Source organism: Alexandromys fortis, unplaced genomic scaffold (assembly GCF_014885135.2).
Source record: "Alexandromys fortis isolate MF-2015 unplaced genomic scaffold, M_Fortis_MF-2015_v1.1 scaffold_15, whole genome shotgun sequence".
Classification (NCBI taxonomy): domain Eukaryota; kingdom Metazoa; phylum Chordata; class Mammalia; order Rodentia; family Cricetidae; genus Alexandromys; species Alexandromys fortis.
In genome coordinates, this window is record NW_026067911.1 from 18006001 (window position 1) to 18078089 (window position 72089).

Below are 72089 nucleotides of genomic sequence, written 5' to 3' on the forward strand. Positions count from 1 at the left end.
ACTTTCCATCTGAGAGAGAGAGAGAGAGAGAGAGAGAGAGAGAGAGAGAGAGAGAGAGAGAAAGAGCCCAGAAATTATTGACTAAACTGGACACCAAAAAGAGGTTCTGCCCTCTGCTGACTCTCCTGTGGCTGTGGAGAGGTGTCCACATGGAGACAGGGTCTCCTTCACCTCTGTTGTCCTCGATCCTAAGGGAGGTGCAGTAGGGCTCGCCTTATCAGACCCTAGAAATGGCAAAGAGAATCCCAAGTTCCCTATAGCTCTTTTTTCATCTCTCTTGCGTGTGTTGAAAGCTCATGCACCACTGTTGGCAGTTCCTCTTTGTACTGGTAACCGATTACCTGCCATACTTTCCCATCGCCCAATCACAACAGTAGTTACCGTTTACTGAATGCCTGGCATGCTTCATGTCAGCGTGGTGCTACGATCTGAATGTAAATGTTTAACAGCATTTCTACAAGTCAGGTAGGCTGTTATCATTACTCCCATGCACAGGAAGGAAAAGGAAGACGTCAGGAAGGCTAACGGAACATAGCCAGGAGTAGAGGCATCCGAAGCCCAGCATAGCTCTACATGATGGACACACATTATTGTTATAACTGGAGGAATTTGAGTGTGGAGTTATTAGATAATGGTACAGTATTGCTGTTAAACATTCTGAGTGTGGTCCTGGCATTATGGTCCTAGAGGAGAGTATCATTGTTCCTGGGAGACACATGCTGAACGGCTCAGGCAGGAAAGGTCCCAACATCTGATTAAATACTCAACTAGTTCATTTCGCAAACTAACGCACGCACAAATGCGCGATGGATAAGTGGAAGCAGATATGATTTTTAAAATCCTGAGTGTTTCTCGTATGTTTATCATAATTTTTCCATAGTATTTTTCATAATATAAACCTTGTACAGAGCCAGGCCTGGTAGTGCCTGCGCACAATCCTGCCACCGAGGGTAGAAATGGGAGAATTGTGAGTGGCAGGCCAGTCTGTGTTACATAGCATGGTCAAGGCCATCTTGAGCGACGTAGTGAGATACTGGCTTAAAAAGACCCAGGGCTAGAGCTGTAGCATGGCGCAAGGGTGCTCTCCCAGCACATGCGAGGTCCTCACAGCACCTCAGGGTAGAGACAACAAGTTGGAAGGTGAAAGAGCCTCGAACAAATCCCATCAGATTCATAAAAGCAATGCCACACGGCACGACTGTAACTTCTTCTAGGTTCTAGGTTCTAACACATTACGTAAACTCTCCTCATTCAGGCTGTGGGACTGTATCTTCCTTAACGTACCAGTCAGCTGTCCTGCTGCCCCAGAATCTGTTGGGCCAATGCAGAGCCTCACTGCCTTCCAACAGGGTCTCCAGCTAACCCCTTGGAGATATTCCCAAACTCAAATTTAAGGTTTAGCACATGGAACAGAATGCCTGGTTAGTTAGGACTTGAAACAAGCAAACTACTTTGAGGTTCTAAGAAGGTGTTCAGTGCTGCAATGGGACCAAATTCTATTTAAAATTGATCATTGTTAATCTCAAATTTAGATATAGTTTTGTATTCTGTACAAATTAACCTACCGATATTCTGTCTGTGTTCCAGTACCCCACATACTAGAGGTCATGGTCTCCTATGAAGACTGAATTTTAGGAGCAGAAGAGACCCCTCCCTCCCCATGACCCTGGGTTTTATGTGTCCTAGCAGCTGGCTGCACACCAAGGGATGGGCAGGTACGGGAAGAAAAATGCCCCAGAAGTTTGTGAAGGTCTGGCTGACCCTTGCCCTATGACATAACACAGATGTGCTGGGGACTACACATCTCGCCTTCTGCTTTGTTCCTCTTGGCCGGGCCATTGGCCCCAGCTGTGACAGTCTCTCGTAGAACCAGAGCAGATACGGAGTTTATCCGGTGGAGTTCCAGTCCTAGCCCTACCACAGCGGTTGTATATGTCCTCATCTGTATAATACAGATAGCGACAGTACCCTTCTTATAGAGGAATACTGGGGCCAGTGTTTGTCAGGTGCTCAGGGTGATGCCCAGTGCCCAGTAAGTCCTTTATAAACATTTGCCAAATAAACAAAGCACTAATTGGAAGAGGAAGTTAGAATTGTTATGGGGGAGGCCTATTGGTCTGAGATCCCCCAGGGCCTTCAGCAGCTCTGACCTGGAGTGTCTTTGGCGATCTGGACTTAGTTTTCTGGGTTCATTTCTTGCTGGGTACTTGGAGTGAAGTTGAGAAGGCAATATAAAGGCAGAAAGGGTAGCGGCCTGCAGGAGTGACTGTATTCCCTGACCCAGATGGTTATCACTGTTTGGGAAGGGGTGTTCAGTCCTAAGGAAGACTCCCAGCCACTCTCAGGGTGGCTTTCCCTGGAAGCAAAGCAGCCCCTTGACTACCCACTGCTGTGACGCTAGATTTGGGTGTCTCCTTTGATCTTTGATGCTTCTTCTCGCACACCCAGTGCCTCTTTTCTTTCCCTTTAGCTTTGTATCTAGTCTCATGACTTCCCCCTCTGCTCTCACTTAAATTCCTTCACCTATTTTAGTCTCAGAAGGAAACCATCACTCACACAGTATCTAGCGTCGCAGTGGGAGAGGCTGGCTGGCTCCTCAGTCGGCCGCACAAGAAAACATCCCTGAGCCTGGCCATCTCAGAGAAGACTTCAGGTGCTGGCAAAGGGCGCCACAGTGACTCACAGCAACAGTTCCCTGAGAGATGGGACTTACCCTAAGCGTTGGTTTCCCAAAGTACAATGCTGTATGAAATTGCCACGTCTCTTGTAGGCTGTCTCCATTCCTTGTAGGCAAATTAATGAAAGGTCAAGCTATCAAATCATAGCTAGAAGAGTTAACTGTATCTTGCAGTAAGTCACGCTAGTCCTTGGTAGCCTGAGCCATGCATCTTGACACCGGGGATCCACCTACCACTGGCCTGCAGCCGAAAACAAAGGGCAGAGGAAATGAACCAGATGGGTCAGGGCACAAAGGGACCTTCAGGTTCTCAGAACTTGCTTGGAAGGATAACATTAAAACAGAGGTGCTGATAGAGCAGAATGACCATGGCAAACACCTCAATAATTTTCATTTTTAACAATCCATTTGTTTATTACTACTGTGTGTGTGAGTGCATGCTATTTGTGTAAGTACAAACACACATGTCATGGCATGCGTGTGGAGGTCAGAGGACAATGTTCAGAGGTCAGTTGTCTCCCACCATGTGAATCCCAGGGACTGAGCTCATGTTACCAGATTTGGGAGTCATCACCTTTACCCACTGAGCCATCTCACATTCCCCCTAAAATAATTTTTCCTTAGTGAGCAACTCCTTTTCTGTCTGTCCTTTTCTGAATTTTCCTAGCTCCTGTATGAAATTTTTGGTTTGGATGTCAAAGGTCACATGACTCGAGGTGGCATGACCATTTGAAGGGCAGAAACCATGTGCTTCTTTGATGTGGGAATGATTTCTTACTAATAAAGAAACTGCCTTGGCCCATTTTATTGGATAGAAAATTAGGTAGGCGGAGTATACAGAAGAGAATTCTGGGAGAAAGAAGGTTAGAGGAAGAGTCGCCATGATTCTCCCGCTCCAGACAGACGCAGGTTAAGATCCTCTCTGGTAAGCCAACTCATGGGCTACACAGAATATTAGAAATGGGTTAGAACAATATGTAAGAGCTAGCCAATAAGAAACTGGACCTAGCCGGGCCAGGCAGTGTTTGAAAGAATACGGTTTCCGTGTAATTATTTCTGGGTATAAACTAGCCATGCGGGCGGCCAGGTGCCGGGGACGCAGCCCTGCCGCTCCTATTTCAACACTTCTTTATTATCTCCAAAGAGTAAAGGATAATTTTTTTTAACTTGACAAAATATTTTTTATCAAAATAATGGCATCAAGCAATAATGTCAAAATGTCGTGCCCCAGCTTGGCGGATCCTAGGGTATCAGACGGTGCCTGAGGTTATTATGTAAACTCAAAAATTAAAATACACCAGAGCCAGGAAGAAAAGCTAAGAAAATAGCAATTGCTCTGACATTGCAGATGTGGGCTCCCTCTTCTTTCTTCCTTTGTTCCTTCCTTCTTTTCTATCTCTGTCTGATCTCACGAGCTTATGTTGAGGGTAATTTGAGGTTGGCTATTTCACATGCATTGTTAATAATGACAACTTTGGTTTGGTACTAAGAAGCTAAGGCTTTGTTTTTCCAGACTAGACTATGCCTTCTGATACTCGTGTGTGCCTTCTATGAGCTTCTATTTCGTGGAGAAACAAGTTGAGATGGATTGACACAGGGTTCAGGGCATAGCAGAATACAGAAGTTACTCTTTCCAGAACATGTTTTGACCAGAGCTTAATTAATTCCGGGGGGGACTGAAAATCGGCTCTTTACCTACAACGTGTATTTGACAACACTTTGGGTTTTAACGTGAACCTGTGCAACGCAGACACAACTAAATCTGGCAGCATATTGATGTCACTGAAAGTGTGTTTTATTTATAGAAATCACCATCTCCCCGGTTCCCAGTCAGAAGCCCATACACAGTAATTAAGCCATTATAAAAACACAATAGGACATAACATAATAGAGCCATCCTGCTGTCAAGGCACACTGAGTCGGGGAAAGCGGGGAAACACAAAAGAACACAACTCATCCAGTTTAGTCCTGCTGTGGAAATGTCACAAACCAGTACCCTCCAATGGGTAAGTAGGAGAAAAAGTAATTTCCACAGACAACTGGGCATTGAGTCTTAATTTTCAGAAAATGGAAGCCCAGCCAGCAAGCTGACCAACCAATCCACCAACATTAGCCAATTACCAAAGAGCGGTGGGCCCGAGGAGCAGTCTGTACTCAAGGGGTTTGCAGTCATATTGAGAAACAGGGCAATAGCAAAAATGGGCCACAGCAATAGCCCAAGAGATGCTACGGGAGGTAGGATTAAGCAAGCAACACAGAGGGGGACATTCTGTAAAAGCAGAGGGGAAGCTGCTGTGCGGCTGTAGAAAGGCCGTGGACGTCTGTGTGAGGAGGCAAAGTGGAAGTTCTCTAGAGTAAAAGGAAGCATAAGAGTAAAATATTGGGAAGCCAAACATTCAAGAAAACACAGGCAATATTTGGAGAAAGAGTTTCCAAAATAAAATGATAGTTAGATTATGAGCTATTGTGTTCCTTTTAAGAATAATGCTCTGACGGTGTGTAGTAAAAGAATGAAGAGGTGGTAGGATGTCTCAGTGGGTAAGGTCGCTTGCTGCCAAGGCTGGCAACCTGAGTGTAATTCTATTTGAAATCTCCGTGATGGAAGGATATAGATCTAACTCCTCTGATCTCCACACGTACACTATGACATGAGTGAGCCTTCACACACACACACACACGTAAATGTAACAAACTTTTTAAAATAAAGTTTTTTATAATATAATACTAACTATAATATAAATAATATAATATGATACAAGTTTTTTTAATTCACATGTAGAAGAGAAGAAAGACTGGAAAGAAATATATCAAATTTTATACATTAAAATAGTCACACATTTTTATATAAAATAGATACACAAACATACATGTGCATACATCTTCCAGTAGGATAGATTGAAACTAGGCCCTCATACATGCTAGGCAAGTCCTTTCCCCCAGTCAAACTTGTAGAAGTTTGTCAAGTGGATACTGAGAATGTGGTAATTTTATTTTTCCTTTTGACACTTTAGGTGTTCTAATTCTAAAGTAAGTAATAATATCTAAACAATGATGCAACAAACAAAACCCACACAAACAAACTTAAGAGGCACTTTTTAATGACACCCAGCTATAAATATATATTGTACCATTATTCATCTATAGATTTCTGGACAGAATGTTTTAAGATTTGTCCCTGTTGTCTGCGCAAACTCGGTTGTGTTCCTGAAAACTGAAGTCTTGCTTACCAATGAATGAGGTTGCATTTTTATTCTCTCACAAGTTAGCTAAAGCTAAATAAGGTCATAAGGGTGGGGCCCTAATCTAGTGATGCCCTAGAAACAGAAGAGGCCCTAGAGCCTCACACACAGCAGGGCATGGCCCAGAGGGACACAGAAGGCAACAGTTTGCAAACTAAGGGGGAAATAATTAAGCCTGCCAATATTTTGATTTTGTAGCCTCTGGAACTTTGAGAAAATGTTTCCTTTGTTTAAGCAACTCAGTTTCTGGTATTTTGTTATAGTGGTGCTAGCAGACACTGTTTTTGCCCATAAATTTTTTGCCAAAATATTAAGCTAAAATAATTCACGGTGTTTGTGTACTAGAGTGAACTGCTTATTCCGCTGATGTCTCTTATTTTTGTCATTGGTGTACCAGCCAGGGGAAGACCATGGGCTGTCACCCACAGAAGCAGTGGGTGCAAGAGAGACCATGGAGGACTTCCGTGTTAATCAGGAGGATTTTCCTCTTTCTTTTAATTTTTTTTTGTATGTTAGGCTGTTTTGTTTGTTTGTTTGTTTGTTTGAGAGAAGATTTATTTTGACTTGTAATTTCAAAAACTTCAGTCCATAGTACATGACTCCACTGTTTCTCGATCTGTGGTGAAGCAGTCCACTATGGCGGGGGACAGGGTGGGGCAGAGGGGTTCACTCCATAACAGCCAGGAAGTAAAAAGAGCAAGGGGCCTGGAAGCGATATAACTTCCGTATAACATACCCAGTGATTATCTGTTACTTCACACCTAGTATTCCTTTCAGTAGGAGTTTGTCAATGAATTTGTCCACTGTTGGAAGTACGTTTATCTTCCAACCACCTTCAATGATTGGACCCATCTGTTAGGGGGACCAAACATGCAGCACATGAGCCCTTCTGGGACCCTTCATATATAAACCATCAGCCTGCCCCCCCCCATCCAGGGCTGAGTACTGCTGGTCCCCAAAAGGATGGTACAGGGAGAATATCCTGTGTACTTCCGAGGGTCTCATCAGGACTTCCTTCGGGGTGATGACTTGCTCTCTAGCTTCTGAGCTTGGGTTTGACTGGCAGCCCTTTCCTGCCTGCCCTTCTTGAAAACTGCCCCCACTGAGGCCATCCTGCCACCCAGGAGCACTGCCCACTGGCAGGAAGCTGTGCATCATGATGGAGTAGTGAACACAGTTAAGATTTTACCTCCTGACCCTCGTGTCATTTCTGGAAGGCTAGCTCAGCTTCTGAGCCTTAAGTACAATGAGCTGGGGCCTTTGCTGAATCCAGGATATAATTTTTACCCTCAGGCTAACTGTTCCTTCTTTCTCTGAGTTTGTGCCCTACAAATCTCTTGTTTTTCTAGTCTACATTTCCAGAGTTTCTAGAGACCCAACTGCAAAATATCTCAATTTACCCTTATGGCCTCTTCTTGTCAAAGAAAACTTATCTATGCCATCTGAAGGCTATCTGTCACCAAAGCTTATACCTGACGTTTTGTGGAACACCCACACGTCAACTCAAGAGTCGCATCAAAGCAGGGCTTGGGGGCCGACACTATCATCTTACCACTCGGGAGGATCAGGTGTTCAAGGACATCCTTGGCTATATAATGAGTAAGAAGGTAGCCTGGGCTACATGAAACACTACCTCACAAAACCAAGAAAACAAACAAAAACACCAAACTTAAGGCTGACAGGGAAATTTTGTTTATCTCTGACTTGATTTCCTACCGAAACTGCCTTTATTTACCCTTCTCACTGGTGTGCTCTGCCCTCAGTTAGCTACGTGTGTTTGGAACAGCAGCATAGGCATGCTTCACGTGGCCCTAAGCAAGAGCTTTCTTTATCTTAGCACTTTACAATATAGAATGTCAACTCTGGAAAGCCCCTCATAAGTAATACCGTTTAAGAATGACCATGTTGTGACTTGGTTAGATTGACACTGGGTATCAGAGAGATTGCATGACCGGGACTGAATAAGAGGAGTGCAGGGGTTAGCTCTGGGTATCACATGAAGGTGTAGAGTGGAGACCTCAGCATCCTTGATGGTTTCATCCCCTCCCTTTGCAAGACAGACCTGGCTCAAGGCAGGACTTGTCCAAGGCTGTATGGCAGCGGGAGTTCCAACTGGAATCTGTAGATCCCACTGACCAGCCTGGTCTCTGTCATGGCAAGCATGGTATTTAATTTTACTCTCCGAATCTTCTCTGTTCCATCCCTCGTCTGCTGGAGTGCATAGATTTGGAATCACGTTCAAGCCCTGTCCTCCTATCTCCATTGTTGTCTGTGAGCATGATTCCTGGGGCCAAATCTGCAGAATTAGTTTCTGCTTCCTTCATGTCTAGCTCACACAATGTCCTCCCAAAGATGGCACTGCTTCACCTGTGAGTAAAGTTTATGCATTTATTTCTGCTCATGCACAACTGTGCCAATTACATAAGCACTGCCATTGCATGGCCATAGGGACTTAGTGCGTGGGATGGGGATTGTAGTTTTTATTTTTTTTAATTTTTTTCAATTTTTAATATTTTGCACAGGGTTTCTCTGTGTAACAGTTCTGACTGTCCTGGAATTCACTCTGTAGCCCAGGCTGGCCTCGAACTCACAGAAATCCTCCTGCCTCTGCTTCCCAAGTGCTGGCAGGATTGTAGATTTTAAGACAAGGCTCCTACTCTGGGCACTCTAAGTGAGCTCAGCCTAGGCACACATAACCTTGAAAAGGTAAGACGAGGAGGCAGAAAGTTCAGGGAGATACAGAGACAAAGAAGAAGCAGTTTGAATCATGTGAAAGGGTTGGCATGGTTTAGGAGGAACAGAAAGACTACGGGGCCTTTACAAGCTGGCCTGCAGATAGAAGTCAGCAAGGAAATAGGCACCTCAATCCCACAAACACACATCTGAAATCCATCAACAGATTGAAAAACCAGGTTCTCCCCTGGAGGCCACAGGAAGAAACAACCTCCCGACACCTGGATTTTGGTCAGGTGAAATTTTCACGGGCTTCTGACTTTCAAAAACATGATTGAGAAGTGTGTTCTATTCTAAACCATTGTTCATATGGTGGCTTGCAGTAGAAAATGGGACCACAAGCTAACAGGATTTTTCTCTAGCTGCCTACCCTTCTGTCCCAGAAACCAGTGAGCCCTTTTCTTCACTCAGATGTGCTTTAGCTGATCGGTTGCTAAGAAACTAGCCAAGTTTGCTTCAGCCCCTTCCACACAGCACTCCCTGGTCTTCCGAACTTTACTCCCTTCTTGCATTTACACTTTTCTCCTTGAGAGAAAATGAGATGGCACGGATAACATGGGCCACGGCGAAAGCTAAAGGAAACAGAAAACACAAGGAGGGTATACCAAGAGAAGGTAAAGATGGGTGCGTATTTGGGGTGTGGGAGAAGTGTGCTAGGATGGAGGAGTGGGTGTGGCGGCGCCATGCCAACCCTGGCATTGAGAGAAAAGCCTGTGCATGTGCACGGGGGCCGTGTGGAAGAAGACAGGGTGGAGAGAACCCTTAGCTCTCCCTAGGAACTCATCTAAGACCCCACAGAACCTCCCCTCAGCCTTGAGGATTGGGCTCCACACCGCGTCCCAGCAATCATTCTCCTAACAGGCAGATTAGCAGTGGATCCAGCTCAGGGCAGGACACCTGCTACTGATTGGGCTCCTGGAGTGCCAGCTCTGAGGACCTCCACCCCTCGGCTTACCGAGCCCAAAGCAAGGCGGCAGGGGGACACTCAGCTAGACAATGATGGCTCAGACAAACATCACCAGGTAGGGAGAGGAACGCGGCGGAGCAGACACACCGAACAATCTCCGTAGGTAGCTGCTTATTGTTAGGGTTTGGCACGCTGCCAGGTATTCATATTTCTTCGTTGTCAGCGGTTTAGTCCGGGACAATGGGGAAAGAAGTTCTTTCAGCTGCTCCTCAACTTTTGGCTCGGAGAAGAATAGCTTTTGAAGTTGAACTTGAATGGTCTCCTTACCTTATTTGCCCCGACCCTGAGCTGCACTGGGCTAGCTAGCGAGGAATCTAGAACACAGGCATGGAAGCTCCGTGTTTACGAGATGAGAGCGGAGCGTCCAGTCTCCCTGAGTCACGGCCCGGGGTGGTGATTTAGTCGGGTGTGGGAGCGGAGCGCTCTGTCAACGTGAGAGCCACCTTCTCAAATTGGGAATTTTAACCAAACTCGCAAGCCCCAGTCTCAGCCTTGAAAGTTTATTTGCTCTTGGAAAAATGTCTGGATCTTTTTTTTTTTTTTCCCTGTAAGAAGGGAAGAAAAAGCTAAGCGTAGAGATGACAGGTTGACTTGGATATGAATTCGCTGTTGGAATTTTTTTTTTCTGAGTTTAGTGCCAAAAAGTTCTGCAATTTGCTGAATAAATGTTCCTGAAATTAGAGAGGGGTAGATAATTGAAAGCAAACTGCTTGGGTTATTTAGCAGTGGTGGTACTGCCCTTCTGGGAACATGGGTCCCTCCCTTCTGGGCCAAAGTTCCTGGGCAAATTGATGATTCTGAGCACAGCTGTGCAAATCTCTCGTTCCCAGTGTTGCTGAGGTGCCTTCACGTCTAGGCAGTTTCCTTCTATTTGTGGTAAGATGGGCAAGGGTTTATGTTGATGTTTCACTTGGTGCTTTGTCTGTGACTCTTAAAAAACCCATACAGAACTGAAGAGTTACATGGCCCCAAAGAGAGGCGTACATAGCTAGCAGAAACAACCAAAACCATACCTGTGTCACAGTGAGCTTTGCATCTTGGAATGAGCTCTCCAGAGGCTGGAGAGGTGTCTCAGTTGTTAAGGGTACTTACTGCTCTTGTAGAGGACACTGTTCCTGTACCCAGCACCCATCTGGAGTTTACAATCGCCTGTAAGCCAATTCCAGAAGACGCAGTGGCTTCTTCTGTACCCCCGAGCTCCTGCATGTACATGATACACATAAACTTGGGCTCACATAATAATAATTTTATTATTAATATTAATAATTTATAAAATTAATAAAATAATATTATAATAAAATTATTAAACAGTAATAATGATGATAATTATTATTAATAATACTAATAGGAATAATAATTTTCTAAAAGAAGAAAAAATAGATGAGCTCTCTGGAGTTTCCTATTCTGGCCTTTGTGCATTCTGATCCATGACTGTCTTACCATCTGGCTTCTTCCTAGTTTTGATTGGTATCAGCATCTTCCAGGCATTATCTAGACACCAAGGAAAGGCCATGAAATTATATTTCATCACAGAAAATGGCTTCTCTATAAAGCCTTTACAGAACATGGCTCTCTCAATCAAATAGGCACAACTCTAATTCTTAACTCTACTTGTTCATTTGCATAAAGGTGGGCTAAACTGGGACTTTATACCATCCTTAATTAACACTAAAATCCTTGCTTGATAGCCACGCAACACCAGCTCTAATTAAAGGCCCTGGGATAAATGGTAACCAGTCACATCAGGAAGAATATAGGGAAGGTGACCTCCCTTGGGATGCCAGCTTCTTCCTCGTGGTCTACCCATATCGCAGCCTCTGAGTTTAAGAGACTGCTCTCTGGACTATGGTGCCAGGCTTTCCTCCACAGCATCTTATGGTATAGACAGTTAATGGCTCCACATTGCTGTAGGGGCTAGAACAGGATCCATACTGATCTCCGAGGAAGGGGAGGCTTTCTGATCATGTATTGTGAGCAGGAAACACCGTGGGGAAGTTCTAGCCACTGACAGCAGGCTGGCTGTGATGAGGCAGCAGCCCCCAGCAGATAATCTTCCCTCAGATGCTGCTGACGCTCCTGACTGACGTGGTAATGATGGCTGAGCGTGGAATAAGCCAGTCGATGAATTTCTTCTTTGAACTTCTCAGGGAAGTGGTTCGGAGACTTTGAAAATCTTCAAAGACCTCAGCCCATGAAATCAATAGTTGATTTTTTTTTCCTCCTCTGTTGCCAGAATTAACGCAAGGATTCAGCTGAGAGAGGAGTCGGAAAATTCTCCTAACAAAGACCACAGTGCAAGGGTGCGTGAGACGGGACAGACAGAGTCTGTTCTGAGAGTGCCAGACCAACGAGGATCAACCTTGGTTATGTCTGTGGAATCAAGGGGCAGCAGGGTGGGGACAGAGTGTATTTTGGTGGTTGGGACAGAGAAGAAAAGAAAAGGCCCGGATAAAAGACTGTCACGTGGAACTTGGGAGCAATAACTGAACTGCTTCATCTCTGTGCATGTCCTGAATGCTAGTTTTGAAGCCACAGCGGTGATACTAAAGGCATAATACTTGGTCGGTCCTTAGTAGGTATCAGTTATTATGAGTTTGCATAGAGATCGTGACTTAAAACCCTCACTATACATTCTGTGTGATTTGGTCAACAGCCCCCTCTCCTTTTAAGAAGAGAGCATAGACTCGGAGAAGTCAGCCTACTTCCTCAAGAGACCCCATTTCACTACCACTAGGTATATTTGGGTCTCCCTAACTCTAATACCTCCCTTTGAATGACCTTTTGTCCCCTTGATTTCTTGTTTTTGTTCAGAAGACACAAAGAAGAACCTGATGGACCCAGATTCCGGAAGAGTCTAACACACTTGGGGGGAATTCTTATGCTTCTGGTTTTCAGAGTCCTAAGTTTTATATCGCAAAGTGAGCATAGGCTGCTTCCAACTGTCAGGCACTGGGGAGGAGGCCGTTCCTTTCAGTCTTCTGCCAGGGCTGGGAGACTCTGCTGAGCTCTGCTCAATGAGAGGTTTGGATGCTCCTCTCTCTGTTATGATGGTTCCTTCATCCGTCTGCCCCCACTGGCACTTGAGTTGCTAACAGGAAACCCAAAGGGAAACCTTGCTTCCAGACAGAGGAAATGCATGGTCCTTGAATCAGTGGAATACTGAGAACAGGAACAAGATGTAGCCAAGATGGGACCGTGTTTGCCTGGGAATTGCAGGGCCCAAGGCCTGCTGTCTTTGTGAGTGGATTATGAATTGTCATCCTCCTGCGTGATGCCAGCTAAACCTGCGACAATACAGGGTAAAGAGTTGACTAGGACACATTTGGGATGAGAAGATTCAGCTCCCAGACCGCACCCAGCTGTGGCTATGATTTCTGAAGGCAAAGAGGTCACTGCTTTTGATATTGGACCCCTGAACGCTCACACCTCATCTCCCCACCCATTGTAGGAAGAGCTGCATGGCAGACTCTGACCACTGCACTTTGGCAGTGTGTTGCAGCAAGATCATGTTGGGTCTTGTAACTGCTATAGAACGGTTCACAAGGCAGTCTGTTGCTAGGAGTGAGTGGGCAGTGTGGCCTGTTCCCTTTGGGTTGCTGATAAGGATGCCAAGCAGACAAGAAACACGAAGACTCTAGGTCATCTTTTGACTGAGGTGTCAGGAGTGACAGATTGCCCCTGCTTTTCACTGGAAGAGACTGGACTGGATATTTCTTTCTCTTTTCTCTTTCTCTCTTCCCTCTTTCTCTCTTCCCTCTTTCTTTCTTTCTTTCTTTCTTTCTTTCTTTCTTTCTTTCTTTCTTTCTTTCTTTCTTCTTCTTCTCTTTCTTCCTTCCTTCCTCTCACTCCGTTCCCTTCTTATTTCTCTTTCTTGTTTTTATTCTTTTCTTTTTTGTGGTGCTGGGAATAGAACCGTCAACGGACTCCTACGTTCTACTATCCCCTCTTATTACATTCTTTCTTAATTGAATTAAAAAATCAAGGGATCCCAAGTAGCTTTTTGTTCTGAATATCTCTGTCTGGTTAAGGCTGTGCACCCCATTTCTTCATCCCCATCACTCTACTACTTGCTTGAACCCTTCTATCCCCAATATTCTTCTCTGTACTTTGCTTTTGATTATATTTGACTATACCTCTTCTCTAAATGCATCTTTCCTGTCAATGGCCTGTTTCTAGTTTTCTGCTTTCCACATGTACTACATGTTAAATATACAGAAGATTTGAATCTAGGACCTTCATATGAGAGGGAACAGGTGACATTTGTCTTTTGGGGTCTGGGTGACCTCACTCAATACAATTCTTTTTTAGTTTTATATTTTACCTGAACGTTTCATGATTTCACTTTTCTTTATAGCTGAGTAAAATTTCATGTGTTTATGTACCGCATCTTCATTATCCAGTCATCCGTTGATGGACATCTTTATCAGTCCCATTTCTGAGCTATTGCGTATACAGCAAGAATGAGCATGCATGTGCAAGCGTGTCTGTAGTAAGATATAAAGTCCTTTGGGTATATGCCCAAGGATGATATAATTGGGTCACATGACCTTTCTAGTCCTAAGGTTCCCCCCCCCCCCCCAGTTTTTCCAGACAAGGTTTCTCTCTATATCTCTGGAACCTGTCCTGGAACTCACTCTGTAGCCCAGGCTGACCTCGAACTCACAGAGATCCACCTGCCTCTGCCTCCCAAGTGGTGGGATTAAAGGTATACACCACCACTGCCCAGGTATTCCTAAATTTTTGGAATTTAGAAGCTTGCAGACTGATTTTCCCAGTGGCTGCCCTAGTTTGTACCCCAACCAACAGGCCATAGGGCTTCCCTTTCATCACCTCATCTACGCTGACAGTGTACTCTTCATGATAGCTGTTTCGACTGGGGAGAGATGGCAGCTTTTGTCAGCATTGCTTTGGTCGCTAGGGGCATTGATTCGTTTTTGAAGTGTTCACTGGCCATTTGTATTTCTTGTTTTGTGAACACCCTCTTCAGTTCCACAATCCATTTTTAAAATTGGGTTGTCTGGGTTTTTTTTTTTTATGTTTAGCTTTCTTTTTAGTTCTTAGTGAATTCTGGACGAATCTTCTGTCAGATGTATAGCTGGCAGAGATTTTTTTTCTCATTCTGTGAGCTTTTCCTTTACTTAATTGACTCTTTTATTTTCTGTGCATAGAAGCTTTTTAGTTTTGTGAGATTCTGTTGGTTGGTCGCTGGTCCTATTTCTCCAGTTATTGAGTCCTTTTTAGAAAGTCTTCACCCATAAATCAAAGCATGTCCTCTATGTTATTTTTAGAATTTTTTTAATTCTAATTTTTTAAACTGGGTCTTATGTTGGGGTCCATGATCCCTTTGGAGCCGAGTTCTGTGTAAAATTAGAGATGAGGATTTAGTATCTTCTTCCTGCATGTTGAAATCCAGGTTTCTCAGCTTCACGAGTTGAAGATCTGCCTTTTATTCCGTGTGTATTTTGACATCTTCGTCAAAGACTGGGTATTTGTAGTCATGCAGGGTGATATCTAGTTCCTCTAATCTGTTCCATTGATCTAATGCCTGCTTTAGGTTAGTATTTTTTATGCACTTGCATTTTGATTATGACTTGTCACTTCATGTCACTTGTGGATTTTTTCCAGATGTGGACTAAAAAATCTGTCCACAAATTTTACACATTTCAGATGTTGTATTTTCAGGGTAGGGATGTTTAATCTGCGGAACAGAAAAGAAGCATGGAACAAGTTTTAATATAGGCTAAGACTACAGAGCAGGCTCTGTGGCTTCTGTGTCAAGGATGCAATAAACACATTGGAGCTCTGTGGGTATCCTGGCATCTGACTGAGGTAGACCCCACAAGATGGAATTAAAAATCCCATGAGGGTGAGTGGTGAGAACAGAGATGAGAGAGTGGAGAGAGAGGTTGTCATACACGAGACTGAGAAGCCATTGATGATTGGTGTAGCCCGTCAGGCCACGGTCGTGTGGCAAAGGAAACTGCTCGCTTCATGGCAACCAGGCAGCAGAAAAGAGAAAGATCGGGGTCCCGTTTTCCACCTTAAGGTTATATCCCGATGTCCTACCTCCACCCCCCTAAGCTCCACCCACCCCCTCATGGTTTCACTGCTTGTCCACACCAGGCGTGTTGGTTGGGGTACAAACACCGGACACCCAGCCTTTAACATTTGGGCCTTTGGGGGCTCATTTAACCAAACCACAGAATCTACAATTTTGAATCAAAAGTAACATACCCTGCTCCCTTTCCGTCTTTTATGAAACTTGACAGTTTGATAGGAAACCCTTTTAAAAGATGTTCCAGAATCTCCTAGCCATTCATATAGGGAATCTTCTCCATGATTTGATCTCATATTGGAACTTTTCTATGGTTCCTAGAGATTCCCAGGGCTTAGGTGAGCTGGGGCCACCCACCCTTCTCTGCTTATTCAGAGCTGACCTTGCTCTGTCTGATGCCTTCTGCCATGCTTGCCCTCAACATCACACGACTTACCAGCTTTATCTGTAGCTCCTATAGCTCAGCTTTCAGTGTACTTTATCATCTTGCAACGACACTGTGAGATGCCCAATGTTGAGTTCAAGACATTTGGAGAACTCCATTCTCATAGACCAATTAATCGCCACTGCAGACCTGGGGGCATGGTGTGCTACTCCCAACAGAGAGCACAGGGCTTCGGTGTGCAGTCATCAATCTCTACGTACTTACAGACTTGAAAGTGGGGCCGGGATTGGAACCCACAATCTAGTCCCAGCCCTGCTTCCTTGGCAGCAAGAAGTACTGTGTGCTGGGTCAAGGTTGAGCAAGGAGATTGCTCTAGCGCTTCACCGCGACAAAGCAAGATGGGCGATTTTGTCTACACTGCCACCAGTACTTCTTACCTAGTAGAGAGAACAGTGAGGAACAGTACCCAAGAAGCCACAAAAACCTGCAGAATAGTTTGCAGCGAGCAAGGGGACTAGAGATGTGCTGAGCTCAGGCCAAGCCTTCCATTTGCACACACTTGCTTCGTGGCCTGAGAGTCAGTTCTTGGGGCTTCTAGGAGAAGATGCATTCTGTCCTACAATGAATAACAGTCATAGTAGTTAGCCATGCAGTTAATAATAAACTACAATACCAATGACAGCTACCTGCACGTCAAATGCTACTCTTAGCTTTTTATGCATATCTAGCTCCCCAGGCTTCACATCTACCAAGAGAACCTACAGATTTTCCTCCCTATGGGTTGAGGAAACTAAGGCCAATGGGATCAGGGAGAATTTCTGAGCGCTCATGCCTAGAAAGTTGCAGAGCCATGACCAAAGCTCTGGTGATCTTGCTGTAGTGTTTGGGACATCCTATGTCCCCACAGGGCAGGCAGCTTCCTCCCTTTCCAGGTACCCCATACACGTTGGGACTCTATGTGGCCTTCACCCACCTCCTGCCCTTTCTCTCTTCTTTTTTCTCTCCTCGTCTTGCTTTATGATCTTTCCTCAACCTTACTTTCTTCCTTCAGTCCTCAGGTATCCCCTGTTACCTCAACCTCGGTGGCTTAAAGCCTGGCTGCAGGTATTGGGACCCTAACAGACTTCCTCCGGCACATGCGCACTCTCCGGGTATCTGCAGCTGCTCCCAAGCACAGCATACGGGCTGCAGCAAGGCCGGAGTCGCCACCTTGCTATCAATTAAGCCTGTGTATCATAATTGTACATTTCTTCTCCACTGAAAGCGGAATGATGAAGCTAATAGGGTTCATGCTGGGAACAGATGTTCTTCCGTCGGCCCAGATGCTCCGCGTGGCACCGAGCTGCTGGTGCTCATCACCAGTGAGATTCTTTTGTACTCTCATCTGAAGTGTTTCTGGGTTGAAGGGTTCTTGGGAGGGCTGAAAAATCATGCTGTCCTTCCATCGAGAACTGGGCGCCAGTCTTGAGGGGGTGTGAAGTCGCCATCCTGGGCACTTTGCAATCCATCTGCTTCAGCGGGACACAATCCCGTTCCTCTTTGAAAACTGTCTTGGTTCGCATTTTATAATTAAGCATTCAGATGCTTGCTTCTCTGGTTGTTTCCCTCTCCAGTTAATCTGGCAGCGAACAGTTCTATTTTCCACTTTATTTTCTCATCTGTCTCTACTTGGAATACATGGGAGCCCTTCCCCCATCAAGGAACTTTAAAGACTGTGAGTGTATCATTTATTCAATTAATATTCAGTGTGTGCCTTCTTTAAATTTAAAAAAAAGATTTAGCTATTTTGTTTTATGTGTGTGCATATGTTTGGCCTGCATGTAGGTGCCATGTGTGTGCCTGGGGCCGCACACCAGGTAGAGATGAGAAAACAGTCTCAGATTACCTGGAACTGGAGTTATGGTGGCTGTGAGTCACCGTGTGGGATCTGGCAATCCTACTTTGATCCTCTGCATGGTCAGCAAGTGCTCCAAAGGCTGAGCTAGCCTTCATCCATTTAGCATGTGCCTTCTGTGTGTAAAGATTTTCATTTTAATGGGACTCACGTTCAGGCCAAGGGAGACAGAAAAAAATTACTAAACAATCTTGCTACTGCTCAGGGGAGTATAACCGGGGTAGGCGGTGGACAAGATTCTAGGAGAGACAGAGAGACTAAGGGTATTACCTTGCATAAGGTAGTCAAAGTATGTCTTCCTGAAGCAACCTAAGCCGTGATGGGAGAAAAACATTCTAGAAAGAAGAACTAACAAATGTACTGTCTCTGAAGCAGGGAGGTATTGGGGGAAGTTAGAGACTCAAGACAAAGGCCTCCGAGTCTGGGTTTGCTCAGTTCAGGAAGGAAGGCACAATACGGTGTGGTCACAGAAACGGGCAGGGGTCATATGCTGTAAGGGTCTCGGGGTTCCTTCTCCTCCTGGAAAAGCAAGTCAGTAAAGGAAAATCTGACTCCAAATATTCCCTGAGCTTTGTTCTTGAGTTCAGGATCCTTTCTGGACCAATGGGTCCCACTAATTTGTTGGATTTCCTTTCCTGGTGGTCTTTGGCTATACTTTCTCCTAAGGTCTAAGATGGAGAAGGACGCTTAGACTTCCACATATAGACTGTAAATGGTTTTCTGTGAATCTGGCCTGCAGACTCAGTGTGGGCTGAAATGGACCACAAACATAGTGGCATCTCAAGTCACCACGCAGAGAGGGGCATTAGTAGCAGACTCTCCTTAGTTTTGTCTTAGTGCTGTGTGGTCTGGAGAAAGCCCTTGCGGCTTGCCTCGCATATTCCAGAGATGAATATGATTAGCCTGTATTCTGGTTTTGGAGTCAGGGTCTCACCTGTAGTGCAGGTTAGCCTAGAACTTGCTATGTAGATCAAGCTGGCCTCTGACTCAGAGATCTGCCCTCCTCTGCTTCCGAAGTACTGGAATTCACTGTGGGCTCCACCATACCCAGCTTTCAGTGAACTCTCTAACGATCCAGCACCTTTCTCTTCCTGGTCGTGACTGCACAATCATCTCCCCCTCGATGCTTTCCTTCCTGACCTACAGGTCAAGACTCCCTGAGAGAGCTTTGGTTCAGGTCCGTCATGTGTTGTCTTGTACAGTGTTGTAGGTTTGCTCGTTTTTAAAAAACTTATTGTATTATATGTGTGTGGGCAGGTTCCCACAGAGCCTAGAGGTCTCAAATCCCCTGGCGTTGGAACTGTAGGTGGTCATGCGTCACCTAATGCGGGGGGCTGAGAATCGAACTCAGGTCCTTTAGAAGAACATTAAATGCTCATATCACAGAGCCACCTCTCCATCCTGGCTTGCTTTTCCCATATTCTCATTTGCATCCAAACCTTTCCATCATGCAAACAAGGTTCCCCAGAGACAGTGACTCCTCTAAAGTTCAAGACTCCCCGGGGTCATTTATAGATGACCGGTGTCACTCTGTCATTGTCTAATACCCTAATAATCAATAGCAGATACTCTCGAACACTTACTTGGTCTTAGGTACTGCCCTAAGCCCTTATTTTAAAAAGATCTACTCTCATAACAAACCTTGAAGCCATCCTTCCCATTTACTCGTGGAGAAATCAAGAATTAGAAAGCAAAAGTATTGCCTTAGGCAGGCGGATCTCTCTGAGTCTGAGACCAGCCTGGTCTGCTGAGTGAATTCCAGGACAGCCAAGGTGGGTGCACAGAGAAACCCTGTCATAAACAAACAAACAACAAATGAAAACATAGCGTAACACACACAGCTAAAAGGTGGTAGATCTGTGACCGGAAGCCAGATCTTTCAGACTCTAGGGCACAAGAGTTTTGATCATTCTATGCTCAGTCGGTGTGCCTGTCAGCTGTGCCTGAGGGCTTTTTACCTGGAAGGAACTTGTTCTGGGTTATTCCTCTGATGTAAATAAAGCACAGCTACAACCATGGGCTAGTGGCTTGATAAGGTTTATGATGATACTTATCTTTCAAGATAGACTGAGCAGGAGGCATGACTAAAACCACAGAGCTGGAATATTTGCTTTATCATTTGACAAGAAGCAGGGCACTTCTTTATTTATTAACCTGGAAAATATGGGCCATTATAACTCTTGTATAGCTTGCAATGAGGGTATGTATAGTATAGAGCGCCTCCTTTAGAGTATTCACCTAAAGATATTTTTATTACCTGCTATTCAAAGATGAAGTTCTATCAAAAGGAGCAACATTAGTTGGGTTCTCTATTGAAGAAACACAACTAAGTAGGGACTCAGTCATCAAAGGCTCTGTGTTCCATGGTTCTGTTCACGTGGAATGACCAGAACAGAAACCTGTACCAATAGGAAGTCAGGGAGTAGTTGGTTGGAGGGAGGAAGTTTATGAGGAACAGGAAGAGAGTAAGATGGGGATGTAGTTCGGGCAGTGAAGTGACAAAAAGTTCTAATAATTCTGGCTGTAGTGATGCTTGCACAATGTTGCGAATGTATTAACCATTGAATCATATTTCAGTAATCTTGTTTGGAGAGTAACAGATTTCACCGTGGTCTTTTTCACACACACTTTGTTTGGGTCGACCCTCCTCTCAACTCTCACGTTTCTTCCCTACCTCTTTCTCACTCATGCCCCTGGTGTCGAACACTCAGGATCGTTGTGTGCTAATCCCAGATGCACACGAGCGTGTCTCCTTCCATCTCTCATGTATGCTGTTGCTCCCAAGTCGTAGACTTTGAAGGTGAGTAAACTGTTGGGTGCTGGGATTTTGTCTCACTAGAGCTTTTGTTGAAAGCGAGTTTCTGGTGCATGCTGTGAGAAAAGAGCGAACATGGCACAGTCTGTCAAGTTAAACTGCGTGTGTCTCCAAATAACACGTACTCTTTGCTCTGTGAAAATACTCAGGAGAAAGTACTGATTTTGTCGTTGTTGTTGTTGTTAAAAATCTAAAGGCAAAGCAAACCCGGTAAGAAAAGTGAGACAGACAAAAAAAGCAGAAATCCAGGAACAAGGTTGCCTGCAAGTCTGTCCAGCTCTGCCTCACATCGGCAAAGCACGCACAGGAGCTGTCTGTGGTCCGAATGAGGGATCTATTACAATTAGCTCATACACACCTGTGGGTACTCCATGAGGAAGGGACTTGACCTTGCTCTGTGGGCCCCAGATGTCTGAACGTTTATGAACTGAGGCACAAAGAGACAATGTGACTAAGTGGCTTCTGTGAAGTAAGCCGTGGTGTCCATGACTCAATTTCCTGATGTAGTCAATAGCTCCAGGCATGAAATTCCCAGTGTGTAAGAGCCATCAGATTAGGAGAGTATAAGAAGATGGAGACCCATTGGGTCATAGATATGATATGCTAACACTGTACGGAAAGGCCCATCTAGTGTTAAGGACTTCAGGGACTGTTAGGGGTGTTACTGCTGAATGAACCTGACTATAAAAGATGTGTCTACGTGACTCTTACATAGTCAGTGTGCTCAGCAGAAAAAGAAAGGAGTTTTTTTTTGGGGGGGGTGTATGCCAGTAGTTTTACAATCCTTAGTAGGTACCCTGTAGTTTATAGAGAGCTCCTATAGCAGTAGCTGGCTTCAATTTTTTTAAACAACATAGAGCAGACTTTGAACTAGTGAGCAGTTTCAAGGCCACATAGCCAAGGCAGAGGGCTAGCCCTAAGATAGTCTCTTCTCTTCCCGGGTGCCTGAGCTCAGGTTTCTAGGCTTCAGTTCCTCAGCGTACTAGTTCACTTTTCAAGAGATATGGGCTTGCTAGCCGAAGAGAGCATTGCTGCAGAAGACGCCAATTGTAGACGATGCCAGTCAGGATTTCAGATATTTGAACTCTTTGCTGGCACCACATGGGGGTTTGTAGCCACTAGATAAGGAGGCTGGTCCTCACTGTGTGTCAGGAGGAAACATAACGCTGTGGAGGGACTTAGGCATAGCATCAGGCGCTAGAGCATAGAAGATACATCAACCATTGTATTGAAAGGACACAGTTCTTTAGGTTTAGGGGACATTGTATTGAAAGGATACAGTTCCTTCAGGTTCAATGGCCAAAGATCATGTCCAAGAAGCAAGAACTCAGAAACTGGAGACCATTCACAAGAGGCTAGATCAGTGATCCTCAACCTGTGGGTTCCAACCCCCCTGGAGATGAATGACCCTTTCATAGGGGTCACACATCAGACATCCTACATTTACATGGCAATTCATAACAACAGCAAAAATTACAGTTATGAGGTAGTAACGGAAATAACTTTATGGTTGAGGGTCACCACAACATGAGGAACTGTGTTAAAGGAAGGTTGAGGACCACTGCTCTAGGTGCTTAGATAGAACTTAGAAAGCTAAGCCAGGAACCCCACTAAGCAGTCTGAAGAGCAGTGGCTAAAAGATCTTGTCAGACCAGGTAACAAAAATGACCTAGAGGGTACACACACGTGTAAAATCAAGCTGTAAGGACCTGCAAAATAGTGACCTGCTTACTTTTGTTCTAAATTAGGGTTTCCCATATAGCCTGGACTGCCCTTGAAACTACCTCCCCGTTGTTGGGATCATGGGGTAAACTTCCATACCTGGCTTCTGGGTTGCTCCTTAAACCACGCGCTGTGCCCTGTTCTTTGCCTCTGCAGATCTAAGGATGCTTCCGGCAGGCTCAGATATCCATGTACAGCCACAAATAGTCTGTGGGATCTTATTTAGAATATCCCTAACTGGAAAGTCATAAACTATATCATATCGAGGTTCTTCTTTTATAGTTGCTTGCCGTCCCAGACCTGGGTAGTAAGTACTGCTGGGTTATGTTTTATGATTAATCCAATCATGCATCAGAAACTGGGGAAAGTTGGAATGGCTAGTTTAATATCCATTTGGGGAACTCATTTCTTGATACAGCTGTGGCAATTATTGCTTACTCATGCATGCCCTTTTTGCTATGCTCCTCAATATCCATCTACACCTCTATTATGATCATGGAGTCTCTACACTATTCATTCCATATTTTCTGAAAGCCCTGGTGGTGCGGGAGAGGGGGACTAAGTAGAATATGACATGTAAGTTGCCACTGGAGCCCATGGACGGTGTGGTGCTGGGCATGGCCAAGGTAGGGAAGTTTCTCAAGTTGGTATTTCCCACCTCTCACTGCACATCAGCATCACTGGGAGGTTTTCTTTTCTTTTTTTAAATTCTATATGTTCAGGACATAGAATTAGGATTTCATTATCTGGGATGGGACTCTTTGCCATTGGGAAACCTGCATCTCTATGCAGCGGCACCAGCTCTGAACACAGAACATGCATGTTGTATTGTACATGCCGCCATGACTGAAACAGCTCTGCTCAGATTTGAGATTATTGTACATTATGAATTATGGTGTTTTTACTATATATGCTAAGTTTTTATGACCTTATAGAAACATAATGGTGTCATTAAAAAAAAAACAAAGACTTTTATAATTCCTCAGCATTTAAGTATTAAGTTAGTCTATTGGGGGGGTTGTATTATGTTTGAATGCTTGATTTTAAAAATTACTGTTTGAGTTGTTGTATTGGTCAGGGAACAGAATTTATAGAGTGGATCTATCTATCATGTATATCTATCTATCATCTATCTATCTATCTATCTATCTATCTATCTATCTATCTCCCTCTCTTCCTCCCTCCCTCCTTCCTTATCTAAGTACCTATGGAATTTATTAGAATGGCTTAGAGGCTGTGGTCCTGCTAGTCCAACAACGTCTATAGACCAACAGAGGACCCAAGAATCCAGTTGTTGTTCAGAATTTGGGGCTGGATGTCTCAGATGGATTTTGGTAGATGCTAGAATCCTGAAGAAGTCGGTTGTGATGTCAGTGAAGGAATGGACTTGCTAGTGAGGGCAAAAGCAAGCAGGCAAAAAGAGAAAAATCTTGTTTCTTCCTTGTCTTTATATACGCTGCCAGCAGAAGTTGTGGCCCAGATTAAAGGTGGATCTTCCTACCTCGAAGATCAGGATTAGAAGTAGGTCTTTCCACTAGAAATGATTTAATTAAGAAAAAAAAATCTCTCTCAAGTGTGCCCAGCCATTTGGGATTTAGTTAAATCCCGATGTAGTTAAGTTGACAAACAAGAATAGTTATTATAGTTACTGGTTTGAGTTTTATTTAAAAAAAACAATTATATTAATTTTGGCCTTGGATTAAGATAGAATTTCCAATAATTTCTGAGGTGGCCCCCAAAATATGCCTGTCATTTTATACTATGCATTTTGTGGTACACACCTTTAATCACAGCACTTGGGAGGCACAGGCAGGTGGGTTTCTGAGTTTGAGGCCAGCCTGGTCTACAGACTAAGTTCCAGGACAGTCAGGGCTACACAGAGAAGCCATGTCTTGGAAAAACAAAAAAACAAAAAAAAAAAATCAAACAAACAAAAAATCCACCACCACCACCAACAACAACCACAACAAAACCCCCCAAATAAGGATCAATCCTGAAAACCACTGATGATTCTTTAAATACTCCTGTAGTATACAATAGTCAGCCAGGGTTTGTTTCTCTAAAGATTTTAAAATTTTTATGTGTATGATTGAATGTGTGTGTGTATAACCTATGCATGCAAGTACCAAAAAAAGTCAAAAAGGGGAGGCTGAGCCCCTATTTGTAGGGAACAGAACCTGGATCCTCTGCAAGAGCAACAAGTGCTCTTAGCCTGCAATCCACCTCTCCAGCCCAAGGTTCCATTCTCTGAGTAAAAATAAAAAGCCCATTTGCGGCAGTAGTGTGCACATGTAAATGGCAAAACTGTATATACTAAGGAATTGTTTGAAAATAATTTTATTAATTATCAACAAATGTTTTACTTATTTATATACATATATATTCCAAATCACATAAAAAAATTTCTCAGACAAAATGGGAAAATTTTAAGAAATCATCTTATTTTAAACCAGTTTTACTAAATGAGACCTGGGTCTTTAGTGTGACCCCCCTTTAAACAACCACAAGTCACACTAACGTAGGCTGGAAACTGTCACATATGGAGGACAGTCGCTGGGGACAGAAGGTTTTCTTTTTGAGACAGGGTTTCTCTGTATAGCCGTGGCTTCCCTGGAACTCACTCTGTAGATAAGGCTGGCCTTGAATTCAGAAATCTGAGTGCTGGGATTAAAGGTGTACACACCACCAGCACCAGAAACTGCATTTTTTTAAATAATTAAGGACCTTGGAGAAACCAGTCCAGTTGTCTGGCTCTTTCCCTTCCCTCAGCTAATTTGAGTGGGCTTATTATATTTGCAGAATGGTTTGATGCCCTTCAGAAAAGTAGCTTTCCAAAGACGTAAAGGTCACATCACGTCACATCGCCTCAGCTCTCCCCACGTCCTGCTCTAGAGAAAGGAATGATATTCTGAAGACTGAAGAGAGGTTTGCGTTGACCTAGTGAAGCAAGAAGTACAAATAAGTAACCTGTTACCTGGGAACAGAACAGCAATTCTTTCATAAATGAATGTCAATGAGGTGTAATTTTCTGCTGTAGCAGAATTTCTACACCTGACAGTATTCTTAATATACTTTAATTAAGAGGTTAATCTGTTGGAGAAATTGCTTTTCTCTGAAGCCACCTGAAATCAATTTAAACTCAATTACAAGTGGTTAGCCATTGTTTATGTGGTTAAAGATTAGAGAATACATTTTTGCTTGTCGGGAGCCGTCAGAGCAAATTTTGAATGTCACGATCAGAGGAGAGCAGAATAGTTGAGTGCTTCTTAATGGGCATGGAGAAACCATTAGCAAATGTGATCAGTCAGACTTGATGACTTGACCTTGGGACTCAGCTAGAAAAGGGTCTAATCACGTCTGTCCCCTAAGTGCCACCAGGATTGCGCTGCCAAAATTAATTGATCATTACGTGCTTTCTGAGAGTCTAATATACCCTATTTGATGGAATATAAATTGCAAAAATAATCTGTAAATTATATAACAAGCTCCCGAATACATTTGCCCTCTGTCTCCTTAGCAGATATTAAATCTGACAGCCAGCTTCAAAAATGATCAAAATTGCTTAGCTCTTTCAACAGTTTGGAATGCTTGAGTTTCACAAAAGAGAAGAAAACTGCATTTCAATGCATGCGCCCAGTATATAAATTTGAATTTGACACCCGTCAGTAACGTGTTAACATCAGTTACCTCAGTAGCGTGGCGAGATAGAAAAGGAGGTCTGGAGGGTCTGGAAAGGTTCTCTAGGGACTTTGAGTGTGTCATTTTATTCAACGGTTTAGTAAGGTGCTCAGTTGCTATGAAAAAATGTGGATGCCTGTCAGAGATAAGGAAGCTGTTTTGAATCCTGTGTGTTTCAGTACTGAGTGTGGGGGAGGATTACATGCCTCTTGAACAGACCAGCCACTTAGCTGGTAGCGTACTAACGCTACCCTGTTTCCCGGTCCAGCCATTCCCAACTATAGTGCACGCTGCTGGCTTTGGTAGGTTAAAGGTTACTAGTCACCCTGTCAAGTCTAATTACGGCCTCTGTGCACACTCCTCTGGGACCCTTCCATTGGACATTATCACGCACACATTTCATGACATTGTTAAAGCTGCCAGAAGACTCTCTCTAGAACTCTTCTCCGGGGAGGACAAGAAATTAAAAAGAAGTTCCCTTTGGGTTGACACATGTTGGAAATAAACCTTCCAGGATTCTTTTTTTCGACGAATGTTGAATGGGTAACAACTGATGAGAAGTAGACCATCTGTTCTTGCCTAATTGGCATCATAAGGGAAGACCACATTTCTGGAGCCTCTAAAGAAGAATGTGGGATGAAGTGGGCTCAGGATGGTGTTTTGCAGGAGTCTGTTCCCTACATGCCAGAACAGAGGAAGGCTTTCCAGGAGAGACATTCAGGGAACTGGACCCTAGAAAGCTAAAATCTTGGAGCTGAATTAGGAGTGACACTTACTTATAAGGGCAATAGCTATTGTATAGCTACATACATTAGTCACATCCAGAGCTCGGCTCTCTCCCTCACCAGCTGTGAGCTTTGAAGTGGATGTTTGGTCCTCTTACGATGCTTAATCTTCATTGTCAATTTGACTGAGTTTTGAATTTACCATGGAAACAGACTTGTAGCTGTGTCGCTATGAATGTTTCCAGACAAGTTTCACTAAGGGAGGATGACCCAACCTGCATGTGGACAGCACCGCTCTCGGGCTCTGAACCAACGCAAAAGAGAACATGAGTGAAGGGTCAGTGTGTTTCTGTCCTGGCTTCCAGAACATTCAGACCGTGTGGCCAGACACATCACACGTCTGTAGTCATGCTTTCTCTGAAAACCATGAGCCAGAGTAAACACGTCCTTTCTTAAGTTCCTTTTGCCAGGCATTTCGTTCCAGCAATAAGAAAAGTGACAAATATACTTAAGATCTCAGTTCTCGCGACCGTAAAATAGAGATGACAATGAGGATTGCAAAAAGAAATATGCCTAGAGTCCATGGCAGAGTGCTAAGTATTTACAGAGTCTCTGCCAGTTTCTTACCCCTGGGTCAGGACACCAGAGGCAAAGAACCCAAGACCAAAAGGCATGAAGCACATGTTTGTAGTCTCAGCTCTCAGGGAATAAAGTCATCTTGAGCTACATAGGGAGACCTTTTCTTAAACCAACTGACTAACTAATCAACCAACCAGCCAACTGACCAACCAACTAATCAATGAACAAACCAACCAACCAACAAGCCAACCAACCAACCAAACAAACAAACAAATAAACACGATGTAAGGAGTGGGGGACTTTAGAAGTTTTGCTCTCTGAGTGCATATGGGATAGTGCCACCAACATTCAGGGGTGGTATTCCTACTTTTCTACTCCTCTCTGGAAATATCCTCACAGAGATACCCAGATGTGTGATATTTATCTTCTAGGTGCTTCTCAAACTAATCAAGTAGACCATCAACATTGGCCATTACACTAGCTCAGACGGTTCTGAAAAGTTCCCTGCCTCTGAAAATGGTCTGTCAGTTAAGCTAGGCATTAGAAAAAGTTGGTTGCTTCAACGTTGCAAATGTGACTTTGGGTGGTTGCTCAGGTAGCCAATTGTCTTCGACATATACTGCTGGCTTTGGAAGCTACTTGATTGCACTTCTTGTCTACTCTAGTAATATTATCTCCCTTCTCAGGCCTTTGATGGGATTGAAGACTAGATAATCGTAGTTACCTTCCTCATATGATCTAGCCAAGCTTATTTCTGATGCAAGATTTAGGCTCTCTGGAATAGAATGTTTATTAAAACATTTATCATGTGTTCCTTGTTTAATATTGTTTATGTTGTTTGTAATGTTGTACTTGATATCTGTTCCTATTGTATATAGTTATATTGGGTTTGGATCACTCTTGTTTAGACAGAAGGGGGAGGTGATGGAGAAGCCTTGTTAGCCAATTATCTTTAAGAGGTGGGTCCAAGTTAAGACGTGGCTTCCTGGGACCCAGCGAAAAGAAGCACAAGGTCCAGGTGCGCTCTCTCTGTGTGATTCCCATGAGGCACAGCTGAGCTTGGACTCTCGTTCCTGTTTCATGAATTTCCCCCTTATAATAAATAAAGATATAATTGCTTTATACTTTAGCTAGCCTGGTTATTTCCAGAATCGAGCTGTTTTCTAAAGAGTCTTGTTGAAAGTAAGTCCAAAGAGACTATATGCTACAGGAGTCTGTTATAGCCACAGCTCTCAGTGGCTTGGGTTCTGTGGGGCTGTGGCTAGCTAGGGTAGCTGAAGTCAGCCCACGGCGCTGAGTTCAGCATGTCTTGCTTGTCAATGACTGATCTTGGAAACAGTCAAAGGCTGTATATGGTAACTTCCAGACAGTGCTCAGCGTTACCTTCCTCTGACTGAGTCACTCACTCCAGGCCTTGGCTACTGAATCAGAAGTAAGAATAGACACACACAGTGTACACGTGCGGGTAAAGGGAACTCTGACTGGGGAGAGCATCTCCATTGATGTAGTCACACAGTGAAAGTTTTTACTCCCGGGCAAAATACTGTTAACAGCCAAAAGCTTTTTTGCTTTATCCTCTAAACGCTCTCTCTGACTCCGTTTCCCTGGAAATAGCAAGCATTACATTCCCTCTGTCAGTTGAGTTGTCCGGGAGCTGAGTTGTTTCATCCAAATTTTTTCTTTAAACGGACCATTTCTCTTTCTCTTCATAATTCTTGTATTTCTTCTTTAACACATCAGCTCAATCCCACAGAAGAGGATTCAAACTGATGTAAGTATATGACTTAAATTACATGTGAATAGAATATGAGGTGTGGGTTTTCCAATGAAGCCATCAAAATATTTTACAAAAAAAAACCATAAACACAATTGTCTCCATTCTTACACAATTATTATGTGTGTTTCTTTACTTTTATTTACTCTTCATTTATATGCTTGTAATAAAAATTAACTCTATTTTTGGTTTGCTATATATTATTTAATCTCCTAAAGTTGTTACTTGGGTTCCCCTTTTTAATGATTGGCATATAATCTTTCCAATAAACATACTGTTGTGGTAGACTGAAGAACTACTTTCAATCCCCGTCCACATCCTCTGCCTGTAATCTTTCAGTTGCTCTCATGAAGGTGTAAAGATTATTCCCCAACCCCTAGAAGATAGCTGCTATTGTTTGGGCCAACAGGTTATAGCAGACACAGAAGTCTCAGTTCCAAGCCTGTGCCTCAAGAAGTCTTACATACTTATTGCTACAGACCAATTTCTCATCCTGTGAAGAGAAGTTCAACTGAGCCTTCTAGTAAGATCTAGAAGATCTCAGCTTCACAGTCATCAGAAGTACACCTTCCCGAACCAGTCGACTCCTGGTGGCCATACAAGCTTCCATGTCTGTATGAAAGAGTCTACCTGAAACTGTAAGTTCCTCTGTTATATACGTTGCTTTTAAAAACAAGTGTTCACTTTTTTAAAAACTTACTCTTCTCTCATACAATACATCCTGACCACAGCTTCCCCTTCTTCCACTCCTTCCAGCCCTCCCCCATCTTCCCCCAAGGAACAGGAAGGCTTCCCAGGGACTTCAGCTGCACAGGGCACAAGATATAGCCAGTCCAGTCACAAACCCCTCACATCAAGGAGGAAAGGAATCCTCAAATTAGGCAAAAAATTCAGAAATACCCCCATTCCCACTGCCAAGAAACACCAAGCTAATGACTATAATATCTATGCAGAGGTCCCATGCAGGCTCTGTGATGGATGCTTTTTTTCTCTTTGAGTTCCCCCTGAGCCCTGTTTGGTTGATTCTGGGCCATGCTTTCCCGGTGTCCACAACCTCTCTGGCTCCCCCAATTCCTCCTCTTTAGCAAACATTCACTTTTAATCCAAGGAATTCTGGGAATGACTTGATATATAACAATAGTTAAGTAATATAGCCATGGATCTTACAACTATTTTTGTTTTATTTTCTATCCAGATCATTTCAAATGCTCTCTTTTAGAGAATTCTACCGTGGGATTGTCATTGTGCAAGTAATGCCACAAAAATTTTATTTGATTTGAGGACACAGGCAGTTTGATTGTGTGACTTGTAAACTTTTCAAAATACTGTGTAATTGAATGAAATTCTGGGGTATCTTCATAGTATTGTTATTACCGAGAACAAGAGGCTTTATAACACATAGTTGATTTCTATCTCTGCAACTGTTTTATATGTAAATGCACTTAGGAACAACAACTTTTCCTTGGGGAATCATTTGTACAAGGTCCTACCCACTCCCAAACCAGGCAAGCACTAAACAACATACTCAAGCCGTTTATTTTAGGTGCTTTGATTCGTACTGTTCTTGACATTATTAGTGGTAGTATTTATTGTTACTGAGATCGTATTAAGAAGAAAATGGCTGGTGGTTTCTGAAGCTTGGATGGTGTAGGAGGTTCTTCTGCCTATGTGTTGCTTTCATTGGTTGAATAAAGAAACTGCCTTGGCCTTTTGATAGGTCAGAACTTAGGTAGGCTGAGTAGACAGAACAAAATGTTGGGAGGAAGAAGGGCAGAGTCAAGACGCCATGGTTCTCCTGCCCAAGAAGGATACTGGTCAGATTCATGTCGGTAAGCCACAGTGAAGTGACAATACACATTAATGGAAATGGGTTAAATCAAGATGTGAGAGTTAGCCAATAATAGGCTAGAGATAATGGGCCAGGCAGTAATTTAATTAATACAATTTCTGTGTGCTTATTTCTGGTGTAAGCTAGCCGGGTGGTGGGATGCAGCCCTTTACCTCCTACTACAATTGGGTCCTTAATTGCTTGGACCCATGCGACTGAGCAGACTCGCACAATGTTGGAAGCATGGGGCAGAGACCTAGTCTTATTATTGCAGTTCTGTAGGCAGACAGCAACTCAGGGCCACAGGCCTGCCCTAGTGACCTACTTCCTTCAGCTATGTCCTACCTCTTTACAGTTCCATAGTGTCTCCCAAATAGCGCTACCATCTAGGGGATGATCATTCACAATGAGAGCCTTTCAGGTCCAGGCCTTAACCAACTCCTTCCACGGAGCAGAAAACTTAAGCTTTAAAAATGTGTGCATTTGATAGCTGTTCACAAGGATAAAGCTCGTTCTCCAGCAGAGGCCCTGACGCTCGCTTTCTTTAAGCTGAGTGTTTTATGTCCATCATCTTAATTAGCAATGTGGAAAGGGACCCTCTAGGATTTGTTTCTCAACATGATGGGCTCGCAATGAAGTGAAAGGCGTTCGACATATTCTTTTCTATCTCAAATCAGTAAAAGTTGTACATTTTAAGCATTTTTAGCGTCTGCCCCTTCTAACCCAAACCTAAGTAAGAAAGTCCAAGAGTGCTGAGATAGTGCCTGGTGTAAATTTTAACTTTCATCCTGTTCTGGGTCACTTAGATAATTGCAGGTTCTTGAACCACACCTACTAAGAACCAAAGGTTGGGGTCATTAGGCCCAAGAATCTGCCTGTCTCTGCCCTGTCACTTTGTGACCCCAGCTTGACAAACTTACACATCCTCCTTACTCTCCCAGAGACTCTTGTTGTCTTTGTATGAACCGAGCATGAGCAAATAAGATGGGTACTGACTCTTCTCCCCATCACTTGGTACTTCAGGTTAGGCTCCTGGAGATGAGAACAGGAGGTAGACACTGTCCAGGGAGGATAGAGACACCAAAGCCAGAGCTCGGAGACTGTGCTGTAGACTGGGAGTGAGTACCAGAAGAGCTGGCTCTCTGGTCACTTGATATTTTGTACCCCAGCTTGGAAGCTTTGAATGAGGTCATGACCCAAACTGAAAGAAGGCACCTGGGCACTTCGTGGTTGGCTCAAATGGACTGACAAGCTCACCTCCTTCCATGCTTTATCCCAGTTTTTGCCATCAGTCCTATAAAAGCCCCCCGGATTAATAGCTTGGCAGTACTCTGCTCCAGGAATCCCCTGTTCTAATGGGACTTGGCTTTCCTTCTTGCTGTCTCTGAAGCTCTTCATAATGACATACTTGTTCCTGAAACTCACCCTCTGTAGTCTGTGAATTTTGGTCTTTGAAACCCCAAGACAAGAACCAGGAGGTACCGATTCTGTGTGGCTACGAACATCCTATCCAGCACCCTAGCGCTTGGGTTAAAGCCTGCCTGAGGTGAGAAGAAGGCCTTCCTCAAACTCAAAGGCACTCCACGTTCCCTCTGTTATATAAACAGGCATACGACCCCTGTTTGTGTACTTGATCAGAAGTCTGGCAATGCTTTTGATTCTATCCTGGCCATAAGACAAAAATGCCTGAAAAAACTTCCAGTTCTTGGACTGGGTTCTTATCTCTCTTACTCTAAATGAACACCCCTGATACCATCTACTTGGGGGTGGGACCCAAACTCAAGTCCGGAAGCTAATTCGCTCTTAGATTTGGAATGGGTTCCTGAGCTTTTCATGGTAGGACTGTATTATGTCCCTTAATTCAGACCCTCTCCTAGTGATTTTAGGGTCTCATCTTTTGAGGAGGGACTGATACAGGGATTTGCAGCCTTGGAAGCCATTGAGGATGGATATCAGGACTATGATGAGACCATTAAGGAAGAGCTATTTCCTCCTGGTTGAAAGAATGGCATACATCTGGGCAGAGACAGGACATTTGGATCTGCAGTAGAGTCTAGACCATTACATATGATTGTCTCTTAAGAGCAAATCCAGCCAGGCTTGTCAATCAAGTGCCCAGGAGTCCGCCTCTCCAGAGAAGCTGGTCCATCTGAAGACATGCTAGGAGACTGGAGGAATAATTATTCCCTTAACGAATAATGTCCTCGTCTTCCTCAAAGCTGCCTGCAGCTGTTCACAGAGTTTCCGCCATGTAGCATAACTTGGAGCCTGTCTGCTTTTCTGAGTTTCTCAGAAAAGTGTAGGCTCCCCCCCCCCTTTTCCTCCTTTCTACTTCTATTTCTTCTGTACACTGAACAAAGTCTGAGCATCTTTCCCTGACATCCTGGGCTTTATCATTCATTCTCTAACCTCCCCTCGCCTTCCAGTATGTTGCTGCTTGTCTGCCCCCCAGCTGGTTCTCAACCTCCACTGCTGGATGTGCCTGCTGTCTTGGACCTTCACGCCCAAGTCAGGGCTTCTCTCTTCCTTTCCTTCTTCCTCTTCCTGGCAGTTGCAGAAATTTACATCCCGACCATCCTATTCTTTTTCTTTCAAGCTTATAAAATCATCCTGAGTCCTCAGTTTCTAAACTTTTTTATCAATAAGACTAAGAGTCCCAGAGAAGGAACCCCGGTTCTCCTAGTAGCAGTGTGATATGTTGACCACCAAGGCAAGGGGCTCCTGGTCCCCTCTGCACCACAAATGATCTTCTACATCTGCTGGTTCACACGTTTCACAGAGCGCTTTCCCCACAGCGCTGTCCCATGAGATCTGCTTGAAACTGCTTGGTCTGGGTAACAGTCCGGGTGATGATTAAAATTAGGTAAATTTATAGAGTTGAATAATTTATAATGAAAAACTCACCATATATCAAAATTGGGGGTCCTTAGAGAGTTTATTAAACCATTGTTCATATAACTGTAAGAGTTTGGATGAACTCAGATATTCTTAAATAGAAATCAATAATTACTACACTAAAAATCTTTTGATTTTTTTTTGACTTGCTTATTTGAAAGTGATGTCTAGGAAAGCATCTCAAGTTAGACAGATTCACAAATGTGTTTTTATTGAAAGAAATTAGAATCTCAAGATGTTCTCTGGAGCAATTGGATTAACCAATTCCTTCCTTTTTGCTGCTTCATGGTCAGAGATTCCTCTGGCAGTAAGTCCTCTGTCTTTCTGTTGCTGCCTGGCTCCTTTACTCACCAGGCCTTTCCTTTGCTGCCTAAACCAAGAGAAAATGTGCACAAGGCCCCGTGCAACAGAATTTGTAGTGAGTACCACGTACGTGGGAGCTCCAGGGTTCTGTCTCCATGGTAGTAGAGAATCTAATAGCACAGCATATCTGTCTATGAGGAGAGACTCTTGAGGCGACAGACGTGGGAAGAGAGAAAGAATTGAATCTGAGTCAACACAAATAATTATAAGAACTACACTGATGTTACTAGCCAGTGGTAAGTGAAATTCAGTCATTATAAAGACCACACTGATGTTACTAGCTGACGGTAAGTGAAATCCATTCTTCCTTTACTCACTGCAGTTTGATCAGCTTCAGTCCCATCTTCTGGAAACCAGGCAGCAATCCATGTGTTGGGATAGAACAGCACAGACGAGAAATCCCTCTTCTAAAAGAGTTAGCGTCCTTCTGCAGGGAGATAGAAACAATGAGCAAATGCATAGCATGCCAGGTGGTAATCAGAGCCCAAAGTTAGAATTATGGCGTTAAACAGAGGAGAAGGGGGAAGTACACATACACATGTATGTGATCAGAGTATAAATATAAATTTGAGGAGTAAAGTTTGAGCTTGTTCATTTCTTAGGAAAAAAATTCTGACATTCAAACGTCTTTGGAGCAACAGTTCTGATCTTTGTGTCTCAGCTCGCTGTACTCCCCCATCCCTCCGCCCCCCTCACGTATTTATACACCATTAGAGATGCACCTGGGAGAAGTAGCATGCAGACCGTGACCCTGGAGGTCACCTTGTCCTTCACTTTTGGGGGCAGGTGATGTCAATCAGCAAGGCTGACAGATGAGTCAACGATGTGTTCCTGCCACTGTAGGTTCCAGCTAATGTTTTCCTTCTCACGCTTTTGTTAATCATTTGTTTGAGCTAAATTTACCAGCTTTAGTAAATCTCTCTCTACAGTTTCATCTATGCCAACTCCATGGGGGAAAGGGAGGTGTAGGTTATGTCTGGGGCCTGTGTCCTTTATTCGAAAAGTCAACACGTTGGGCTGAGGGTTCAGAATGACAGAGCACAGTGTGGGAAACAGATCCAGAGTATCTCTAGGCTCAAGGGCAGATGTTATTATCCTGCATAAAATTGTAATCACTTAGCTCTGGGAACATGCTATGAAATTGAAAATAGTTCTAGGCTGAGTTGTTAAATTGAATCCACACCATTAGGGAATAGCAGAGAGGAGGATGGCCAGCACTGGAGAGGGGATGGCCAGCATTGGAGGAAGGATGGCCAGCATTGGAGGAAGGATGGCCAGCATTGGAGGAAGGATGGCCAGCATTGGAGGAAGGATGGCCAGCATTGAAGAGAGGATGGCCAGCATTGGAGGAAGGATGGCCAGCATTGGAGGAAGGATGCCCAGCACTGGAGGAAGAATGGCCAGCACTGGAGGTAGGATGGCCAGTTGGAGGAAGGATGGCCAGCTTTGGATTGGAGGAAGGATGGCCAGCTTTGGATTGGAGGAAGGATGGCCAGCTTTGGATTAGAGGAAGGATGCCCAGCACTGGAGGCTAAACACAGAAAGGCTAGAGACCAGGAACCACCAGCATTTCAAAGGCTCTGATTTGTTTGAAAATTCCTCTGTAGCCCGAAGTTTCCGAGTTGAAAAGCCACATCCAAGATACACAGACATGAAGGGGATAGTGTAATAAAATCCCCTACTCCCGACTCAGGGTGAAGCACAAACAGCTGAAGGCCCTGATCTAGACTTGCTTTTCTTTTCTTTCCCCCCAAAAGATCCTTCTTAGCTTCACGGCAAACAAACACAATCCTTCCAGAACCCTGGATGGAGAGCTTTTCTTGCTCTTGGCTCTTTAGAGAACTGTGCCCTCAAACACAGAGAAAGGCCTGAACTTACTGCCATTCCCTACCTGCTTCTGACCAGACTCCAGGGGAAATTTCATCCCAGACTGGAATCTTTGTAAGCCAGGCCGAGCCGAAGCTGGGCCCCGCTTGCAGGAACACTACTAATGACTTGCTGGTAGGCACCCAAGTCTGAGAAGCCTACAAACACTTGAAATAGGGCCTTGGAATTGGAAAAGAAGTTTCTTCTCTTAGTTCATCTCATCACCATCTGGATAGCTTTTATAATCCTTATTGCACTATGATTATATTTTTTATGCCATAGAGTCTGCTAATTAATTGTAATTACCAAGAACAGGAAATTTCAGTATGACCAGATCATGTTTACCTAGAATAGCAAAGTTGGGGAGCTGTTCTTTATGAGATATGCTTGGGACTGTAGGATTTGAAAACTGCGTAGAACTTCAGAAATGAGTGAGTTCCAATAACTCCTGCCGTACTGTTGGAGACGGGAGCGAGTGGGTCTCAGTTTCAGGACTACCTCAATATCTCAGTAAGGAGGCAATGGCTTCCAGCTTCCTCGTCCAGTGATGGCCTTGTGTCCCACAACCTGAGGACTAGGGGCACCCAACAAGGCCACACTTCTGATTCTGGGTGGGGTCATCAGAGCTAGGATGGAACTTAGTCAAATGTCTCATTTCATCATCTTGTCTCTGTTAGACTCCAAGTTCTTCGGACATAATGTTCCTGTCTATGTGACATGCACCAATAAATTCTCAGGAAGAAAAACCAATCCAAACACTTAGCTGGTGTCTTAGAGAAAAAAACAAAAATCCGGGTGGCTTCATTTTTAGAATTTAAGTAGCTGTTGTGGCCTCCCGTGACACCCAAAACCACTTGTAGATGAACCTGTTCTGTGTTGGGATTAGGGCTGGAATCCTCTGGAAATTCTGTGGCAGCCTTGCCATGCGACTTGACCTCATTTCTAAAGTTAAGGAAAGCTTTTGTCTTTAGTCTAGTGTTTAAACTGTTAGTATTCTAAATAGCAAATTTTCGTTTATTATTCCAAGTGAAAAAAAAATGTGTGTGTGAGATCTCAGCACGTAGAGCAGACTAGGGCAAGATTTTATGCTCCCAGTGGTAGCTGCCTTCTTACCACGAACAATAAACGTGGAAAATCAAGTCAGGCTTAAACCAGCTCCACCACCTAACTTGTTTCTACGGGAGTACTGACCGCTCTCCAACATTCTCAGCTGGAGTATCCAAGGCTCAACACACGGGTTTGGACCTGTGTATCCATCAGCAGCGTCTGTGACTATATAAGACACATGTTATGCTTTGTGTGTATTCTTGTATTTGTGTAGTGTATGGGCATGCATGCACTGACTCTACATGCATGTAGAGGTCATAGGTCAACATCATGAGTCTTCTGTGTTGCTCTCTCTTGTATTTTGTTTTTTAGGTTTTTTTGTTAGTTTGTTTTGTCTTATTGTTTTGAGACAGGGTCTCTTAGTGAATTTATTGCTTAGGAATTTAACTGGGCTAACCAATAAGCATCCAAAGTGAGGATGTCTTTCCTTCCCCAATACTAGGCTACAAACATGCACCAACCATGCCTGTTTTTTTCACAGAATACACACACACACACACACACACACACACACACACACTCACACACCATGAAACTTCCACAGCTTCCTGTTTCAAGTCCTTTGTAAGACATTAAAGACTTTACTACCCACCACTGGGATCTTCACTGTGCTAGTTTTGAGGTCATCATTCTCCTGGGGTCTCTGTTTCTTTCCTTTTGATTTTCTGCCTGGAATGCCCTTGAAAATTCCATTTTTTTAATCTGTCTCATGGTAGACAGCCCTTCCCAGCAAAGTCCAAGTTTGTGGCTTAACATCCTATCCCCAGAATGAGAATCTGCCACATATCCAGCATCGAGTACCTATTTTTTGAATGACTAGAAAAAATTTTAACCAGATCGATGAACATGATTTGGACTGAACTGAAAATCAAATTAGCTTCCATTAGTATAAGGCAATATACTCTGTGTGAGAGTCATTTTAACCCCACACGTACAAGGACACCCCTCGGGTCATAGATGTCATCAGCTGCTTTGGAGAGTCAGTGCAGCTAGAAGCTGTGGTAACCATCAAAGGAGAATGCTCTAAGGGGTAAACTGAGGCGTAGTCTCCTTCCTGGATTTCCTGTCTATTGTTCTGACCCCTCCAATGCAATCTATACATATTTCTCAGATTTCTTGAGTGCTCTTTTGGACTTTATCAGTGTTGGAAATCAAATGCCCAACAATCCTTGCCACCCACACATAAATTCCAAACAAGTTATCAAAGCCTTACAGTCTTCCCAAAGGATGTAGACTGAGATGGGTATGATCTGCCAGTGCAAGATGCTGGCTTACTCTGGGCAACCTCTTCTATCCCGCTTATCTTTGTTATTCTGCTTGTGGAAGATTGTTAAAGAGCTGTGCCATAAGGCAGTAGCTATCCTTGGAGCGATCCCTCTGGCTGGTGCATGGTACCTGGCTTGTCTGGATCCTAAGAGGCAGGTCCTGGTGCTTCAGATAGAACTCTGGTTCTCACAAGCCTTCTATTATACAAGCCATTGTTTGGTATTATACTTCCTGGGGCCGTTCTGCCTCCAGATACCTCCAGAAAACTCTTAGTACTCTCTGCTCTGGAATCTTCTTGCTTGGTTCTTCCAGATTAACCATAATATTTGCCAGTTTAACTCCCATTGTCTCCCAAAGTCTGCCCACTCACTACTGTATGACAGAAGCTGGTATTTATAACTTATAAGAATCAACTCTGAGGAGCTGGCTAAAATGCAGGCAGACTTCTGAGCTCATCGTTGAGAGCTATGCATTTGAAATCAGCGGATTCACTGACTCTATTGAGAAACACTTGGGTTGTAATCATCAGCAGTCCTTCAGCAGTCATTCATTCATTCATTCATTCACACAGGTCTTTCTTTTACATCAAAGCTTTAATAACAAGAATTAGATTTGACAAGAGCAATTGATTCGAACAGTGGGTTAAGTATACGGTTACTAGTTATAAATTCTTGTCTTCTAAGTCTCCTTCAGGATAAAAACAGGCTCCTGTCTACCCTATCCAGCTCTGGGAAGCAGCTTGGAGTGAAAGGTTTATTTGGCTCACCACTGGGTGATGAGGAAGTGCAGAAGAATTCTTCCCTTACACACTGATCAGAAGAAAATGCTTCCTTAGGTTAGATGTGTGCCTTTGTTCAAACATGTTTTTCTACGACTCCAACTGTCCTGCTGGTCCCGTATTGCTGCCACATATAAACATGAGAAACTGAACCAGGTCCATAGGATGCTCACATGCGGTTGGAGGTGACAGGCTCAGCAGCTGCTTAGAGCCAGAGGTCTGAGCAGGTCGTATCTCTAGGACTCTATCAATAGTAGTCGTCTCTACCATCTTCTCAACTTGACTGAAATAAAAATGTCAGACTGGGCCCAAGTGAAAGAGACCTACCTGCCCTTTATCCTAGTCAAGCTAAGAGTTTGTGTCCTCATGAAACCCCATTCTCGGATCAGTAAAAGTTCCCTTGGCAGCATGTTTTGTTGTTGTTGACTTTTTCCCATGGAAGTTTGATAGCCTTGCGTGCTCTATAAAGCTCCAGCTCTCTGCTGCCCCCAGCAGGTCCTTCACTTCTTATCTTACCTTAGCCTGGCTGGCCCGTGGATACCAGAAAAAGACCAGTCTTCTGGTCTGAGATTGAGCATTCATTTTGTGTCATGTGATCTGTGTGTGTTTGGTTTTTTTTCATTCTGCTTGTAGGAAGGTGCTTTGCACTTTGACCTCTCCTCAGTTATTGTTGGCATTGGGGGCCTTCTTCCCTAGCTAGCCACCATCTTGTTGGCATGGTGTGGTCCTTCCCTAGCTAGCCACCATCTTGCTGGCATGGTATGGCCCTTTTTCCTTGTCTAGCCACCATCATTTTTGTCTTCCACTTAAAGCAGCCGAGATAGAGAAGTAAACTGCTTTAGTAAAGACGTAATGATCTGAGCACACACATGTTCAGTTTGGAGAAAGATGGGTGCGGATTTGGATCCTGATCCTACTAACCACTGGCTCTTTGAACTTGAGTAATATTTTTTATGTTTTTCTCTATAAAAAGGTCGTTATGCAATAGCAGGCTAACAGAAATGACTTGTGGATGATGCTCCCGAGGGCTTTGTTTTCCTTCCTCCTGGAGGATTTTTACTTTGAGTAAGCAGTCACAGCAACAGTTCCCCTGTTCCAGGAATTAGCAATCGCTCTCTTGGAGGTGTTTGTTGTCTTCCCTTCCCCTCTCCTGTCCTTTTTCTGTGGTCTGTGGTCTCTTACTTAAAAAAAAAAAAATTATGATAGGCAGTGAGATAAGCAATTAGTTTCCCAGCACTGACGCAAAGAGCTTCCACTGGTCTGCAAGCTTTGGTAGTAGCGACTTCACAGCGTGAGATTCAAACCTCATAAAACCTCAACTGCATGAACACTAGGCAGCTCTATCCTGTTAAATAACCCAGAGTCTGGAAGGCTCCTTGGAAGACTTGGTCCTAGTTCCTAAACATAATAGCTAGCTAAATATTCTTCTGTTAGCAACATTGCAGGTCAGGGCCGGTTCTGTCTTTAATCTCATTTGTTGGATCCTTACTTGCCAGACATTTTATGCATGATGTCATGTAACTATCAGAGCAGCCTTGGCTGTCAGACTAGACCCCACTGAGACTTTAAGAAGTTGAGGTAACTCACTTAAGGTCACATAGCTAGTGAAGGTCCTGGCTGAAATTTGAATCAAGTTCTGACTGGACGCAAGTGTGTGCTTGTATGGGTTAGTTCTCCTGTCTCTGAAAACTAAGGAATCCCTAGGTCCCACCAGGCGCTGGAGGGAGCAGCTTGCAGAGATGTAGACCTTCAGTTTGGATCTGTCATTGCCCTATGGGGGCTTGTAAAAGGTGAGCTGAAGCGGTTATAACTATGACACCATAAAACAGCAATGTCAGACCATTGACCTTTTGTCTGTTGCTGTTCCCGTGTTGATTGATAGATTACATTTTCAAAGATTACATCAGTAATTCATGCTTTATTACTCCTGAATTAGTATAATGCTTCAAATCATCTTGTTGCAATTCAGCGTAATTATCTGTAATTAAAAATAAATTCCTGTAGGGTGAGAATATTAATTCCTATTCAAAACTCTTTATTTCAATGCGGCTGTGAATGAACCAATGCCTGACTCTTAGGTAACAGCGCCAGGCACGTCCTGCCGAGGTAACTTACTTAGTCCGATATGTTTGTACTTTTGTGCGTTTTCTGTGAGCTCCGACACTTTTCCGACTGCTTCGACTTACTTGATGTTCTTACAGGTACTTGCTTTCTGTGTTGCTGCTGTTTGCTTTGATTAATTCACTGGAAGATTCTGATGAAAGCCGTGAAGAGCATTCAAGGGCAAAGTTCATTCAGGTGTGTACAGTTAGTCTGTGCGTAGAATTGTGGGAGAGTCAGGCTTCCCCCAGGACTGAGCCTCACCTGCCAGCGGCAGCAGCACCGCTGGGGGCTGGGGCCCAGCTATCTGGTTTTAACCAGGCCTTTGTGTTTCTGATGGCTGGAAGTTTAGCAACTCCTCCCCAGGGAGGAACGGAGGATCCTGCCCTGGCAGATGCTCTTGATGCTGTAAGCGATTGGCATGCTGTCTGTAGAAAGGGTAACAGAGCCCTGCAGCTCCGAACTTGTTGCCTTCTCTGGGTATTAACACCTGCTTCCTGATGCAGACCAAGTCTCCTTTTGCTCCTGTGGGAGCAAGGAGAAGGTTGGTGGCGCTATCATCTTCCAGGTGTCGGGGTGGAGAACCAGCTGGGGATGCCCCCAAGGAAAGGCTCCCAGGTGTCTGAGGATATGAAAGCAGTTTCAGGAGGTGGTAGAAGAGGGTGGTTTCTCTCACAGGATTCATACCTACAGTGAGCTGGCGGTACAGCTTCCTGGTTCCAGCCTGGGAGACCTCTCGGGAGGCCACCACTGTGGAATAGAGAAATATGACAGATAAGGCAATTCGGTGCCCAGAGTGTCGAGAAATCCACCTCCAGAGTTGGTCTCTAAGTGTTTCCATGGAAGGCGTTTTATTTCTCAGCCAGATAATTCAAGCTTGGTGTTTTAGCTACGTTTCCCTGGTGAAGTTTTATTTTGTGAGAAAGACATTACTGGGATTCATAAAGAGGTCTTCACTTAAGCCTGAGTCCCCCTTGACTAAATGTTTCGGCACATATATTTAACTGCCATAATTAATCACCTCATGGCCCCCACGATCGCATGGTTTCTAGCGAGCATACTTTGGTGGTACATGAATACATTATCAATGTGTTATCGTGTTGAAAATTTAGAGCAATACACAGAAATATGTCCTTCAAAAACCAGGGTGCCATGCACTACTCTCTGAGCCTCACAGTGAAAATTTCTGGTCCTTTATCTTCTTCATAGGTAAAGGGACGGCTGACAGATCAGACAAGGTCAGGGAAATGAACTCTTGGGACTTGCTTTCCTGGGCATGCCGCCTCCGTTCTGTTCTCTGCCTGCTTCTTTTAAGACCTGTTGGGGTCAATGGAAATGAATGATTCCATTCTGAATGCTAACAGGGGAGAGACCTCCTTATCTTCTGGGTAAATTATCTGGGGGCTATTTGTTGATGGGTCTACTCTGCCCAGCCCCCCACATCCAGCTTTCTCTATCAACCTGACATTGTGATTCCCTTTTCTCGGCTCCCTTTCTATCCTCATGGCTTTGCTGCTCTGATGCTTAGGGTTGGTGCTATTTCATATGCTTACAAAAAAATTCACCTTTCTTGAATTTTGCCTTTCCCAGTTGTGATTCATGCCCTTGTTCGTAGGGCAGAACGGGTTCTGTTTCTTCCAGGTCCTAGGCAAAATTGGACTGAGTCCTTTTCCCTTGGAAATGCCTACCCTATTCAAAGCACAGGTTGGTCTTTAAGTTTCAACCATTTTCTGGTGGTACCAACTCACTGAGTGCATACAGACTTCCGGGGGCTCAATGGGGCGTATAATATGACAGCAACAATGAGTATCTGATCATGTTCTGCTTCCACCACCAGATCCCTCCACTATTCAGTGCAACTAACTCTGGGGCAGGCACTGGGCAGGAAACCAGTTTCTACCAGGCTTGTAGCCTATGGAATAGCCCGACAGAAAAACTATGCCCTGATTAGCAAAACTAACCTGATTATGGTTAACTAGGCCAGCTGGGACTCATCTTTGAGGGAATTGAAATGCAGGTATTGGCCAATGCCCACTAACTGTGAGAGCAGAACCCAGGAAGAAAGGAGAATGGAATTGCTGGAACCTAATGGCAGCTACTGTTTCTTAAAGGAGAAGCATCATGGGCGAGGGGAGGAGAGCTGTGGGTTGTTTGGTGGATGGACTGGCCTTGGATGCCCTTGATCCACCTCCAGTGTTTTCAGGAACCCAAGGTTTCCCTTTGTGCAGCTGGTGACTCACTCTCCAGGTGACTTAACTTCCGGTGGTCTGCAGCTCCCTTGCATTACATCCTCAGCTCCCTAAAGCTCTTTCCTGCATCCTTCCTTGGCATCAGCCACACGCATCTCCCTCCCCTACCCATCAGCTCTGTGTAAAGAGAGGTTATAGCCAATGTCACATAGGAAGTTTTGGCCTCAGGATCCATATCGCCAATGTGACTGAATAGAGGTTGCAATGTGGTCAGAACTGAGACGCGCCCGTTCATCCCCAATCCCAACTCTTCCACGCATCTGGTTTGCTTCCCAGGCATGTGTAAGGGGAAAAAATGAGCTTCTTTCTAAATTTTGGAAACGAGGTTCTGCCACTGCCAGAGGTTATACTCACTGATCAGAGCTAAGGAGGGGCTGGCTCAACTCCATATCGCTGACAACAGCCTTAGGTCTAGTTCCTCCCTGACCAGTCTTTGTCACTTCTCTTGCTGTCTGGCCCCTGACGTCATTTGGTTTTATACCCACTGTGAGAGACAGAATGAAGGAGCCAATGCCTATGAAAGCTCAGCGTTTATTTATACAGTCAGAGGTAGAGAGAAGGTTCCGGAAGAGCTGCTAAGGGCACTCGCCCAGCAGCGGTGGTGCACTTGATTAGCAAAGCACCATTGCTGGTCTCCAGGAAGCTAAAATCAGAAGCAAAGAGAGGAAAGAAGAAAACGATGGTCCGGCTGGGTGTTAAACATTCACAGTCGTCAACGATGAGAAGCCAAGGGGTACTAGAGCAGCGTTAGAGACAAAACTGTGACTGTGGCCACCATCATCAGAATTACAGAGTGCTGTAGGAGAAGGTATTAAAGGGTTAAGCTGGAAGTACAAAAAATGGGCGGGCTCAATCAGGAAGTACAAGCAGCTAGGACAAATCAGAGAGGGAAGATGGAAGGTTCTGACTGCTGAGGAACAAGACAGGGTTTCCCACTGTAGAGAGATTGGCTCCATCTGAGATTGGTAAACTCGGGATTTTGCCAGATTTAGGCTTTTCTTTCAAAGTGATTGGAATGTGAAAAAATTTAGACTTACCAATGGTAGCAGTAACCCTGTCCCCCCGGTTGTTTGGGTTTTTTTGTTTATGGGCGTTGTTGGTTTATCATCTGCACCATTGTTTTCTTCTCAGCGTCTTTAGGAATACCATTTAGGAAATGGTCACTTCAAGTTTACATGAAGAAACTTGATTCCCAGACAACCGCATGTCACGGAATGTTATCTGTGAGGTCTGCATATAATCATTGAGAATCATACCTTCTATCCGTAAACCCCACACGCCTCACCCTACAACTTCGGGGACTGGTCTTCATTCAAGACCTCAAGAGACACTTTGCCCCTGCTCTGCCTCCTAACCTCCTTAGAATTCTTACCAAACACATCCACTACTGTGTCTCCCAGCCTTCTAGGCTGGGCATATTTCCTACTGACTAAATACTTAGTCACTGAGAAACACTTGAAGGAAAATGCTCAGATCCCCTCATTTGAAATAACACATTGTCTTTCCTCTATCTCCAGGTCCTTGCCTCCTACAGTTCTGAGTTCCATAAGCTAACTGGGATTCCCTTGCTTACTCTCCATTGAGAGGATCAGAATGTCCAAACTCCCTGAGTTACTTCACTGGGGGTGGCCATTTTGTATCTAGTCCCCAACTTCGGCACGTCTCAGTCTCTTCTTGCTACTCAGCATTCTCTTCCAGATTCAGCCTCTTCTGCCTACCGCGCCTCCTGTAACACTCAACTGTGCAGTTTCTCTGTTTACGCTTCACCACAGGCTCGTCATGTTTATTTGAAGGGGAAGGTTTCAATTATACTGCAACTGGCTCATTCTTGACTCCCACCCACTCCCGGCTCCCCCTCACCTAGACTTCTAAATCTTCGTCGACTGCATGGGAGGAAGATAATAAAATATCTCTCTGGGCTGGACCAATGGCGTGACTCTTTGCAAATAAGAACTAATTGTCTAAAAGAGAAATTAAACTCCGAGGGTAGTTAGAGATTAGTAGTAAAACTGCATCAACAACCCGCGGAGCTGCCGAGATGTTGGCGAGAATTTAACTTTCCAGATGAGGCCCAGGGAAGGGAAGTAATTTTCTCAGGCTCGTTTAATTAGCTAATGGAGGCCTTCTTCATCCCTAGACAAGACCCCACATGCAAACCTTTCTCCTTTGGTGTCTACTACAACAGTGCAGACATACCTATGTAGTCATATGTATGTGTAATGTAGTCACGTGTGTGTTGCGCAGACCTGGATGTTCTCAAACAGGATCTCTGAGGCTAGAGCAGAAAAGACAAGGTCTGATTTTGAGTATCTGCTCAGGTTCGACCCTGTTAGATGCTGCACTTTCCAAGACTGGACCCATGTTTTGTTAAGAATGAAAAAATGGTCCTAGTGGTTCTCCTGTGTTTTCACAGTGGAAACAAAGGTTCTGCCTGGAGAGGGAGGTACGCAAGTGCCAGGCTATGGCCCTCAGGAGCCTGCGTCTTTAAGAAGAGCGCAGCAAGCCTAGTAGCTGCTTTTGTTTGTGTGTTGAGGGCGAGGAGGAGCCTAGCTTGAAGCAGTACCTGGAGCCCGTGGGCGGTCTCTGGGGAACTGTGAGTCAGGCCTGCAGCACGGCCAACTGGAGTCCTTGACGTAGTTGGAAACGATTCAGGGGCACAGCTGAGACCTCAGAATGCCAGGATGCTATGAGAGGAAACCACAGTCCCTGGCACAGAGCTGGCCCTGTATGGATGGTAGGAGGTCATCTTGACTTGATTACCACCACCAGCAAAAGAGATGGAGGCAGGATTGGCTTCCCTAGAATCAACCCCAATGGGTGTGTGCACACTGAAAGCCCTGGTGGTAGGAGCCAGTGGCCCAGGATATCTGCGCATGGCACTGCCAAGACTTCATTATTTGACCTGGTGCGCTGCAGGATGGCAAGCCACATGTCTGGTACACAAGGTGGCGAATCGAAATCCTTGACTGTGTTAAGAGGTTGAGCAAGTCTGTAGTTAAGGCCTTCACCTTACCCGAAAGAAGAGGAACTAATACTACAGCTGTCTCCTGCCTCTCCAGGGGAAGCATCCAGTTCTGAAGCCAGCTCAGGTGTTCCTTCATCTCGATCCTCCCAGAGAGTGAAATGTTGGCCTCTTTTTCCCTGCAGATGCCCAAAGGTTGAGCAGAGCTCATGAAAATGCTGATTTTACGCCTCTGTTTGCACTCAAAGCTGTGCGGTAGGGCAGACAACGAAAACAGAGTAGGTGGAGAAGCAGGGCGTCATTCAGAGTTTCCAGGCACCTCAGCTCTGCACCTGCACACCTGGGACTCGCGTAGAAACTGAGTCACAGAACAGAGGGTGGGCTTCATGAATGGCAGAAGGTTCCTGGAGGAAGGCAACAGGCAGATGCAGGCAGAAGAGTTGCCCTCCCCCTGGTAGGTCAGGGAGCGCAGTGCACATGACGGAGAGCACTTTGGTTGGTTTGTCTTCTTGGGTCTTTCGAGCCTTCTTGTTGGGAAGCGAATATTGAGAGAGGGTGTCTTTGACTGAGTGACGGATCCCTCTAGAGGGGATCGTAGTGAGATAAGTGCCAAGAGGCATGATACCTCGGCAACACCTCCTGTCCGTTCTTCTGGGGTCCAGACTTGGGGCGGGGGGAGCAATGGATGGGTGCTTCTTGAGTTGCAAGATACAAAGTACGCAACAGAGGGCTTCTCCTCACACGAGGTCCCAGCATGATTAGAAGTGGAGGAGTCTGGAGCTGGAGGTGATTTGACTCTTAGGATTTCTAGTCTCCAGTGCGCGCATCGTACCGTTGCTTCTCGCGAGGCTACTCAGCCAGCCTCGGGTCCTGTTGCTCCCGATCCGTGATCATTTGCTTCTTCTCTCAACATCTTTGCTGTAATAGAGTTCTCTCCAGTACATTTTCTGCTTAGTTACAGTTTTTACTTTCTAACCATTTTGGCTTGCCCTTAACTGAAGATGACCAAGGTTACCCACGGCCTTATCAGTATATTTTCAATCTTGGTCCCTATAGCAGATAGCTGGAGTCTTTGTGTATTTGTCAATTAAAAGACCTGTGTGTGGGAATGTGACTGGCACAATGGAGCCCTCTTTGAACTCACCTCTTCTTCAGGGGTACCTGATCAGCCCGGGGTGCCATGCCTGAGGCGCGTGCCTACTTCTGGTCAAATCATTTGAAGACAAAGATAACAAAGAAAGACCTAGATTTGCTATTTCGATAAGGACTCTGGGCAGAATGGTACTTAGAAACGACTTAATTGAACTTTGTTTTGTCATGGGTAGTCAAGACTTTCAAAACTAAGTTAAAACGAAAGGGGAAACCAACAGTTATTGTCAAAGGCTAATGCCACACATTTAGTCATTGTGATGAGGCACTTAGAATATGGAGACATTTTGAAGTGGCTTTGGTAAATTATGCAGGATAAGATACTTTTTTTTTAAAAAAAGAAGACTTAATTGCTTAATTGATAGGTAAATCCATATAGTAAATTTTGGGGTAAAGCAAATTAGACATAGATTCAAAAATTGTGGTGAAGGGAGAAGACAGAGAGAGGAGTAGTGTCAGAATCCAGGAAGTGGGTCAAGATGGAACCTGACCATGAGCAAGTAAAAAAGCAGATATGGCAATGTCAATTTTGATAGACCTCAGTGTGAGGAAACCAATAGAATTCCTGGTAGCCGCAGCATTGAAGAAATCCTAATATGTATGTAAGAAATACACCTGAGTCTCAAGGAAATACAGAAATCCAAAGTGTTTCAGAAAGGTGGAAGCTTTACTTTTGCAAGGTGGTGTGCACCTGTGCTTAGGCAAGGAAGCGGGGTCTGCTGAGGTCTTATTTCTAAGGCCAGTGCATGGGGGGTCTGCCGAGGTCTTATTTCTAAGGCCAGCGGTCCTGGGCTTTGCTCTGAGTGGGCAGGGACTCAATGTTCTATTCTCACACTATCAGCTAATACAGTGTGGCAGTATAGTTCCTAGGAAGGCAAGACACTTGAGCATATATTCCAATTTCAGGAAATTCTGACCCTGGAGGGATAGGAATTTCTGCCAAGTGGCTTCTTAGCGATTTCTTTAGTGGTGCTTTATATTATTTGAGCCTTTAATAGCCTTTAAAAATGGTGCCTCTTTCTGGATATTTTTCACAGTCTCCGTATCTTTTAAAGAAGATGAAAATAGGGAATAGAGATATCTAAGAGACTTGAAAACGAGGGGTGAAAGAAAAGAAATAAGAGGGATGTAAGATAATAGTTGGATCCTTTTAATTTCTTGAAATTTAGCAAAAAAGGTCTGAGGATTGACTTTTAAAATCAAGCCTGGACGTCCAAGGCAACAGATGGACGGATCATTCCTTTATTCCAATGCTACAATTAAAATCAGAGAGAAAAATGGGGTTGCTGAAACTATTGGCAAGTTGATTGCCAAGCAACCGATCGAATTGCAAAAGGCCAAGCCGATTTGCTTTCCTTAACAACAAAATAATTGGGCTCTGTCTGCACTATGTGAAATTATCTCCGTTTTAAAGACACCAAATGGGTTTGATTACTCAGTCATCAATGCACTTCTCAAGACTAACTTTTCATCTCGGCTAACATAGTTGGTCTGGACCCCAACATGTGATATCAGGGGTACCATGAACATATAAGTTTAGGCTCCAATCACTGCTTTACCTAAAGACACACCTGCCATGAAAGCCAGTTATAGAGTTTGCTTGGAGAATGCAATGGCAAAGAGGCGGATGATAGATAACGTTGGCCTTGGAATCTGTAGGAGATTCAGCTATTCATTCTCAAGTCCACTCTACTGCACTCTGATGGTAAGCACAGATTTCACAGGCCTGGGGCGCCATCCTTCATAAGAGCCTCCCCTCCCTTGCTTCATACACGGCCACAAAGTCCAGGATCCCCAGGCTGCCTGCTCTCAGGCCCAGTGACTCCGTCCATGGTCGGGGTATCAGAGTCCTACCCTCTCACATACAGTAGATTGCTAGAGTACTCATGAAGCTCAGGGGAATGCTCTACCCATATTGCAGCCATATGACAAAGGATGTCCATCATGACCAGGACACTGGGTATGGGGTATCATGGGGGAGGGAGAAGGGGCGAGGCAGAGAGACAGAAAGGGAGAGTCTCAGACATGTGGCTACTATGCCTGTCCTCCACGAACCACTGGTGTCGTCTCCCCGCACAGCCAAGTGTCTGCCAACTAGGAGTCCGTCCAAGCTTTGCTATGTGGGGTCATTTTGCTAGTTGTTTCGTTCTGCCTCTGTGTGTGTGTGTGTGTGTTTGCATGTGTGTGGGCAGGTGCATGTGTGTAGCATGCATGGAGAGGCAAACGTTGGTATTCGGCGTCTTCCTCAATCACTGTCCATCTTACACATGGATTACACATGTCTGGCTATCATTTTCCATCTTACACACTGAGGCAGGGTCTCGCTTGGGATACAGTCTAGAGGTCTTGATTGTGTTCATTTCCTCTGCCAGTTAAAGGATTAAAAGGCAGGGAAACTCTTGAGGGTGGCAGGTAGCAGCAGAGCCATCTCAGACACCATAGACAGAATCAGTAGTCGAAGAAAGATGTTTATTTGTGCTGAGGAATGATATCTACACAACAGGTACATGAAGGAAAAGCCCCTCTGCAAGGCTGATGGTGGGCAGGTGGGCATAGACACCCACAGGACTCAGGAAGCAGAAACTCCAGTCTCTTCTCAGGGGTGGGTTTTTTTTTTTTTTTTTTAAAGTCTCTGAAGAGTTTAGCACTGGTCGGATTGAAGAAGTATAGGATGGTTGATCGGCCCACAGCTGTTGCATAATCAACAGATCCTCAGCTGGCCTTGAACTCGTTGAGCCTGTTCATCACCAAGGGGCCTGCTGATGGGGGACAAAAGCCTGCAGGGCTTTGTTTGAAGCTGCCTTAGATCCCCAGGGTGAGGAAGAAGTGAGGAAGATGCCCTCTGTCTTGGAACTTTGCTCCCTTTATTACCTAGCCTTGGCCCCTCTCCCTGTCCATCTACCAAGGAATCTGTCTAATTCCTAGACTTGAACCCAGAGCTATGTCGCTTTCTCTCTCACTCCTTGAGCCCTAGGATTACAGGTAGTTGCCACTCCTCTTTCAATTCCTGTATTTGCATGGCTTCTGGGGGATCCAAGCTCCACTCTTCGTGCTTATGTAACAAGTCTCTTACTCATCGAGCCAGTGTGAAGGTATTGGGACTTCATTCTGCAGATGGATCACTAGCAACAGGCAAGGCTAAACTGTGGTCATGATCACGTGGTTCAGAGCTCCAGCCCTCTGATTACATGGCTGTGTTTTCTTGCAAGGCCAGCCTCTATCCGGGTATGAGACAGGGACCTTCCTGCAGACCTCTGAGAGGCCCGGCCACTGTTGACCAGCTAGAACCAGTTACAGCATGGCCCTGTGGGGAGACCAGTGACCGTGACAACTCAAAGTTAACGTTCAAAAACAGAATTGTAAAGGGAAGATGGCAGCGGCGGTGCGGTGACAGCCTGGCCCCAGATCTCTCCCTTTGTAGATACAGGAAGAGGCCTGAGCTGGAACCAGAGGAAACACACAAACTCAACTCATACCAAGTTGATGCAAGTCTGTCGTCATGGAGACAAGGACAACTCCTGCTTCCCTCAGCCTCTGAAATGCAGTCCAGGGTGGTTCAATGTCAGGTGCACTTGGATTTGAGTTCTGACTGTCAATTCTTAGCTGTGTGATGCTGGATGAGTTGTTTGACCTTGCTGGGCCAGCACACCATGCGTAATAGGAAGATCCTCCTACCTTGTGCCTCTACTGTGAGGATTGAGGCAGCATAACTCGGAGTATGGAGAACATTTCTCATCCCCATCCTTTTCCTCTGGCCCTGGTGTCTTCACTTCTCCAGTTCCAAACAGCCAATCTGCACACTGATCATTGCGGGCCCCCTCCTCCGCCCGTGTCAGAAACCCAGAGTGAAGGACTAGCTAAGGGTTATCTACTGGCAACTTGTTTCTTTGTTTACAGCATTCCCATAGTAAATGAGTGAGTTTTCTTAGTCGTTGTATGTCAGGGTTGTCAGAAAGCCTTGGGAGCAGAAGTGGTTTGCATTGTAATTTTTGAATTTTGGGATATTTACATATCCAGAATAGATATTTTGGGGGTTAGGCCAAGTAGAACCCCAAACTTCACTTAATGTTTCATGTACACAGTGTGCACGGTCTCGAGGCTCCTTCATGTAATATTTTCAGCGTTCTCTTGTTTTGACTGCAGCCCTATCACGTGAGGTCAGGTGTGGAATTTTCCATTTATAGCGTCACCTCAGAGCTCAGAAGGCTTTGGATCTCAGAGTTCGGAGTAGGGGTAAACAAACATGTTATGTTCACTCCTGTAAGGACTTTGCAGAGCTTGGTGAGGCTACCAGCTGGGGGTGCAGAGAAGCACAGAGCTACCCAAGAGGCTAGTGCTGCCCCCTGCTTACCCTAAACACTTCTGCTGTGAGCCTGCTTCAACTGGAGGTGCAAAATCAGCTCCCCATCAAGGCCACGAAATCCTTAAGATCAGCCTTGGAACTTCCTCTCCCGGCCTCCCGGCCTCCCACAGCTCCGTTTCCTTCCAGCCTTTGTGCAGGACACCTCTGCAGGAAGGAAAGGAAGGTTTATGGAGGCCCCTGTGGGGCAGGCTGGGGATCACGTGTGTGCCATGTCATCTGAACCACTTTTCTACCCTGGCGGCCAGCAGACATGATCAGTCTGCCCTCTGGAAGGGAGAGTCAGTAAATTGCCCCCAAGACACTGAACCTATAGGGGCAGACTCTAGGGTGTTTCCTCTAAGTGATCTTCGATGTTTGCTTTTTCCTTTTGATCTCCACTGCCTTATTTCACGTCTGCAAACTTAAAGACAACATTCTAGGAAGAGGATAATGTATTCCAAACATAAAATAATCTATCGCAAAGCTTTTCAACGTTTACAAAGGGGAAATCTGGAACTGGTGAGATGGCTCAGCCGGAAAAGGCCCTTGCTGCCAAGCCAGCGTGACCTGGGTTCAACCTCTGTGATGTTGCCTGATGGAAGGAGAGAATTTACTTCACAACTAGTCCTCTAACTTCTGTATGTTTACCGTGGCATGGGTGTTCCCCTATGAAAAAAAAAATACATATTTAAAAATGTTAAAGATTCTTTTCTTTTTTCAGATAATTTTCAACTTTTTCATTGTTTTTATTGAGCTATATATTTTTCTATGCATCCCTATAGCTTTTCAGATTGTGTATGATCACCTCCTATTTGTATAGGCTAACAGGTAAACATGCTCCAACCGTCAAGTGATGCCAAGAACTCTGGGAGAAAGCTTTAGATCAAACAAGTTAGGCTGAGAAGGTCTTCAGAGCCTTCTGGTAATCCCTTTTCTGTAACTGCCTGCACTCCAAGATTGCTATGAGTCAATTTATAGTTAACAGGATCCTGAACCCCCAGTGAAGGCTCGCTGTGTGTCAGACAGCCAGCAAAATACATAGGGTGGCTATGGAAGTCTCACAATGTCTCTGTGGGCAGGACCCAAATCCCACTGTCCCACATTGCAGAGGAAGCTGCTGGTCACAAATCTGCTTGCTCAAGGCCACACAGTGATGGTGCTCTAGCAGAAACCTAGGCAGCAAGGCTCCGGGCCACATTTTGCACACTCAACTTGACTCCCCTGTTTTTTTTTTCCCCTGATCAAACTAATTTGCTTAGCATCCTTGGCCATCTCTGTGTGTTATGCCAGCCTCTTGAGGTTCTTGCGTCAAAGGCAAATCATTTAGAAGTCTCATCTAGAAATGATGCTGTTTCCCTCAAGAGTTGGAGATCATGACTTGAAACTTGCAGCTCAGACACAGCTTATCTTGCTTTTAGCTCCTTCCCATGATCTTTACCAGGGAACCTTCAGAAAAAGAGGCATCAGCCGGGCAGTGGTGGCGCATGCCTTTAATCCCAGCACTCGGGAGGCAGAGGCAGGCGGATCTCTGTGAGTTCGAGGCCAGCCGGGTCTACAAGAGCTAGTTCCGGGACAGGCACCAAAGCTACAGAGAAACCCTGTCTCGAAAAACCAAAAAAAAAAAAAAAAAAAAAAGAAAAAGAGGCATCAGTAGCCCCCCCCCCCAATCTACCTTCACTTGGTCCCTCCACATATTTTTAAGCAGAATGGAGATCGTGAAGTTGCATCCTTAATTCCAACTGCTAACTTAAAACAAGTGGGAAGACAAGAAGACAGGAGTCCACAGTAGGACACCAAGGCCACTGGTTGGGACGGAGAAAGCTTGCAAGGCAAGTGAGGTAACAGTAACAGGCAATCGCCAAGGAAAGGGTTAGGAAACGTGGCCCACACCAGAGCCTCTTTCTATCAGAGTGCATCCTGGGCACACGGCATTGTGTGCAATGTGGAAGTCCGAAAGCCAGGTGCCTGCTCCCAATGGAAAGAAAGTAGATGCCTTGTACCAGAAAGACAGAGTCAAGGTGCTGTGGAGGCCTCCAGGGTAACCTGGGGGTGGGGGGTCTGGTTGGCAGAGAACCCCCATACCAGATTCTGTGCTAATCTCCCAGACTCACCGTTTAGCAGCTCCTTGAAGTAACCCTATTTGTGCCCCTCCTCCCTCAGAGGGGGTTCCGTTCCCAAGGGCAGTGCTAACGTGCTCAGCCCAAGGACCAGGGTGCCTGCTTGCCTTTCACCCAAATCTGCCTCCTCAAGGTCGTCTTGGAGCCAGTTCCTCGGGTTCCTTTTCTCATTCATGGTAAGGGGACCACGGTATCTCTTACTTCCTGAGGCGGTGGTGAGGATTAAGGAAACTAGAACATTTGAAATGCTTGCACCTGTCCTCAGACCAGGGAGGCATGGATATGCAGGAGACACCAGTGCAGATGCCACCAGATGGCATCCAGGTGGCCTGTTTTGCTCTGTGACTTTCAGCTAGGACTTGAAAGTGTCTCAGCTTCACTTTAGGGGAAATCAGAGGCACACCATGGGGTTGTTGAGAGGTTTAAATGATTTGAAACTCTAAAGCACTTACAACAGCCAGCATCTAGCCTGGTGAGCGCTCAGCACTGGGATGGCATCAGATAGCTTCTGTCAAGCCCTGTTTTATCAGGTTGACATTGTACCGAGCGGGGTGTAAATGAGTGGGGTGGCCCGAGACACTTGTGATCTTGTTCTGTGAACAGATGGCATCAGCCTGAAAACGACCGCTTCTCTTTACCATGTTCCCAAATCATCCAGGACTTACCGTACACACTTTCAAATGCCGCCGTCACCAAACTCTTCATCCAGTCCCTTCCACGCCTCTCCTCCTCTCTGAGTCCCGTCCTCCAACTTTTCCTTGACAGCGTTGTGCCCCACAGGAAAATCTTCTGTGAAATCACAAGCTTTTCTTTTTGCCCTGTCTGGGTACACTGGCCATAATCATCTCACAGCCTTGCATGGCTATTCATAAGGCTTATCAAATGGAAAGCTTAACCACAAATAAGCCGGTTTCATCACACCTTGTAAGGGTGTGTCAGTTGTTCCATTTGATTTGACTTGATGCCAGCCCCGAATCTTGTAGGGTTTTCTTGGAGGCAGCTACTCTTCTTATCTTTCATCCTTGTGGGCACATCCTAAGAGTCGTGGGCACTCTATGCTGTGTGTTAGTTTCCCTTTGTTTAAGCTACCGAAAGAACATGAGTGCTGTGGTTTGAATGTGTGGACAAGGTAGTTCCAAAGTTCCCGTGTTAATGCTGTCTGGAGGTAGGGCCTAGAAGAGGGAATTAAGATCAGGCTAGATTATAAGGGAGTAACCCCGTGCTCTGATGGCATTTGTGGCTTCATGACAAGAGGAAGAAAGACTTGATTTAGCATGCCTCCTCTTTCTCAACACGCTATTCTTTCTACTCTGTCTGATGTGGCGAGAAGATCCTCATGAGATGCAAAGGAGAAGCCAGCGCAGTAACTTAAATTTTCCAGCATCCAGAACCATGATCCTATAAAACATCTTAATATAAATTATTCCTTCTAAGATACTGTGTGGTAGCGATTGTAAATGAGCTAATATAAAAAGAATGTGAGCTCTTGGGATTTCCTTACCCTACGGCTCCACAGCTGGCCTGGGAGTTTTTGGAAATGAAGATGCCAGAGAGGACAGGAGTTTGGCCGTTTTGCTTCAAGACCTCTCTGGAGGACTGGATTGTGTGGTGAACTCCACAGGCTTGTCTGGGGAAGAGTGCAGATGTCATGAGGAAGGATCATGACAGTCGTAAAGTACCAGATCAGGAAGAATTAACAAAGTCCCCCACTTGGAACATGAACTAGGGGAGCTGCTTGAGCGATGGACTTACAGGAAGAAGATCGATTGTGGCATGTGGTTTCAGAGGGCTCCCCCCATCCTGCTGGGGAGCACATGGTGAAATGGAGCCATTCAGTGGCAGTGAGACTGGAGGAGTGGGAGGAGTCACAGGCTTAAAGAGAATTAGGACCTATATGCTGTTAGCTGAGCATCGCTAGGCAAAAATGTATGGCTAGGATCTTCCTGGAGAGGAAAGAGGCAAATAGACAGAAACCTGAATGAAAAAACAGTTGATTGGTCACAAGCAAGTCCAGGTTGTGAAAGAGGGCTTCATGACGCTAGAGGATTAGTTATGCTTTAATGGCTTTGCAAATGGAGGATCACTTCTAACTCGGGGGAGAGGGGACACTAGGCTGTAGATACAGCATGCTGTCTGAGCCACCTTTGAAGCACTGGTAAGAGCTGCAGAGGTGGGGAAGATAGGCAAGACGGCACAAGCAAGAGCATGGAGCCTGCAAGGCCAGAGGCAGGGCAAATGTTCAAGAGCCGTGTCACGGGAGGTGAGCAGTTGCCTGAAAAGCTGAACGACAGATTAGCATCTAGGGCCTCACTCACTGTGCGAGTTTTCACAAGTGGCCTATCCTCAGTCTGACCCAGTTTCCTTGAGTGGAGAGAGAATCATGGAAGTACCCACGAGACAGGGTTGCTGTGTGGACACAATGACGTAGTGCACATGCACAGATCATCCTAGTCCCTGGTGCATGATGACAAGCTGCTAAATAACCGTTGGTAAGTGATTGGTGGTGATGACAATGGCAATGGTGACCAGCAGTGTCTTCAGGTTTCTGGAAATGGTGAAACTGAGGGTTGTACTTTACTTGGTGCTATAATAAATATTCAGATACATAACTCATAAAGAGGAAAGGACTATTTAGGCTCACAGCTGTTTCAGCCTTATAGTTAGGCAGTATATCATGGCAGGAAGATATGGTAGCGAAAATTCATTCACTGCTTCACTAGGGAGCCAGAGAATGGATGAAGAAGGGGCGAGAGTCTTTCTAGCCAGTCTCGGGACATTTTTCCACATTGATATGCAGTTCTGCAACTAGACCTCGACTCTTAAACTCTCTACCAAATCTTAATAGTACCAACGGGTCATACCACGCGCCATGAACCTTTTGTAGGCAGTCAACATCAAAAAAAAAAAAAAAAAAAAAAAAAACAAGATGCCACAAGAAACTATGAGGCCAAGGATATAGAAGATGAGGTGAAGTATTTCGAAGAAATATAATAATGTACTCTGTGAAATTCTCAAAGAATAAATACAAAATTATGACAAAAAAGAGAAAAGTCACAGGGACGTTTAGAGAAAGAAGAAAATAAATAAAGAAGCATTGCCGCTGAATTATATTAGGAGAATTGTTTTAAAAGGGTTTAAGCAGGAGAATAATATAACAAGTTTTACAAATCAACTAGTTCTCTGGGGGTCACTGTAGATTTGAGGAAGGCAAGGCTGCGCAGAAAGATTGGAGAGGTGAAATTACTCCTTCCCAGGTGAAAAGCTGGGGACTGTAGCAGTGGGCAGCAGCTCAAAGAAAGGGCCAGTTTTGCAGAACTTTGGGTGGTGAATGTGGTAGGCATTGGTGAACGAAGAGAAAAAGCTAAGGTCATGCTCGGGGTGACTAGGCAAACAAGTGACCCAACTGTTGCTGTGAAGGACCTTTAAAAGGAGCTTGTGTAGGAAGGACAGAGATGAGGTTGTTTGGAAAGGCTGTGTGTGGAGAATAGATGAGAAGACGTGGTGTATATGGTCTTCTTGAAGACTCCCCAGATGTGGCCCATGGAAAGATCCAGATGCTGCCAGAATAATGTTAGATGGCGCCATGAGAATAGGAGATGTTTCCCGGGAAAGAATGCAAGGTGAGAAAAGAGGAGATCAAGGGATAATCAGTTGGAAGATAACCATTTAAGGAGCAAGAGAAGAAAAGTATCAATATACCAGAGGGCTTGAGAAAGATGGGAGAGCGTGAGGTGTGACAGAAACTTGAATAGAGTTTGAGGATGCGAGTGATGAGCCATCTCGCATACCATCTGTCCATCCACTAAGATGGAGAAGGGGGCTAACTGATTTAGCAAGGAGGTGGGGGATAGAAAGAGCAAAGAGTGTGAGACAGGAAGACGAGTCGGGGATTCAGACTTTATCTGAGATATTCTGAGAAACAGAAAAGTGAAAAGAGTCAAGGAGGAAGGTAGCAGAAAAGACTGTCAGGGTGTGACAGTGAATTCTGTTGTTGAATCTAGGAGACGCATCTCTAGCTGTTGGGCGTTTCCGGGGAAGTATAGACTGAGGATGGAAAGATGAATCCTAAATGTGGATGGCATCCCATGTCTGTGTTCTGGACTGGGAAACGGAATAGGGGAAGCAAACAGACCATCACCACCCACCCCTCTGTACCCCCAGACTGTAGATGCAATGTGATTAGCTTACCCTTCTTCCTACCCCGTGGGATCACTGCCATATTTCCCCTACTGTGATGGGCAACAGTTTAAACTGTGGGTCAAACTCAACGCTTCCTTCCTTGAGTAGTCGATTAGGTGCTTTGTCATAGCAATGAAAACAGTAACTAATCCTTAGGAAGCTGAGTCTTCTTCTTCTGTATTATTGCTTTTGCTGTGTGTGTTGTACATGTGTGTGGGTGTGCACACTGTGGTGCACATGTGGAGGTCCTAGAACACCTTTCTGAGGTCAGTTCTCTCCTTCCACCTTAAAGTGTGCTCCAGGGATCGAACACAGGCCGTCAGGCAGTACAGCAAGCATTTCTGCCTGCTACATCGTATCATCAATGCTAACGGAAGCTTTCTATTGTATAGAAATGAACTTAAGAAGAGGAGGATGCTGCAGAGGCAAAGGAAAAGGAATAGAGCTGATGATTTAAAGGTCACAAGGAGGCAGATGAGCACAGTGTCAAGAGCCTGTGCAGAAAGAAATTTAGATGGGCCAGAGCGACCAAGCAAACAGAACCAACTCTTGATCTACATTTTGTGAAACTCTATCAAGAAGATAAGTGTTTCAAGGCTTTCTAGATGGGCAACCTCAAATTCTGCATGTACTAATAATGAACTTTTATCGACACAAAAACACAAGTAAATCGTGGTGATTGTTAAGGCTTTCCTGGAAAGGTGTGAAGACTTGGAGCGCCCACTAAAGAGATGTTCAGCAAGAACAAGGGATAGGTAAAAAACATCAGACCCAAGGTCCAAAGAAGATACGAATCTGTGGCGAATCCCATTTTAGTTACTAGGCAATGCTACTCCTCTGTCTTTTAAGAGATTGGATACAGAATGAGAAGTATAACTGAAGCATTCTCCCAGGTCTACATCCTCACAGGCTCAGGGAAAGTCTGAGAACATAAGACAATTAGGGATACCAGGCAATCAGTACTTTCTCGAAACAACCAGGGAGCACAGATTCAGGATGCTAGCAATGACCCCTTTACCTTCTTGTTTATCCTCAAAAGGCTCAAGGGGAAAAAAATGACCTCAGAAGGAATTATGTGTCTTCTAATCATTATTATTTGACTGGATAAGACCCCATTTTCATTTTAACTCTAATTCACAGTTATGAAAACCAACTTATTTAATTTAATTGCCTTCTCTTTGTCCTGGGGTTATGTATCAGTTTAAAGCTTTGGGAATGCCCACCTCCCCCTGAATCACTGGATGGCCTCCAGGGAACCTGAGGGACAACAAAGATATTATGTACTCGGATTAAAGGGGCAAACATTTCCCCAGACCCACAGAGAGGCAACACCTCCAAACTCTCAGTAGAAATGACCAGAAAGAACAGGGGTATCCTTTAATTAGCTAGTTTTAGAACACATGCTGGGAAATAAACCCAGTTAGCCCCCAAATATACGTGAGGTGAGAGGTTATTTTCTAGAGAGACAGTCCATGGCCTAGGAGACGTTAGTGGCTTGGTTGGAAAACTTCAGGACACAGTGAACAAGGCGTTACCAGTCGTCCCCCTGAGTGGCTGGCAATACACAAGCCATAATTATTTACTCTCCCTGGCTAGGGCTACCCCTCAGTGCAGAAGACAGAGGAGAGCCCACCACTCTAGATGAATGACTGACACTTCCTCGGGCCTCCAAGGAACTCTGGGCATGCTCTCTGGCTGCTCTGACAGATGTTTTAGGGAAGTACTTCTGATTTGTCAACTGCAAACGATAGAACTCTCTTGGTGGCCTGTCCCATTTGGTGGGCTGGGTATCACCCTGACTTGGGACAAAAGGCCACTGACTTGGACATCACAAGCACATGTTGTTAAAGACAGCAGTGTCTCTATAAAACACAGTACTGTTAGAAAAAGGAATTCCTTTTTTTTTTTAAATATAAAACCCCCATGTGTTGGGTTGTTATTCTTTCTAAAAACAATCCCCGCCTTTTCATTGTACTGAATTAATTGTACTTCTCTAGTGCCTTTCGTGGTTTTCATAAGTCATGTTAACTTCAATCTCCTCCTCCTAAAAGCTTCAGCAACTTTCTAGAATTAGATATAATCTCTTGCTTGATTGTCTTCATGTTTAGGCTCAGTTTGACCTTCCAACAGTGGCCAGCACCAAAGCCCATTTCTTCATCTTTGTTCTCTCTGTTTTTACACATCCTGCCCTTTCCTTCCCCTTCGCTTGGCTTCTCTCTCGCCCTCCATCTCCATCCTGAATCAGCTCCTAAAGATTCACTAGTTCCCACCTAACCAGTAGACTACTTCTTCCCAACTCTCAAATTCCAGCATGATCTCTTCCTTTTCAAGGGTCTCGTATATTTGATGTTTTTGTTTAAAAAAAACCTCTACTATATAGTGTCTTAGTGAAGTGTCTTCTTACATTGAAAGCTGTGGCTTTTTCATTTGTAATTCAAAGCCTGGAACAAGCATCATTTCCAGTGTGAATTCTTTTCCATACGCACATAATAATTCTCATAAAAATTCTCTCCCATTTTCAACAACTAAAAAAATAAATAAATAAATAAAATTCTCTTCTTGTGGTGTGTTGTGTGTGTGTGTGTGTGTTCTATAGTGGGTGTGTGGAGGTTAAAAGACAACTTTGTGATGTATTTCTCTCTTCCCACCTTTGTGTGGATTCTAGGGGCCAAATGCAGCTCACCAGGCTTGAACAGCAAACACCTTTACTGCTGAGTCATCTTGCCAGCTCTGTTTTTAACATAGGCGCTTCTTGGCCTGTGCTGGAATGGTTGGCTTTGGTGTTTGTGGTCAGCAGTTTGAATTTCAGCTCTGCTGTGTGATCCTAGGTAGGTTACTTAACCCTTCTGTGTACTTTTGCTTTCTTACTTCTAAAATGGCAATATGACATCTGTCTTAAACAGTCCCTGTAGGGACTCAATGAATTAGGACATTAAAAAAATCTTGTCAGTTCAAATGCCAGCATCATTTCTGTATTTTCTTACCTTTTGTATTTTTATTGATAAAATGATGCTTCAGCAAAGTCGAACTATGACAGCTGTTTGTCAAATAAATAAACCAGAGCAAGGGATGTCTGGTGCTTCTTTATAATAGTGTCTAAATTTAAAAAATGTGGATTGCCCTTCACTAGCTTTCCCACACAAATTAACATGAGGTTTATCATAGGTAATCGATACACATTTTCAGAGCTTTGCAAATATTAATTCAGGAACTGACAGATCGAGAACAATATAAATAAAATTGCGATGTATTATTTTCATATCAAATCAATAGCCACACAGAATCGTCCACGAAGGTTGGGAAAGACAGTCCCTTTGTTTTAAAGCCCCTGCCCCACCCCCCCCCCCGTTGGGAGGATTACTTAATGTGCACAGCTGTTTTTAGCCAGTCTCTTATGCTCCAATGCTACCCAGCAAACCTTCACAATAGCTATAAGCGTGAATGACAGAGAGAGCTAGGGTGTGCAGAATGCCAACACAGACTTCAGGAAGCCCGAAGTGGAGTTTGGACCCCAGACGTACTTGCCAACCAGAAAGTTGCAAAGATATACAATAGCGTTCCTGAAGTCTGGGACTTCGAAGCCCAGAGGATTGTTCCCCCTAAGCAACTGAGTCAACTGTGGCAGGCATGGGCCTAAGTCACAGTCCAGGCTGACATTCGTCACACCCAGGACCACGCTGCAGAAAAAGCCGCTAGCGGTTTGTTCCGCTAGAAACGCTTGCACTGGCTCCCCCCCATCCCCCGCCTCCCGCCCGGCTTTGTCACTCAACTTTTCTCGTTCTGTACAGGAGAGGCTTCTCCACCCCCACCTCCGTGCTTTTTAAAGTAACGCCAGTGGAACAGCTAATGAGGCGACGGAAAGCAAGCTGGTCCCTTCAGGGCTGCTAATGACTCCATGCCTGGGAGCCTAATCAAAGATTTGTACATTTAATTGCTGTCAAGTCAGCTCCAACCACCTGCCATTTCTGCAGCACCTGAGCTCCCAGCTCCGTAGCCGCTGATTCTAAATGAATCCATCACTGTTTCTAAGGGCTGGAAAGCCGGGCTGCTGGGCAACCTTGAAGCAGGTTTATCCAGGAGGGCAGAGATCAAGGGGCCCCACTGGGGGTGGGGGAGTCGCTTACCTCATGGGTTTGGCCTTGGGAAAGACACCTGCTCTTTTTAGAATCTGACGCCTGCTTTTCTGGGGGAGGGGGGGAATGAAAGGTGTGGAGGGTGCCACACGGATAGCAGGAGAGCAGGGGGAAGTGACAGTGGACCCCGTTTTTTTCAGAGTCTGTGGGGGGCCTTTATTCTGAAGGATGACTGAACTTCTGCTCCCAAAGCTGGTTGTAGCCTGCGTCCGTGTGTGCTAACAGTGCTTTTGGAGAACATGGTGTTTGTTTTGTTGTCTTTCCCTAGTTCAGGCTGGAATTGATTTCTAGGCTCTTTGGGAGATTTGGGGGGATGAGAGCACCTTAATCTAGACCTAGATTTAATCTAATGGCTATTAAGCAAGCTGCCTTGTGGGGTGTCTGTCTGTGGGGTAAGCAAGGGCTGGTTAGCTATTGTTTCTTCAGTTGTGATAAAATACTTTAAACTTACATACTGAAAATTTCCTCCCTTTTAAAAGTTAATGAGCTTATTTTAAATCTTAGCCACAGTTTACCCTCCTTCCTCTCCTCCCAGTCCCTCCCCACACCTCCTTTGTCCCCCCCCCAATCCACTCCTCTTCTGTTTATGTTTAGAAAAGAACAGGCTTCCCATGGATATCAACAAAACATGACATGTCAAGTCGCAGTAGGACTTTATATTAAGGCTGACCAGACAACCCAGCATGGGAAATAGTACCCCAAAAGCCAGCAGAAGAGTCAGTGGGACAGCCCCTGCTCCCACTGTTAGGAGTCCCATAAGAAGACCAATCTACACAGTGTTGCATGCATTCAGAGGGCATAGGTCAGTCCCATGCAGGCTCCCTGGTTGTCACAGTCTCTGTGAGCCCCTATGATCCCAGGCTAGTTGATTCTGTGGGTTTTCTGGTACTGTCCTTGACCCTTCTGGCTCCTACAATCCTTCCTCCCCCTCTTTTGCAGGATTCCCTGAGCTCCTTCTAATGTCTGACTGCATATACTAAATTCTAACCTTGCCCTCTTTATCAGTTCTAGGTTCATCAGGGATACCAGCTAAACCTTATTTTTCTGACTTAGTTCCTAGGATGGTTGTTCTAAATGTGAGCACACAGTCAAATCATTGGGTGGATGTATTAAACACACTCTGAGACTCCAACCCCAAGGGTCCTGATGCAGTTGACTTACGGTTCAGTCAATGATGCGCTAGTCAAACTCTTGGTTCTGCTAGTCCTATTGCAGGGCAGGGGTAGATAATGATCTAAAAGTCCCTGCTTTCTGTGCCCGGCTTGGCACTGGCAGGAGGATGAGGTGATGTATACTTGACCAGCTGTGTCTGCCTGAGTTGGCCAAGGAAGAGCCTCTGGCCCTGAGAACTTAAGGAGGAAAAATGATGATTCTTCTCTCCTTCTCCCATCCTGGGCCAAAACTCACATGTAACCAATGGAAATTACTCAGACTGAGCCAATGGTTGGGCAGGAAAGACGCTTGGTCTAAAAACCTCTTTAGAAATTGTTTGGGAATTGGTTCCTCTCTAGGGTGACCATGTCAGGGATGTCTCAGGGTGGTCCTCGTCCAACAGGGATGCTGTCTATCTGCCATTCCTTCTGCACTGTAAGAGGCATATTATTAATTCAGATTTACAAGTAAAAATAGAGGTTTATCATATGTTTATCTGTACCCTTGACAAAGAGAAGGAAAGAAAAAGAAAATCAAAACAAAATGTCAACAAAGCAGAGGGAGGAAAATGATTCAGGCTGTCTGTATTCATCAGCCCAGGGTCTCATGGGCAAATCTTTGAAGCAACTATGCAGCTGGATCTCTCTCTCTCTCCCTCTCTCTCTCTCCCCCTCTCTCTCTCTCTCTCTCTCTCTCTCTCTCTCTCTCCCTCTTTCTTTCTTTCTTTCTTTCTTCTTTCCTTTCTTTCTCTCTCTTTATTTTTCCTTTCCTCCTCCTCCTCCTTCTTCTTCTTCTTCCTCTTTTTTCTCCCCTTCCATTTCATTTAATAAACCTAACCCAACTTACAAAGTAAGTTAGAAGTGATAAATATCTCTACCCTTCTGCAGAAACCTACTGATTCTGAGTAGCCTTTGACCCGAATCTCCAGGAACATGACAACTTGGGATCAGCTAGCTGGTCTGATAAAGAAATAGCAGAGACTGACCGTGTTCTAAAACTTTCCCTTGCGTGTTGTTTTCCTGTATTTGATTGCTTTCTTCTGCCCTACATAGTTTTAGGCACATTCCAGACAAATGCACCCTTGCTTTGGTTTCCCCATTGCTGCCTTGACTATCTAATCAGGAACCCTGGAAAGTGTGCATGATAACCTTACTGGAAAGCAAACATCATCCGATCGTCCAATCACGTGGAAAGATATTGTTAATTGTTATTCACTTAGGCCTCTAAATCTTTCCCCAGGGCGCTTAAAATCACAGAAATCAGGGTCATTCATTCTTTAGTCACCTCTGGAATTTGGGTCTGAAACTGTCTATGACCTGGGAAAATGGAACACAAGAATAAGTTCTATCATCTCATAAGACTCCAAACAGCAAGTCTGTATGTAGGTAAGTTATGTATTTCAGGAAATTATGCAAACGGGAGCCTTCCAGGTGGAAGAGCTCACCTTCTTCAGTCCTCCAGAAGCAATTCCCGAAGGAGACTTCTGGCCATAGACTCCTTTAGTGACCTCCGGAGGATAGTGTCTGAGACGCCACACCAAGCTCATCTTGAAGGCTGAACTGAAAGACACTTCCGGGGCTCTCTTCCCTGACCCGAGTCTTTCCAGCTGCTGGAGCTGAGTTTCCATCGCTCTACCCTTTGTGCCATGCTGACAGTAGTTTTACTTTGCATAACCCAGCCCTGGAGCTGCTTGTATATGGATTTGCCTTCCCTGATGGCAAAGACTTTAAGACCAGGACCTAGAACGCAACCATAGTTGTTCCCTGCTGCCTCCTTGTGCAGAGCCTGGCCTCTGGTAGGGACCCAGTGAGCAAACAAAGGCTACGCTGAAAGCAATTTTGGAGATCCTATGCACAGTCCTGGCTCATAAATTGTGTAGAATGTATTGTGCTTTTAATACGGTAAATTAGATTTGAATCAAGTCAAGTGATTCTTACCGCTTTGCCCCTTACAAGATGCGGTCAAGGCACAGACGTGCCTACAGGTGAAATTGCCAAATTGCTGCTTCTTGAGAAAGAGGATTAAAAGCAGGTCACGAGGACAATTGGCCTGCGGTGTTTTCCTCACAGAGTGCATGTGGCTTCCTCCTGTTGGCCCTGTAGAACCCAGCACTAAGGAAAATCAAAACACCAGGAAGCTCATCCCTCACCGTCTTATTTGCTCCCATCTTCACGGGAGCTGGGCGATCCCCTTCTCTGACGTAGAAGGAATCCTGGCCCAGAGAAGCCTTTGCTTTCACCCCACCTGTGTCTTCCTGGGGGTAAAACTGCTGGCAGCTTCCCTGGGGCGTATGCCGAGGACTGTGCTCAAGCCTGCTTGACTCTGCCCCTGGCCATTTCTGCACTCCTCTCATCCAAATGCAAAGGACAATGGTGGCATCAATGCAGAATGTTCTCTGAAGACCTTGACTGAGTCACATTGTTCCCCGTCAAGGGTAGCCCAAAAGAATCACACACGAGGCCACACTTTGAGAACTCTAACCATGGCCACCTGTGGTGCTCAATGACCGAAATCCTTACTCCCAAGATGCTGAGAAAGGAGAGGTTGGGAGCTCAAGGCCTGCTTGGGTTAGTAACAAGTTCACCAGTTTGGACTAAACAGCAAGCATGTGCCTCAAATAGAATGATAGATAGATAGATAGATAGATAGATAGATAGATAGATAGAGCAAATGAGAACCCCCAACAAAACCCAATCCAACCAAATAGAAAAACAACAACAACAAAAAAAAAACCCAAGCCAAAAAAGTAGTATAATTTAAAATGACTTATAAAAGCCAGCACTTGTTGGAGGTACCTGAGGACTTACAGAGTATCCCAGTGGCCAGTGTCTTCAGCCATGCACGGTTTGCTCCGTGTGAAAGCTGGTGAAGATTAGCTGGGACAGAGAGCACCAAGATGCATCATTGGGGGCGTGGCTGGCATCCTCTGGGACTCCAGAAGTTCCCTGACCTCTTTCTCAAGCACTCACCAGGGACCTCCTCCCATCCCACCTCTCTCTGACTCCCTGCCTGGCTTCCCCCTGCCCTGATGAAAGGGAAGGAAGATAGGCCTTCCGAATGCTCCTCGTTTCATTCCTTCTTTCCTCCTGCCAGCGGGTGCTAGATAAAGCTGAGGTTTGTACAAAACACAAGTGTAAGGGTTGAACGAGATGCAGTCATTGGATGAGGGGGAAGGTGTGGAGAGATGTAAGCCACTTCTGTCCTTTCTTCTGGGCCTCTAATACTCAGTAGGCAACAGTCTGCCTGGAAAGGGGGAGACAGAGCAAGAACTGCAATGTGGATATCCACAGCCCATGACCCATCCCTGCTCCCATTTCCCCTCTACATTCGCTAGCCCTGCGTCCCACATTCCTGAGCCTCAGACTTCCCCGCAGGCACGATGGAACGTTGGAAAGTATTCAAACCGGGACGTGTTGCAAAGATGACATATGTTTCGTGCAACTATCTCAGAACCACACAAGACTCCTAGGCAGTGCGCCAGAGAGAGAGAGAGGGAAGGAGGGAGGGCGGGAGGGAGGGAGGGAGGGAGGGAGGGAGAGAGAGAGAGAGAGAGAGAGAGAGAGAGAGAGAGAGAGAGAGAGGGAGGAGAGGGTCTAGCCAGGACATGTGATTTATCAGCAGCTGCTACAAGCATTTTCTCCACTGTAAATGTCCTGACATTCTGACCTGGCTGCTCTGAAAATTTCCAAGACTGTTCCTATGCCAACCCAAAACATTACATGACCTATGCTTCTTGGGCAATCCAGCAGTGGTCTAGTGTACCAGGAGGATGTGGGTGACATTTGAGTTATTGCTCATTCTTTCATATGGGAAAATCTAGTGGTTTTATAGCCGCCAGCAGAACTTCATGAGACCTTGAAGGGCTTGTGCCAATGCCCAACTTTTACAAACATGCCTTTACTGTCTCACTTGCATGTATATAGTCAAATAGTTTTGAAAGCCCAAAACACATGAAAAATATTGGACAACTTGTCTGAAAATTCCAAATACCTCTATAATTTCATTGTGTGGTCTGAGCACCCCAGCGCCTCTGTGGAGCATCCCATTGTGAATCAGATGTTTGGTTTTATGTCACCCAGCCTGACCACTCTAATTTTTTTTAAATAAATTAAATTTTAAAAACCTGATATTTTCTCTCTGTTTCTTTTCTTCAGAAATTTACCGTCTATCCCAATATTTGTCTTTCTAGGGAGAGAAAAGCATCCTCTCTCTCTCCAGTTATTTTGTTCTGGTGATGGACTCAAAGGAAGGGTGGTATGCTCCAGGATTTTCTAAATGCCATCACCAGACTAGCAAGGACAACATCAGAAGTCTTACATCCCGGTCCTATTCTTGCTGCAATCTGGCCAAGCCACATCCCCAACCATAATGATGCAATGTCAGCTAGAAAGTTCTTTAAAAGACCAATTACAGGGAGCCCAGAGGGACTAGATGTTGCATCACCATCGTATATGTACACTATTCATGACTTCTTTTTTCCCCTCTTTTTAAATTGATTTTATTGAGCTATATATATTTTTTCTGCTCCTCTTCCTTCTTCTCCCCTCCCATTCAACTCTCTCCCAAGGTCCCCATGCTCCCAGTTTACTCAAGAGATCTTGTCTTTTTCTACTTCCCATGTAGATTAAATCCATGTATGTCTCTCTTAGGGTCCTCATTGTTGTCTAGGTCCTCTGGGATTGTGATTTGTAGACTGGTTTTCTTTGCTTTGTGTCTAAAACCACTTATGAGTGAGTACATGTGATATTTGTCTTTCTGGGTCTGGGTTCCCTCACTCAATATGATGTTTTCTAGCTCCATCCATTTGCCAGGAAATTTCAAGATGTTATTATTTTTGTCTGCTGTGTAGTACTCCATTGTGTAAATGTACCACATTTTCCTTATCTATTCTAAGGTCAAGGGGCATTTAGGTTGTTTCCAGGTTCTGGCTGTGACAAACAATGCTGCTATGAACATAGTTATTCATGACTTCTTGAGATCTAGTTTGGACTTCTGTCCCAACAAGTGCTGTCTGCGGCTTCAGAATATCCCTCAGCTTGCCTTGCTGAATGATATGGTCCAATCCTGACTCCCTTTTCATTAACCAGTTTAATCATTCCCAGTTGAAAAAAGCTACCTGGATATTTATAGGGGTTAAGGGTAACTATATAATTGGGACTTTTTCCTTCACTTTGCAAAAACGAAAAAAAAAAAACTCTTCAGATTTACTAAGCAATCCACATATACTAAAATTTATTCTTCTTGGCATATGGCTATTGAAAATTTAGTCAATATATTGTTGTGTGAACACTGGCATGATCAAATAACAGAATAGTTACATTTCATTCCCAAGTCCCCTGTGCTATGTTAGGTAGAAATTTGTGGCAACCTTATTCTGGCCATCGGTAGCTCCTGACTGGATTTCTGCCTTTCCTGTTCCCCTCTATGTGTAGGCACACAGGGTGCCAGCTTTTGTGACTGGCTTTTTTTTTTTTTTTGATTTAGCATAGCACACGTGAAATCAATCTGTGTACCAATCATTAGTTCCTTTTGTGTTGCTCAGTCGTGTTGCATGAGTGTGTAACAGTTAACAATCTTCCAACCAACCATTGAAGGAGACTGAGATCTTTCCCATTTGGGGCAAATATTAACAAAGCCAGAAACATTTGTGTGGAGAATTCTGTGTATGCATCTACCTTGGGTTTTATGACATTTCGTCTAGGAAGTATGTGCACGTTTAAATCCTGATGAGTACTTGGAGCCTGAAAAACTTTGGGGACCCCTGGGAAGAAGAGAGAGAATGTTTCCACAGTCAGCCATCAGTCAGGCCCAGTCCTGTCAGTTAAACATGGCCTAGCTGCAGCAAGAGGCTGTTATTATTCCCACTGAGGGCATTTGCGGAGTGGAAATTAAAACGAAGTCTCTTTCACTGAGGCCCTGGGGAAGAACACAAGTACATGAAGGTCACCACCAATTTAGTGGGCCCGAAGGTTATCCTGTGGCTACAGGAATATTTCCATGGGTTGCAGCAATTCCCAGAGCAGGTCACTTGTGTGTGTTGGAAGAACCCCTCTTCAAACCGTGCGTAAATGCTCTGTCCTAGCTTGGGGCACTCTTGCTGTGATGAAATGCCAAGATCAAGCAAACTGGGGAGGGAAGGGTTTATTGGGCTTACAATTCCATATTGTGGTCCATCACTGAAGAAAGTCAGAATAGGAGCCCAGGCAAGGCTGAAATCTGGAGGCGTGAGCTGATGCAGAGGCCATGAAGGAGTGCTGTTTACTGGCTTGCTCCTCAGCGCCTGCTCGGCCTGTTTTCTTAGACAACCCAGGACCATCAGACCAGGCATGGCATCACCCACAGTGAACTGGCCCCTCCCTTCTCCTCATCAATCATTAATTAAGAAAATGCCCTACAGCCTGATTTTATGGAGGCATTTTCTTGGTTGAGGTTCCCTCCTTTCAGATGACTCTAGTTTGTGTCAAGTTGACATAAAACTCGCCCACACATGCTCTTTAATAGCTGAGTAAGAGCCTATGAGTAGTGTTTACTAACAAACTTCATCTTCATTAAGTTTCAATAAACTTTTCTCATTAACTTTGGTGATGGGGAGCTACCCATGTTTTTAGTTAACATAGCTATATTTAGATGTTCTTTCCTCCTCCTCTTCCTTCTCCTCTTCCTCTTCTTCCTCTTGCTCCTCCTTCTCTTCCTCCTCTTTCTCCTTCTTTTTTGAAACACCCAGGTGTGAACTCAGGATCTTATGTATACCAGGCAAATGCTCTGTCATTAAACTATAACCCCAGTTCTTATTTATTTTTTTTTTTTATTTTGAGACAGGATCTTGCTAAATGACATAGGCTAGCCTTAAACTTACTCTGTAGCCCAGGCTGGCCTTGAACTTGATCTTGCTTCAGGCTGTTGGACCACAGGTTTGTGACACTAGGGTCATTCTTAACCTTACTACAGATTTCAGGTTTCTCGTCAATTCATCCTGCCTTCTCTCTGTACTCATTAAAAAAAAGCAGGCATTCTCTTAGTGAAATTCAGCTTAGCTCTGTTCTGGTTTGAATATAAAGCATCCCTCTAAAAGGTTCATGTGTCAGAAGCTTGTGGGACTGTGAGAGGAGATTGGATCACAGGGATGCTAGCCATGTCCATGGGCTACATAGGCCTGACTGAAGAAATAGGTTGCAGAATGGAGTGTGCCTTTGAAGGGTACATCTTATCTTTGTGCCTTCTTCTTTCTCTTTCCCGGTTGTCTGAGGGGAGCAGCTTCGGTCTACAGAAAGCTCTCTTGCAGGTTGCTGCAGGTCACTCACGGCAATGCTGTCAAAAGACCATGGACCTAAACTTCTGCAGCTGTGAGCCCGAACAATCCTTTCCTCCCGAGCATCGGTTTTCTTAGGTATGTCATCATAGAAATGGAAATTAGCAAACACCCTTTAGGATCTCACTCAGTCTTTCCCACCCTTCTACCTTATCACCCCGGGGCATAGAGTTTTTTTTTTAACATTTCACAACTATATATTTTCACTTACCTATAGTATGTCTGTTACGTGCATGTATCGTAATAGATGAATATAAATGAACAATAATAATAAAGATGAATACACTAAGTCTATTTTAATTAAATATCTATATAAAAAGAATTATTGGACCTTGATAATGCATACCTTCAATATGGATGTGCTCTAATGATGTGGCTGTAATTATTTTTGAACAAATTTTAAGAAGGAAGAAAGTGTAGGCAAAAGAGAGTGCTGTAAATTTATAGTGAGCTTGGGCTTTACTATTTCAATTGTATTGCAGAGAACTTTTTGTGATTTGGTCACTTGAAAAACGCTGTTTCAATATAGCAATGTGTCTGCACTGAACCATCAGCTTCTAAACGTGGCACTGAACGAACCCCCAGGAATGTGAGAATATGTGCTGGTCAATCACTGACTGAACAAACTGGTGGTTAGGGCTTTTAAGGAACCACTGGATCATGACATAGTCAACTTTCTCTGAGCCACGGATGAATGCTGAGGTCTTAATGAGATGGACAAGGTAATAATAGCAACAGTAGCACCCATAACCAATGCTTCATGAACATTGTGGTTAAGAGAGGCAGTGTTGGAGGCCTGGTTTGTTTAGGAGGTGAGTCATGGCTGGACTGGTCTCCGCTCTCACATCTTTTAGCTATGCACCTTTGGCAAGCCACAATATGTGAAGGGTGTCTTTATCTGAAAATGTGAATAAATGGAAATATAAATCCCTAACAATTGTAAGCAAATGATTTATAAATGATAATGCTTTTATAAATTTATGAATAAAATAAAGTTGGTAGCAATTAAATTAAGAATTATAATTACTAATCAGAAACTTGTAAGTTATTG

At 44.6% G+C, this 72089-nt stretch overlaps 1 long non-coding RNA gene across 1 annotated transcript; it reads left to right on the forward strand.

The window, feature by feature from the left end:
* Positions 1–9142: 9142 nt before the first annotated feature.
* LOC126499286 (uncharacterized) lies at positions 9143–60353 on the forward strand. Its single transcript, XR_007591048.1, has 3 exons — positions 9143–9273; positions 41548–41644; positions 58837–60353. It is a non-coding gene; the product is annotated as an uncharacterized lncRNA (long non-coding RNA).
* The last annotated feature ends 11736 nt before the right edge of the window (positions 60354–72089 follow it).